Below are 70,783 nucleotides of genomic sequence, written 5' to 3'. Positions count from 1 at the left end.
GAACTATTGTTCCTGCTACCAAAGATAGATTCACAAATAACCTACCTGACTTATCTCAGCTGCTCTGTGTAAACATAAATACAAATGAACTAGACAAAATGACTAGTAACATGGGCACTATCTTCTCTAATACACTAGAAGCTGTTGCCCCCATCAAGCTAAAAAAGGTTAGAGAAAAACGTACTGTGCCATGGTACAACAGTAATACCCATTCTCTCAAAAAAGAAACTCGTAATCTTGAGCGTAAATGGAGAAAAACTAACTTAGAGGTTTTTAGAATTGCATGGAAAAACAGTATGTCCAGCTATAGACAGGCTTTAAAAGCTGCTAGAGCTGAGTACATCCACCAACTCATAGAAAAAAAAAAACAATCCAAGGTTTTTATTTAGCACAGTGGCTAGATTAACAAATAACCAAACGCCACCCGACCTAAATATTCCTGCACAGTTTAATAGTAACGACTTTATGAACTTCTTTACTGATAAAATAGACAACATCAGAAATACAATAACAAATATAGATACTACAGCAACTGATACTTCAGCATTATTCATTACACCCGAAGAAAAACTGCAGTGCTTTACAACTATAGAACACGAAGAATTAAATAAACTTATCGTCGCATCTAAACCAACAACATGCCTATTAGATCCTGTACCCACTAAATTACTAAAAGAGTTGTTACCTGTAGCAGAAGTACCGCTTCTTAATATTGTTAACTCATCGTTATCTTTAGGTCATGTCCCAAAATCATTCAAACTAGCGGTTAATAAGCCTCTTATTAAGAAACCACAGCTAGACCCTAGTGAATTGGCAAATTACAGATCCATTTCTAATCTTCCATTTATGTCTAAAATTTTAGAAAAAGTTGTGTCTGCTCAATTGTGCTCCTTTTTGCAAAATAATAATCTCTTTGAAGAATTTCAGTCAGGTTTCAGGCCCCACCCTAGCACAGAAACTGCACTTGTAAAAATCACAAATGACTTGCTACTTGCATCAGATCAAGGCATGCGTCTCATTGCTAGTTTTACTTGATCTTAGTGCTGCATTCGACACTATAGATCATGACATACTCATAGATAGATTACAAAGCTATACAGGTATTCAAGGGCAGGCTTTAAGATGGTTCAGATCATACCTGTCCGATCGCTACCACTTTGTTTATTTAAATGGGGAGTCATCGCAGCTATCACCAGTAAAGTATGGAGTGCCACAAGGATCTGTCCTAGGTCCTCTGCTATTTTCAATTTACATGTTACCCCTTGGTAATATTATTAGGAAATATGGGATTAGTTTCCATTGTTATGCTGATGATACTCAACTATATATTTCAACAAGACCAGATGAAACTTCTAACTTAGCAAAGTTAACAGAGTGTGTTAAAAATGTGAAAGACTGGATGAAAAATAATTTTCTACTATTAAATTCAAATAAGACCGAGATATTACTTATTGGACCAAAAAACAGTACACAGAATCTCTTAAACTGCAATTTGCAACTAGACGGATGTACTGTTATTTCCTCTACAGTCAAAAATCTGGGTGTTATACTAGACAGCAACCTGTCTTTTGAAAATCATATTTTACAAAAACAGCATTCTTCCATCTTAGAAACATTGCTAAGCTACGGAACATGTTACCTGTCTCTGATGCAGAAAAGTTAGTTCATGCATTCATGACGTTTAGACTATTAGACTAATAGACTTTAGACTATTGTAATGCACTACTAGGTGGTTGTCCTGCTTCTTCAATAAATAAGCTACAGGTAGTCCAAAATGCAGCCGCTAGAGTCCTTACCAGATCAAGAAAATATGATCATATTACCCCAATTTTACGGTCTCTACACTGGCTACCTATTAGGTTGCGTATCACTTACAACATATTACTTCTTACCTATAAGGCCCTTAATGGTTTAGCTCCTGCATACCTAACTAGTCTTCTACCACTCTACAATCCTTCACGCTCCCTAAGGTCGCAAATCTCTCGACTTTTAGTAGTACCTAGGATAGCAAAGTCCACTAAAGGAGGGAGAGCCTTTTCACATTTGGCTCCCAAACTCTGGAATAGCCTTCCTGATAACGTTCGGGGTTCAGACACACTCTTTATGATTAAAGACTCATCTCTTTAGCCAAGCATTCACATAATTTATCTCATAACGTTGTACTTCAGTTACATCTAATCAAATGCACATCAACATTCTTCAGCTTGGGCAAAACACATAATTTTTGCTTGGTTGGAACAGTAGCTACGCTAATTATTTCTCTATTTGTTTTCCTGTTTCTGCCACGGGATTTCCATCCCGTGGTAACTAGGAATTACACAAGATTCAGCCTGGATTCAGAAGAAGAGATGATGCCAACCCCACAGAGGACCGCCGATGATGCCAGCTTTGAAACAACATACAGCACTACACCGGTTTTCCAAGGCTTGCCGTCTCATCCCCCTTCCGAAACTCCCATCTGCTTTTGAAGCATCCGAACAACTCTGTAACCAGGTCTTTTCGATTCTATGGCCTTCCGGAGGACATTGTTTCAGACCGCGGACCTCAATTCACTTCCAGACTCTGGTCATCTTTCTTCAAGCTGTTAAACGTCAAGGTCAGCCTAACCTCAGGATACCACCCGCAAGCCAACGGACAAACTGAACGCCTGAACCAGGAGATTATACGATTCCTCATAAGCTATTGTCACAATAACCAATCTGAATGGAGCCGTTATCTCATGTGGGCCGAATATGCACAAAATTCTCTGGTTAAACCCTCCACTGGCATCACTCCTTTTCAATGCATCCTCGGCTTCCAACCCCCCATGTTCCCCTGGTCAGGCGAACCATCCGAACTACATTCAGTTAACGACTGGCTACATCGCAGCGAGGATACTTGGAACCAGGCTCATACTCACCTCTCACACGCCGTCAGAAGACAAACCCAGAATGCCAACTTGCATCGTCGCCCAGGTCCCCGCTATGCTCCTGGTCAATGGGTCTGGCTGTCTACCCGCGATCTACGACGAAAACTTCCACGCAGAAAACTCAGTCCCAGGTATGTTGGTCCATTCCAAATCACTAGACAAATAACTCCAGTATACTTTTGTCTTGATTTACCTGCTAATTATCGTATCTCTCCCACTTTTCACAAGTCATTGCTGAAACCCGCTGGGGGTCCGGGGGAGGCGTCGGGGGAAGCTGATTCACAGACCTCCCCCATCCTGGTCGACGGCGAGGAAGCCTATCAGGTGCATGAACTCCTGGATTCGAGGCGCCGGGGTGGCACACTTCAGTACCTGGTCGATTGGGAGGGGTACGGTCCGGAAGAACGCTCCTGGGTCAACACAGGAGATATCCTCGACCCTTCCCTCACTGATGAGTTTCATCAGAGGTTCCCGGAGAAACCGGCCCCTCGACCTCGAGGTAGGCCCCGGCGCCGTGCGCTTCCTCGCGTCAGGAGCCGCTCGCAGGGGGAGTGCTCTGTTACAGAGGAGGCTTCTGCACCGCCTCCTCCGCACCGCCAGAGGGAACCCTCGCCAGAGTACTAATTCGGTCTCATTCGGACTTCATTTCCCATAATCCCTCATACCTGGGACTGACACACCCCACACACACACCTGCACCTCATTACACACACAGTATATAACACACACACAACACCTCTCTGCGAAGACTTGATTTGCCAGGGCTGTCATTTCTGAGCGTTTCTTTATCCTAGTATTGATCTTTCGTTACCGACCTTGGACTGTTTCCCATTTTGTGAACCTTCTCTGTGTGTTTTTTGGATCTGGACTGTTTATTGGATTTGCTGTATTGCCGCCTGCCCCTGAACCTTGCCTGCCCACTGTTTATGAGTTTGAATTCTCTTCGTGGACCCTGTTTGCCGTTGTTTGACCCACTCTGTTGTGACTACGAAATAAAGCTACAAATGGATCCACACGCCTCTGACGATCTGTTACAATTAGGTTCCCACCACCATGTTTGACAGTGGGGATGGTGTTCTTAGGGTTGAAGGCTTCTCCTTTTTTACGCCAAATGAAGGCGACATCATTGTGGTCAAACAATTTAATTTTTGTTTCAACTGACCATAAAACAGAAGACCAGAAGTCTTCTTCTTTGTCCAGATGAGTGTTTGCAAAGGCCAAGCGGGCTTTGGTATGCCTTATCTGGAAAAGTGGTGTCCTCCTTGGTCTGCTTCCGTGGAACCCAGCGGTCTGCATTGGGATGTTGCCACCAGCAGAGCCCAGATTCATCAGGATGGCCTTGGTGGTGATCCTTGGATTCTTTTTTACCTCTCTCACTATCCTCCTGGCCAGCACAGGTGTCACTTTTGGCTTCCAACCACCTTCTCTGAGATTTTTCACAGTGTGGAACGTCTTGTATTTTTTAATAATAGCCACTGGAACATCATCAGAGGTCAAAGACAAAAGCCTTCTTACATGGGCTAAAAGCAAGGAAAAAGAGAGATAAAACTTCAACTTCAAACAATCAATGTATATATATATATATATATATATATATATATATATATATGTGCACTTATCATCTTAGCATCTTCTTATCACATCATCAGATGTTTGTCTCTAGAAGGACAATGCCAAGAATGTTTATCATTTGTCACTATCTACGTATTGTCACATATTCCCCTAAAGTTTATTTCAGTTCAAGGCAAGGTCAAGTTGATATGATGCGAGGTATGCATATTGTGGTTTTACATCTTTTAAGCAGAAACAGCAAAAGTTAACATCCTTCAAATATTACTTTTGCAAATACCAGCTTCTAAGTACCAAACATCCTTTTATCAAAACATCAAAACAAAATTGCACCTTTTATACATCAGAGCAAATAAAAATATACTCCATCTATGGAAAATGAGTATAAATGGAATACATACCAAAAACAAAGAAAAATATATTATTATACGGAATATGCATGAGTCATGTTTGACAGTGATATGAATATAGAAATGGTACAATAAAAAGAATCAAAATAATAATCCATAATGATTAACTGAATATAAATATGGATATAAAAAATAATCAAACTGAAAATTCCAATACACCAGTCAACTTATCACTTACAGTGTATATTATATCTGGTCACTAATCACTGCTGCAACTTATTCCATTTCAATTTGTATTTCATTGTATATATATTTATATATACTTACTGTTTCATATCATTTAATGTAAAGGTCAGTGTGCAGTACTATCAATGGTCACTTTACTCAGATTGCTCAGTATGCAATATTATTACTCATTCACTTGTATATACACTCAAAATCTCAAAAAATAAAGGTGCTTTGTGATGCCATAAAAGAACCTTTTTTGGTTAAATGGTTCCATGAATAATCTTTAACATCTGAAGAACCTTTCAGTTTCACAAAAGGTTCTTTGCGGTGAAAGAATGTTCTTCGGATTATAAAAAGGTAAGAAAGAGATGGTTCTTTAAAGAACCGACTGAATGGTTCTTTGTGGAACAAAAAATGGTTCTTCTATGGCATCGCTGTGAAGAACCTTTAAAGCACCTTTATTTTTAAGAGTGTACTTTCATAATTGTACTGCACAGTCTTATTTATTGTTTGTGGTTATATATCAGTTTTCTAACACCAGTAAGGAACAGTGCTCCTAATTTTGTTTTATACAGAGAAAAGGCAATGACAATAAAGGTTTTCAGTCAATATGTAGTGTAGAAAGCGAGGTGTGAGAGAGAGAGAACAGGATCAAGAAAGTTCCACGAGCCGGGACTCGAATTTGGGACACCCATGAGGGTATCAACACAACCTTTTTTTGTCACTTTTGATCAATTTAATGTGTCTTTGCTGAATAAAAGTATTAATTTCCTTAAAAGAAGTCTTACTGACTCTATACTTTTATAGAGTCATTTTATGCAGTCACAAATGGTTGTTTTGAAGCATATTTTCTGTCTTGTGTAATGTTTTTTCTTCTTTTTTACACCTATGTCATGACGTCACATTGTACAAGTGTTAAGATATGAGCAATACAACACTAATGTTCTCTTTAAAAGTCTTCAAAACTTAGTTTTTATGAATCTTTTACTATATTTTTATTCACTTTTTATGTTTCGATAAGATTTCATGATAAGATTGTACACAGTTTAATACATTCCTCAAAAATTATGACACTGCAAAAGTTCATTGGTAAGTGCAATTTAACTCTCCGTTTGATTTTGGTTTGCAAAACATTGGAGGGATTATGCTGATTCTGAAGCGATAAGCTTAAAACTCTTTATTATGTAGATCTGATTGCACAACGATCTTATATAAGATGATTATCTTAAAGATATATCACTTATACAAATCTCTTAAATAATTTGAACCCCATACAATTTTGGTGTGCTGAAATCTTCACAAAAACCTTTCTTGCAGATACCAACTATTAATATTGGAAAGTATATTTTAAGTAACATTTTTGATTAGTTATGATAAAAATCACTACTAATAGAAATAATTATCTTTAGCAATACCTTCGTCAAAGCCCTAACAGATGCAGATTTCTTTATGCTTTTATTAAAAGTTCAGAGGAGCTGCTATAGAGTAGTTATTTTTTTCCTTTACATTTATTGCACATTTTCATTTTCCCTGGAATATAATACATTGTAATTCTTTCATAATTACTTTTTACAAAATCAAATGCATATCTGGCATCAGCTTACTATTGTTTAATATGTAGAAGTGAACAGATCCTCTGCAAATTTCATATCAGTGTAACAATCATTGGCACATTCCAAAGATTTTATTGCAGCAGGCTCAATTTTTTCATCTTTTTTCATCTTATCTATGATTTTAGCTTCATGTAAATTGTGAAGGCCAAAGGTATTTTACTCGCACGTTATTGTCAATTTAGTCCATAGTTTATGAGAGATACATAAACATCTTACATCATCCGTTACAATAAATCATTTCATATAGCGTAGACAACACCCAATTTAGTATAAAAAGCGAGGGGTCCTGAAGTTTCTCTTCACATTTTTCTTGCATGAGAAAAGTATCCTAGGTATGTACCGCGATTGTACTTCAGCCTAAAACCTTAATTTCTGTTGTTAGTTTAAATCTAATTAACAAAACTCTTCTTTGTTACTTACAGAGCAATTGGATAAAAACAAAATGGGAAAGCTTACACTTATTGCAGGTAATATGCTAAAATAATACTTGGAATACTAGTGTGTTTTATTCATTCTTTTCTATTTGTCATTTACATGATATCATTGTATATTCCAGGATTGGGCTTGGTGCTCTGCCATGTTGGTGAGTCATTGAGTATCTGCTGCATCAAATTAGTTTTAATGAACTACTAATAAATGCTATGTTCGAATAAGAAAGATGACTGTCAACTCAAAATGTCTTGTCTAAGAGTTTCTTTGTGTATCCATATCCAGCCGTCTCCATGGACATGGGCTGCTACTTCACCAACTGGTCTCAGTACAGACCTGGAATTGGAAAGTATACGCCTGCAAATGTCGACCCTTTCCTTTGCACACACCTTCTCTATGCTTTTGCAATGATCAACTATGCCAACGAGCTGGTCACCTACGAGTGGAACGATGAGGTTCTCTACAAGGCCTTCAATGAACTCAAGAACAAGTATGTATTAGTTACAATATGATGTTTAATACTTTAGATGCTTGATTTCTCAAATCATTTATGATTGTTTTGTGAGACTGGAAAGTAATTTGCTCAATGAATACCAAAATGCAGTTATACTTGCTAACTTAAAATTACTATAAATCTTAAAATCCTAAAATGTATCCATTATCCTCACAGAAACCCCCATCTCAAAACTCTGCTGGCTATTGGTGGATGGAACTTTGGTTCTTCACAGTAAGTATTCAGAAAAAATGATCAGGTTGTGAAATAAAATGCAAAAACATTTAAGATTCTTTTAAAAAATCTTCTCAGGTTCTCCATCATGGTGTCCACTGCTGCAAACCGTCAGAAGTTTATCCAGTCCTCCATAAATTTCCTGAGAACTTATGGATTTGATGGTATGGACTTGGACTGGGAATACCCTGGAGCAAGAGGAAGTCCACCTGAAGACAAACATAGATTCACACTGCTATGCAAGGTGGGTAATACAGTGTCTTTAGACAGTAGTGTGGTTCAGCTCAAATCAGTTCAATGTTGATTCATTTAATTTCTTTTTTATGTATATTTATCTATGTTTTTCCTTGCAGGAACTTATTGAGGCCTATGAAGCTGAGGGCAAAGCTACTGGCAGACCCAGACTGCTGCTTAGTGCTGCTGTAGCAGCTGGCAAAGGGACAATTGATGGAGGATATGAGATTGCTGAGATTGCCAAGTAAGTGTGTCCACACTGAATCATAACATGTACAAATTGGCAGAGCATTGAGGTGAAAATAAGAAGTAGCATTAGACCCCTTTTGATTTTTGTAATTTTTTTTTCTCAGGTCCTTGGACTTCATCAATGTGATGACTTATGACTTCCATGGAACTTGGGAGAGCTTCACAGGACACAACAGCCCCCTGTACACAGGCTCAAAGGATGAGGGAGAATTGATCCACTTCAATGTTGTAAGAATTGATTTACTGTAACATGAGATTTTCAAACCTCCCAAATGAATCCATTTAAAAATACAACTCTCCTCCTCATTCAGGATTCTGCTATGCGCTATTGGAGGGACAACGGTACCCCTGTGGAGAAACTCAGAATGGGTTTTGCCACATACGGTCGCACTTTCCGTCTGTCATCTGCTGATACTGGTGTTGGAGCTCCAGCTAGTGGACCTGCTGCAGCTGGAACCTACACTCGCGAGGCTGGATTCTGGTCTTACTATGAGGTGAGAGCCTTGAAAAGTCACTTTGTCCAAAAGTGTCTTTTGAATAGTCTCAATATCTATTTGCCAATATTTGTATAGATCTGTGGATTCCTAGCGGGAACAACCCTCCAGTGGATTGAGGATCAGAAGGTGCCTTATGCCACAAAGAACAACGAGTGGGTTGGATTTGACACCAAAGAGAGCTACGAAACTAAGGTACTTTTGAGACATTACTGTAATTTGGATTCACTGTCAACATTTGTCAGAAACTGACTAGAAAATCATTCCTTTTCTTTCATTTTTAGGTCCATTATCTGAAAGATCAGAACTTTGGTGGAGCCTTCGTCTGGGCTCTTGATCTGGATGACTTTGCAGGACAGTTTTGTAATCAGGGGAACTATCCTCTCATGGGCCATCTGCGCAATCTTCTGGATATCGGTAAGTCTTTGCTAATCACTAGATGGTGCTGTTCAGAATGGCAGACAATAAGATTACATTCCTTTTTTTTTTTTCAGAATTGCCTCCTCTGCCTCCAACCACCACCCTAAAACCTGGACAAACAACCACCACAACTACCACCACCACCACTCATGCTCCAGGATCAGGATTCTGTAATGGCAAAGCCGATGGACTTTATGCTAACCCTGACAACCCCCAAAAATACTACAGCTGCGCAGGAGGCCGTACTTACGAAAACACATGCGCTTCAGGTACTGTGTTTGATGTGAGCTGTACATGCTGTAACTGGCCCAAACGCAGTCATTAATTTGAAAACAGCTGAAGACAACACTGAAGAGAAATGCTTAAGCTCAAGAATCAAAAGTATTAATCTATGTAAGTGTATAATGCGTGTTTTTTAATAACTCCCCTGTGAATCTAATTATGTGATTGCTGTTAGCACAACTGCTGAAAAAACTCATGTTAATAAACACATGCAAGTATCATTAAAAATGATTCTGTTTTTTATTACATCATCTTGCATTCTAAACAGAATGAGATCAATGAAACATATCATACAATTATTCAGTTAGTGTTCTGTGATATGCTAGATGTTTTTAGTAACAGTCTGCAACCGCAGAAGAACTGCAAAAGTTCAAGTCAAGTTAATCAAGTGAAATCACAAACTAAAAATAGAAACACAAGAGATATCGCTCGTTTATTGATTTAAGTGTGGGAAGTGAACTTAAGTTGTACTGCATAAACAGTAGGCCTACTACTCTTCCCTCTGGTCCAGTTACACGTCACATGTTTCTAATGGTGATTTATTTTTTTTTCTTTTACTTGAAATGTTAATTTAAAGCAAATCCACCTTGCCTGGACCCAGACTAAAAGGATTAGTTCACTTCCATAATAAAAATGTCCTGATAATTTACTCACCCCATGTCATGTAGGATGTTCATGTCTTTCTTTCTCAGTCAAAAATATTTCTCCATATAGTGGACTTCTACAGACTTCAGTTTAAATGAAAATGTATTTACTTTTTACATTTTTACAAACTAAAATCCAACAAACCAACAACCTCCTTAAACTCCCCACTATACTTGCTAATGTATAGACTGCTGATATGCTAAATATCATAAAGACTTTAAGTCATAAACCTAGTTTGCTAAACGGCTGAGTGGTATAGGTGACCCTTACAAATTTGAAGTAATAAGCACCTTGTGAGATTAATTTATTGCCTTTTAAATCTCCTGTTTGTGTCTTGTTTGTATAGAAACATGCTATTTATCTGGTATCCAAGACCTTTGATTATATACCCTGATAATATGTTACTTTTATTGACCATACACATTTACTGTATACTGTACTCCCATCCTTGCATCAGCCGATTCTATACAATAACCATTGTTCATTCATCACTGAGCATGGAAATTAAATCCTTATTCAGCATTTTACCTGGTACATTTTTATCGTGAAGTGATGATTTAATCAGGTTTAATCTAAGAATAAAATGCATGTTATAAATTGAGGTTTCTAATTATAGTTAATTAGACATCTTAGTGTGGTCTAAAATATATGAGAGAATTGACTTGTTTTCGTCACCCATATCAAAGCATTTAATTACAATAAATTAATCTTCAAAATTGTTGTTGATTGATTCTTTTACTTTTTTAACAACAGTTCCATTCGATTTAAATTTCACACAGCATGTGGTTTCAAAGCAGCTACACTGAGAAAGCATGCTTCAGTGTTACAATAAGGAAGTTTTCTGTTATCTTTTAGATAACAGAAAAGGTTGCTGGTGTCAAAGCAGTGACCATGATAGTAATAGTCAGTTATGAGATAATAAAAATTATATGGTTAGTTACATCTTGTAGCATGTACATGTACATAGAAATAGGAAAACAAAAGGGTTAATCAGATGTGCAAATTTAACCAGATATATACGGAGCACAAAGTTGTGAGATGTGTCATGTCAATGCCTGACTAAAAGATGTGTTAATCTAGATTTAAACTGAGAGAATGTGTCTGAGCCCTGAACATTATCACGAAAGGCTTTTTCATAGTTTAGAAGCCAAATGAAGTCTTTGATATCTATTTTTATGCTTTGTGACCTTGTAGTGTCTAAAGAATTGTAGCGTGGCTAAAGATTCCACCATTTCTATACATATAATAATTATTATATAACATATACATGTGACACAGGCTTCTCCCAAAAGATAATAAGACGATGTGCAAGAGGAATCATTGTGGAAAAAATATTTATCAGCTTTTATTTACATTTGAACAAAAAGTGGCATGTCCAAAATTATTCATACCCTTTGCAAACTGTCACAGTCTATGGGAAAATTCAAAGTTCAATACCATTCCAAATAGTCCAAGCTTTTCTAAAGCATCCTAATTACCCTGATTCATTGGGAACAGCTGTTTTAATAAACTCAACAGGTGAAAAACAGAAGCTCTCTGTTGTTGGTTTGTGGACAGTCATGGCTAAGACAAAGGTGCTCACTGAGGACCTGCGGCTGCGCATTGTGGCTGCTCACAAGTCAGGAAAGAGCTATAAGACCATATCTAAATGTTTTGAAGTTCCAGTGGCTACAGTGCAAGGTATTATTAAAAAATACAAGACGTTCCACAATGTGAAAAATCTCAGAGGACGTGGTCGGAAGCTAAAAGTGACACCTGTGCTGGCCAGGTGGATAGTACTAAGAGAGGTAAAAAAGAATCCAAGGATCGCCACCAAGGCCATTCTGATGAATCTGGGCTCTGCTGGTGGCAACATCTTAAGGTAGACAGTCCAACGAACACTGCACACCGCTGGGTTCCACGGATGCAGACCAAGGAGGATACCACTTCTCCAGATAAGGCACACAAAAGCATTCTTATCCTTTGCCTTTCTGGGGTATGAATAATTTCGGGCTTGACTGTACATATACATATATATATGGGGCTGTTGACTGCTTGACCAACTAACTTAACGTTCTAAGGCGTGCAATTATTTTCAGGGAAATACACAGAAAAAGTAGTTCCAGGCAGGTCTTGACTGCATTACAGGCCCAAATCACTTTGCCAAATTATTTTTTACAGCATAAAAGAAAAACAGCAAAAGAACAAAAACCTACTAGGACCAAGCAAATAAATATAGTAAACAACAGGTAAACAATAGGATAAAAACGCAAAACAAATTATTTCCATGTTTTTGCCACAAAAAAGCATACTCTATTTCTCCAGCTCTCTCTCCCTTACAAACGCACACACAGGCACAGAAACTTGTTGGCGCTGTTCTGACGATTTTAACAGTATTTTAGCAGCTTAGAAGCTACATGTCATTTCTCACTAATAACGACACTGTTCTTAAAGATTATGAACTTGCAATTTTGCTGTTAGTAGAAACGCTGCTGCCAAACACTTTCTGTCTCTCTAATAACTTCATTGTTAACTGCATTAGTCTGCTATCAACGGCTCCAGCCTTAATGTAATTAGCAACGGAGGGTGTTTTAAGGACAAAAACCTGACGAATGTCTTTAAATACAACATCTAAACAATATTTGAGGTGCGGTAACTGTAGTATAAGCGGAATAATTTACTTTTGAATTGTCCGTTGAATTATTAGAATATAATTATACATTTCTAGTGATTAAACAGCTCGTCGTCAATTATTCCTAAGATAATATAGCCATTAGGACAATGGATGGATAGATAAATGTCAGGATTATGTCTGTGTTTTGTCCGGTTCTGTTCAGTGTTTCCTAGTGTTTTCCCCCCTCACTTGAACTTCAGTTGGTTTTTCCCTTTGTCTTCCCCTGTTACTCTGTGTCATTTGGTTTGTTCCCACTTAGCTTTGATTTGATTCACCTGTCTTGTTACCTTGTTTATGACCACGCCTTGTTTTCAGAGTATTTAGAGTCTGTGTTTGCACTCCCCGTTTGTCCGTCGTTGATAACGTTACATGTCCTCGGTTTTGCTCCTGGTTTTTGTTTGTTTGTATTTAGTTTCAGTGTTTTGTTTCAATAAACTGTTTATATTTTATCTACTCTGGATCTCCTCCTCCTTCTCCACTCCTCAACCACCCAGATTGTGACAATAATATAATATTATATAATATTCTTATTGGACTAAGATAGGCAGACCATAAAAAATGTATGGTAGATTATGTTTGGTGCAAATGAAACATATCCAGCATATCACTGTGATTCTGATGTATTTTTTAATGGTAGTTTGTTTCTAAATTTGCCTGTTCCTTATGAAGCCTTTTACTATTAATAGTAGTAGTATTTAATGTTTTGCTTTGAGAATTGTTTGCTTTTGAGTGTTGTTTTTCATTTGAGTGAGATTTTGAGTTATTGTAAAGCAGTGTACTTGTATCAGTCACAAGAAGAAGAAAAAATACAATTTCCACAGAAGTTTCTCCAGAAGTCAGTTTATTTATTTCATTAAAGCAAGGAGAAAATTACCAAGAAACAGAGAGTCATTTAGGAAAGGTACTTATATTATTAGACATATGTTCAATTTACACTAATGTTACTTTACATAAAACAATTGGTGTTTGGTGTCATTTGTGCGTTGTTTTACAATTTGCAGATGTTTTTTCAGAAGTTGATCCCTTAGGGCTTGGGCCAAACACAGCATTTACAGCTGTCATCAAACACGGTGCCTGTGGCACAGTGCCCTTCAAAGGTATTGCCTCCTGCACAGTTATAATATTTGTTGGGGTCTTCAGGGTTAGCATAGAGTCCATCTGGCTTTCCATTACAGAATCCTGGTCCTGGAGCATGAGTGGTGGTGGTGGTGGTGGTGGTAGTTGTGGTGGGCGTTGTGGTTTGGCCGGGTTTGAGGGTTGTGGTTGGAGGTAGAGGAGGCAATTCTGGGAAAAGCATTTTAATAAGCATTAGTTTTTAGTGCTTTTTTTTTTTTTCTTTAAATATAACCAGTGTTGCAAATACAATTTAGAAAATTCCTACCGATATCCAGAAGATTGCGCAGATGGACCATGAGAGGATGGTTCCCCTGACTACAGAACTGACCAGCAAAGTCATCCAGATCAAGAGCCCAGACAAAGGCTCCTCCAAACTTCTGTTCTTTCAGATAACGGACCTATGAATGAAAAGGAGTGAGTTTCTAGTCAGTTTCTGACAAATGTTGACAATGAACCTTTACTACAGTAAAGTCTCAAAAGTACCTTAGTTTCGTAGCTCTCCTTGTTGTCAAATCCAACCCACTCATTGTTCTTTGTGGCATAAGGCACCTTCTGATCCTCAATCCACTGGATGGTTGTTCCCTCTAGGAATCCACAGATCTACACAGATATTGGGTATTAGATATTGGGAATATTCAGAAGACACTTTTAAAGAATAAATTCTATTATTTTGGACAAAATGACTTTTCCAAAGCTCTCACCTCATAGTAAGACCAGAATCCAGCCTCGCGAGTGTAGGTTCCAGCTGAAGCAGGTCCACTAGCTGGGGCTCCAATGCCAGTTTCTGCAGATGACAGACGGAAAGTGCGACCGTATGTGGCAAAACCCATTCTGAGTTTCTCCACAGGGGTACCGTTGTCCCTCCAATAGCGCATAGCAGAATCCTGAATTATGAGGAGAGTTGTCATTTTAAAATGGATTCATTTGGGAGGTTTGAAAATCTCATGTTACAGTAAATCAATTCTTACGACATTGAAGTGGATCAATTCTCCCTCATCCTTTGAGCCTTGGTACAGGGGGCTGTTGTGTCCTGTGAATCTCTCCCAAGTTCCATGGAAGTCATAAGTCATCACATTGATGAAGTCCAAGTACCTAAGACAAAATAATTATTGGTTGCACAAATCAGGAAAGGTCTAAAACATCTCATGCTATGCTGGTTCAGTATCCTATGACCCCACATAGGCCAAGAGGTTTGGAAAATGGATGAATGGATTACTTGGCAATCTCAGCAATCTCGTATCCATCATCAATTGTCCCTTTGCCGGCTGCTACAGCAGCACTCAGCAGCAGTTGAGGTCTGCCAGTAGCTTTGGCCTCAGCTGCATAGGCCTCAACAAGTTCCTACAAAGAGAAACATAGAAACAGAAAAATTAGCATAAGTTCTTCACAATATCTGCCTGAATGATGCTGTATTACAATCAGACCCACCTTGCACAGCAGTGTGAATCTTTGTTTGTCTTCAGGTGGACTTCCTCTTGATCCAGGGTATTCCCAGTCCAAGTCCAAACCATCAAATCCATAAGTTCTCAGAAAGATGATGGAAGACTGAATAAACTTCTGACGGTTTTCAGCAGTGGACACCATGATGGAGAACCTAAGACGAATTTTGAGAAGAATCTTAGATGTTGCTGCATTTCAATTGACCATAAAGATAATGTAATAATGGAAAAGAAGGAATACTTACTGTGTTGAACCAAAGTTCCATCCACCAACAGCCAGGAGAGTTTTGAGATGGGGGTTTCTGTGAGGTTAATTGATTTTTATTTTAGAATATTTCATAGTATATAACAATATTGATTTCATGTTAACATGTCTAACTGCAGTGTTACTTTCTTATGTTTTTGGTAACATATTTGATGTAATATTTTAATTAATACATACATGTTCTTAAGGTCATTAAAGGCCTTGTAGAGAGTCTCATCGTTCCACTCATAGGTGACCAGCTCGTTCGCATAGTTGATCATTGCAAAAGCATAGAGAAGGTGTGTACAAAGGAAAGGGTCGACATTTGCAGGTGAATACTTTCCAATTCCAGGTCTGTACTGAGACCAGTTGGTGAAGTAGCAGCCCATTTCCATGGAGAAAGCTGAATATGAATACACAAAGAAGTTCTTAGACAAACATTAAGACATTTCTCATCTGAACATTGTAATTATATATAGATAATTCACCCAAAAGAGAGGTTTGATTTGAAAATGTGATCTGATAAGTACTCACCTAAATGGCAGAACACCAAGCCAATTCCTACAAAATGCAATGATAGTATGTAAATCACAAATACAAAAACGCACTAGTGTATTTCAGATTGCACTTTGTAGTGTGTATTATTTCTTACCTGCTATGAGTGTAAGCCTCCCCATTTTTTTATATTTTAAGATGAATTATCAATATAGAAATTCTGTGATGCTTATTTTCGCTGGGGTACCTCAAGAAAAATGAGAGGAAGCATGAAAACCCTGGGTTTTTATAGGAGCTGGGTGTTATCTACGCTGTCCTAATATGGCAGGATTTATTAGGATGGTCCAAGATATGGTATCTCAAGTAAACTATGGACTGAAATGACAATAACATGTGGAAATACAATACCTTTGCACAGTTCAGTACAATTTGTGTAAAGCTTATTTCATAGATAAGCTGAAAAATTGGGCCTGCTGTAAATAAATGTGCATTAACGCCAACATGTCTGTTATTCTAATACGGTTTTAACACTTGAGTTTAAACATTTTAATATAGTAAAATGTTAGATTTTTTGATTTTACAATATCATTCATCTATCCATTTTATAAATTGTTTATCCTCCACAAGGTTTCAGTGGGCTTGAGCCTCTTTTCGGGCCACAGGTGGGGTACATCTTGATCAGATGGTCATTTATAGTGTTTAATTCACCTATATGCTAAATGTTATTGGATTGTGGGGGGAACCGGAGCACCCGGAGGAAACCCACACAGACATGAGGAGAATGTGAAAACTCCACACAAAAGGCGTCCTAGCTTTGCCAGAACTTGAACCATGGACCTTCTATGAGGCAATAATGCTGCCTGCTCAGCCAAACTATTTGTAAAAATGGTAATTATTACCTAAAGGAAAAAATATGGCCATATATGGTGTCCATGTTGTATCAAAACTTTTATGGAGTCCAAATTATGTGCATTGTGTGTATTGATCAGTAAATTTATATGTCTCGCTGAAGTGCTGATGAGCCCTGTATTTAAAATATTGCATGGTAATAGCCTATGGCCATCATTTAAATTAATAAATAGGCTACATGACATGTTAAACAATGAAAATAAGACTATTTTTTCTGCTCAAATACTTATGTATTGGTAGCCTACCAAACTGACAGTAATGGATTATTAGCCAAAAATTTGCTTTTATGACAGGAAATGACATAAGTGCATCATTCGCCCTTGCTCATTGTGTCATTTCCAAACAAAGATAGAGCTACGACTCAAGGTAGCTTCAAAGTTTATTGTTTAGAGTTTATTAATGAGAAAAAAATGAGCATACAGTAGCTCATTTAAAACAGCAAACCTTCAGGGAATTGCTGGTTGTAAGGCAAACAAAAATGTTTTTATATATTTATTTAATGGTCTAGGTTGTCCTGTCCTTTATTCGAGTGTAAACTGTGACATATTATACTCAAAAATGCTTTAATTTAGGACCACAAATTATTTAGACACTTTGACCATGTTTTGCTTAAGTGTTTCTCTTTGCTAATGTGACCTTTTTACACTATAGACTGAACAAAATAAAGCATTGCTTGATAACTGGTTACTCTAAATTGGTATTATCCAATTGTTTACTTAAATTTAACAGCTGACAGCTATTCAACCTAATTCATCAAAGTTATCTGACATTATCAAGATGAATTGTTCTGACAGTTTAACTCTGAGTTTTTGTCATATTTTATTACCATTTTCTAAACAATAGCAAATAAACTGTGATAATGTGAAAAATGTTTAAGATGTCTGAATAAATTTTAGTTTGACTTCAGCTTTAACTATGAATTTGAAGTATAAAGTATAAAGAATGCAGGTTTAAAAGGCATTCCAACTGCATCAGCATAATGTTTACTTTGCAGTATCAAAACATTAGGTGTCTCCAGGCAATTATCAATTAGACTTTATCAGTGTGATGACAAATAACCTTTTGAACTTAAAGGTTTAATGAGCCTAAGTTGCGAAGGATGGCTAATAAAATGTTGGTGGCAGACATGATGTGGATGATGGATGATAAGATGCTTTGATGATTAAAACATGCTTATCCTCCTGCCTCCACTGCTTTCACCATCACTTCCATGTAGTGCCTCATCAACCATACAACTTAAACAAATCACTTCTATCACAGAAACTACTCATTTTGAAAGAGATTCTGTTTTGGAAAGCCAACCAACCAAATTCTGTCTGGTGACAAGGTGTAAGGAATCATACTTCTGACTCTTACAAACAGCTAACATTAATGTAATAAAGTGTTTTCACGATGCGTGTTGGCCATATTGGCAACACTGAATGTAAACAATGCCACTGAACAGAACAAAACTAATTTTGCTGATTATTGCTGCTGAAAATGGTCAGTTATTGTCATGTTTTGGGCTGTACTAATCAATCAGACCGGGAAAAACATTCAAACTACTATAGACTGCCAAAAATTATAACAAATCAAGGAGAAGAGTGTCTGAGGAACAAAAGGCGGTTATGGTTGGGTAAACCAAACCAGGATTTCCAAGGCAAGAATCTTGACAAAATTTATTTTTGTTCTTATCATTCCTGCTGAAAAAACAGCTAAAACCAGCCTAGGCTGATTGGCTGGTCTTAGCTGGTTTTAGCTGGTGGTCTGGCCAGGGCTGGGAAAGTGGCCAAAACCCCTCTAAAACCAGTCTGCTGACCAGCTATGACCAGCTAAAACCAGGCTGGTTGACCAGCTAAAACCAGCCACAATACTGCTCATATGTATCTTTACCACCTATTAACTTCAGTTTGTCAAAATATTGTGCCATTCCTGCTTACTAAGTCCTTCTCTATATGATTTAGCAGCTTCCACACGTTTTTTCCGTGGTTGGCAAGAGCCAGAAAAAAAAAAGTTTTAGTTCATTTTTAAGTGTCACTCCTAGTCCTCAATATTAAATAATACAAACCCCAGGTATTAAGACTTGTGTGGCTTAATATAATGTAAATTAATTAATTTACAGCAGCTACTCTGTCTCTTGATGACATAAAAACAGCGTCCCAATCATCTATCAGCGTCGCCCTGGAAACCAAGGACAGACACCTGGAAGAGCTAGTCAGAAGCCAAGCGATCAAGCGAAAACATGCCGGGAGGTTGTCGCATCAGTCCACGATGGCTTGAAAACGACAAATACGAATTATGTTTAAAATGAAAACTCGGGGCTATTGTGTTTTCCTGTCGGGCTACCAAAATGTTTTACCGGCCTCCCCGATGGACTATCGTAAAGTAGAGGGCTCCTGCGGGTTCTTAAAAACTCCTCAATTTAGCTGTATCAAATTTAAGGCCATAAAAAGTTTTAAATATGTTAAATAGAATAAGAAAATGCTTAATTATAATGTTAAGAGGTCTTACAGTTGGGGACAGAAAGACGAGTATTGCCATAGGGCTGAATAAAACTTCAAAAGGCAATGATGTCACTGAAAAAATATGCACGCAGCACGTTTCAAAGTCAAAACTCGTTTTTATTTTCATTTCATGGCTGATAAAACAGCGTTAATGCTGCTTTCTGTACAGCCCTTACTAGGGAAACCGTAATGTTTCAGCGCTCCCAGAGCCATAGAGAAATGGCTCTGAGCGCTCCTAAAGCGCCACCTCGTGACAAAGAATGAATTTGCTAATTTTCAGCCGTTTATAGTCAGATTATTGTAAATGTGAAACAAGTTACTGTGCTTTCTAAAAATCTAAACAATTAAGACAGTAATAGGCCTATTTATGTTTTAAATAAATATAATAAATTATAGCTATACTTGATTTATCCCTTTTAATGGTATAAGGCTGAAATGCCATTGTATAAGACGTTTTGTTTTTGTGAAAATCTGAATTATAAATCATGTCATTTTATGGCTTAATATCTTACCGTACATTGTCCAACCCCATTCATACTGTGTTCATTTTACTTGTGCAGCTCTTAAAATGGGTCATACATTGCCCTAAATGGATATTTAAAAATTCTGCAGATGCACTGTAAATAGTGAAAAAAATTAATTCCTTCATATTTGTTTGTTTGTGCATTGAAAATATTTTTGATTGACATTTAGACTCCTATCTGATTTTCTATATTTAAAAATATTATTTTTCATTTGGGCTAGTTAAATTAATGTTATTATTAATTTTATAGCTTCTTTTGACTACCTTTTAGTACTTTTAGGCTGAAATGTGAAATGTATTTGGGAAAAACTTGTTTTTGAACGGCAAGTTTTAGAATTTTAGTTTAGTACCATGTTTGTTTACAGTCATTTTATACCAGTCATTAATATGTTACCATAGACATTTGCCTACTCCACTCATACATTATTGCTTTTATTTGCAAGTACTGCTCACTGCAGAGCCAAATGGCCTCCAGCTCCACCTCTCTTGATGTCCAGCTCCACCTCTGAGTGAACAAATGGGTGGAGTTAAGGTTAGGGATAGGGTAAGGGGTAGGGTTAGGGTGTGGTTAGGTGTCTATCTCAACCCCTTACCTCCAGCTCCTCCCATATGGCTCTGCAGCGAGCACCCTCTCTTTATTTGTGCAGGTCTTAAAAATTTAAAAAAATAAATAAATACTGCAGATACTCTGTAAATTATATTAATTAAATATTTTAAATTAAATAATTTGTATACTGTATGTTGGCTATTTATATTAGGCAATTTTATATACAATCCAGACAGTTGTTTTTTAATAGCACAATAACATCTGTTTTAAAATGAAGAACTCATGTATGTGAACATGTAATTTAACACGGAGCTGGAAAATCTTGAAAATGCACCTTGAAAGTGCTTGAATTTTATTTTGGAAAAGGTGTAAGAACCTGACAACTGTAATGTCTACAACAACAGTATGTCTGCAACTGTACACATGTGCACCAAAGCTGTTTGTGAATGGTTTAATAAACTGCTGGTCATAACCTTGTTACACCAAAATGTGTTATTTAGTTTTCGGTACATGCAAATTTGTTGGTTTGTTAAAAAAGAAGAGATACTTGGACTTAAAGGGACTTTTGTTGGTTTACTTGCACTAAAATTATTGAATTTGTTTTCATGTCTCATCCAAGATATTTGAGAACTTTAAAAGGTCATGTTGTTGCTCTTGTTGCACTGAATACTGTGATTTATTTTATTCATTTTGAAGATATTTGTTGGTAATTTAAATGTGGTTTCTGTATATTTATTATGTGTTTTTGACTTAAGGAAACTTGATCCACTGAGACTTCGTATCCATATGCAGTCTGCATTGTTTGTCATGCTTTGTAAATTAAACTTGGCATAGACTTAAACTCGTTACAGGTTTACATAGAACTCAATAAAGAGAAGTTAAATATACCGTACCATCTCATTTAATTTATCTGACTTTCCAATCCAGATATCAGGTTCAAGTCAATCACACATCAGCCTTTATTTCATTTTTATAGGACAATGTAAAAATGTGCACCCTAGTGTATACACCGAATAAGAATAGCGTTCCTTGAATCCACAAAAACCAGGCAAGGCCAAGGATGCTTGCTTCAGTGTTGCCACCCCTCATAATTTTAATGCCACCCCATGAATAATTTTCTAGATCCGCCCCTGTGCACTTGGTAAACTAGGCGCTATCTGTCGCTATTTTTAATGCAGCACAACTCAGAATACGCAACTCTTAATCTTTATAATGCCCCACTAATTGTTGGAGATGTTTGGACATCTCAAAGATGATGTGTTGGAGTGCAAGCTCAGGTGATTTTCTTATTAATTGCTGTGCTTTTTATTACAGGATTGACACCTGCATGACCTTGACTCTTAACCATTGTCTTTGGATTAAACTACAATAATAATCAGGTACACTACAAAGAGTAAATGTACCCATATCTGATTGAACAATGACCTAATGAAACTTTCTTGTGTAACTGGGTACATACTATCATTAATAAATGCTTGAAGTTACTGATAGCTATCTATAGTGTTCCTGTATGAAGAAGTGTATCATATTAGGGTTCATCCTAAGGCTGTTGAAGATCATTTGAGATTTTTGAGATCCACGTGCTAAATTTCAACAGGCCTTAAGTCACAGAAACATATCATGTTTGTGATGACAAACTTTGTGACTTCAGCAACGATACTGAAGTTTAGTTACACTACTAGAGTTTCTGGTTTCAGTTAAATCATAATGGTACAGAGCTTGGGGTGAAACTGCAAATAGGTCACGTCGGATCTGTTTTTTCTCTTTTTTTAAGATAAGACAAGACATTCAGAAAAGATAAGATGTGTCGATATTGTTTATGATATTTGTGTTTAAATATGAAGATTTTTCTTTTATTTGAAATAAAATGCATTCGTAAGATTCAAATACATGAGCATTTTTGTCTTCACAATCTCAAAATAAATTGCCTTGAAGTTGTTGAAGTTGTCAAGTGTTTGAAATAGCATTTGTGAACAGCCTCAAGGAAATGGAAATGGACACTATTCATTCGACCAAGAGAGATATACTAAATGTTTATTGTGTCTGTCAAAGAAAAAACTAAATCTCAGTCAAAACAATAAATTGTGAAATGAATAAATCTTTATTGGTCTGTTACTACAGTCGGGTAAATCTTGCTTGGCCAAATCTGACTGAAATTCAGATTTTTCTGTAGGCTAGAAAAAAATCAGAGCTGACATTTAGTGTCATGTTATATGTGTAGCCCTCCCTGTCTCTCTCCCCACCTCTCATTTTACTTTATGCGGAGTTCCCCACACAGAACTAAAGGGACATGTAGCAGCAACAAAATGAACAGCCGATTAACACATTTAACAGGTATTTTGTCTATTTTGGTTTTTTAAATATCTTTCTGTAACCCTCCTGTTGTGTTGGGGTCAATCTGAACCGTAACCATACTCTAAAAGTCTGTCAGAAGTTGTCTTTGCTTAGTTCTGTGCATCTCAATTATAAACTGTTGTAGCACTGAAAAAAATATGAGAAATCAATTTTACTCTATCAATAGATAAATACAAATGATGTTAGATATTATTTATACTTGTAGTTATTTGGACCTCAGTGTGCAAATATTCACTATAGGTACACTAACAGTCAAAAGTTTTTGAACAGTAAGATTTTTTTTATGTTTTTTATGTCTTTTCTCCTTACCAAGCCTGCGTTTATATGAACCAAAGTACCTTGAAAACAGCAAAAATTTGAAATATTTTTACTATTTAAAATAACCATTTTCTATTTGAATATATTTTAAAATGTAATTTATTCCTGTGATCAAAGCTACATTTTCAGCATTATACTCCACTTAGTGTCACGTGATCCTTCAGAAAGCATTCTAATATGATTTGCTGTTTAAGAAACATTTTTTTTATTATTATTATTATGGAGGGTGGGAGGCAGAAAAAATTATAGAAATTAAAACTTTTATTTAGCAGGGATGCTTTAAATTGATCAAAAGTGATGATAAAGACATTTATAATGTTGCAAAAGATTTCTATTTCAGATAAATGCCGTTCTTCTGAATTTGCTATTCATCAAAGAAACTTCTACTTAGCTGTTTTTAACATGTTTGTTTTTGAGCAGCAAATCAGAATTAGAATGATTTCTGAAGGATCATGTGACTGGAGTAATGATGCTAAAATTGAGCTTTGAAATCACAGGAATAAATACATTTTTGAAAAATATGTTCAAATAGAAAGCAGTTATTTTAAATGTTCAAAATATTTCAAAATGTTACTGTTTTTCTCCTGATCAAATAAATGCATGCTTGTTGAGCAGAAAATACATTGAAAACACAAAAACATACATTAAAGAACATCAAAAACATTATTTTGTATGTGTCTATAAGATCATTTTGAACATAAAAACATTCAAATTATGCCTTAACAAAATAGAAATAATAAAAACTATATTGTTTGTCTCTTGACAAGCTATAATAGATGTCTTCTGTTATTACATGAATCTTTAGTATTTTTCAGTGTTGATTTTTGGCAAATTATATATATATAATTTTTAGTAAGTTTTACCCACAACATAACAGGAGGGTTAATAAATTACTCTCACATAAAAGCATCTACTAATGAACTTTTCCCATTTTTGTCAGGCCTAAATTTGCTTTTTCAATTCGGTAGGTGAATTTCTGTCTACTCAATGCATGAAAGAGAAAAGTAAAAAAAATTGAACGTGTTTTTTATTGTTTTTTATATCACAAATTACTGCTGACATGTTAGTATGTATCTTTATTGTCTTTTTCCTCAGTAACCTGTTCAAGACTGGTGTGTTACTTCACAAACTGGTCTCAGTACAGAGCAGGAACTGCTAAATACCTTCCTGAGAATGTGGACCCAAACTTGTGTACTCATTTGATCTATGCTTTTGCCATTATAAACTATGTTAATAACATAGCAGGCAGTGAGTGGAACGATGTGGCCCTTTACTCAACTTTCAATGCACTTAAGAACCAGTAAGGATGCTTGTCGTTTAGAGACAAACATTACTAGTTTTGTACTCAGATTTGATTTATTAAATGTCTAGTGTGTGACAAAGACTTGACATAAATGTTTGTTTCAGAAATCCTCAGCTGATAACCTTGTTGTCTGTCAGAGACCAGGACTCAAGCCAGTAAGTGTTCCTTCTCTCGTTTTGAATAAAAGTTGCCCTCTACTGGTAACATTCGATTTGTATATCTTACAAAACTTTTTTACCAGTTATAGTGAAATAAGCAGTCATGAATTTAATTGTTCCCACCAGATTCTCCATTATGCTGTCCAATTGGACAAACCGTCAGACATTCATTAAATCCTCTATAGAATTTCTGAGGAAGTATAATTTTGACGGGCTGGATTTGGACTGGGAACACAAAGGCACTTTTCCAGAAGATAAGCTGAAATTCACTATACTGTGCAAGGTTAAAATTAAAAATATATTTTCATATAGGGCTACAAGAGTTTTCCTTTGAATCATAAAAAGTGAGAGTGGCCTTTATCTGTGTAAAATGTAAGTGGTATGTCATAAATATATACATTACCATTCTAAAGTTTGGGATTAAGATTTTGTTTTGTTTTTGAATTTTGAAAGAAGTCTCTTGCGCTCTCCAAGGCAAAAACAGTAATATTGTGAAATATTTTTACAAATTAAAATAACTGTTTTCATTTCAAATACATTTAAAAATGTCATTTATTCCTGTGGTGGCAAAGCTCATTTTTTAATGTCACACGATCCTTTAGATATATGCCTAAAATGAAAAACTATATACTAAACGAACTTTTGTGAAACTTTAGGAACTTCTGGAAGCCTTTCTAGCTGAAGGCCAGTCAAACAAAGACGCAAGATTAATTCTGACAGCAACTGTTTCAGCCCAGAAGGATGTTATTGAAAGGAGCTATGATATTCCAGAGATCTCAAAGTAAGAACAACTTGTCATTCGGCATTAGTGCTGTTTTATGAAATTTACAAATTTCACACAAATGTTAAAAAATGTAAAAACTATTTTTTTAGGTACTTGGACCTTATTAGTGTCAAGACTTTTGATTTTCATACATTTAAAGATGGCATTACAAGACATCACAGCCCGTTGTACAGTGCCAGCCATGGCGAAGAGAATATCAACTCAAACACTGTAAGCTCTTATATGAGCACAGGCTCTAAAATAACTTTTTGCTACTGGCTAGTTAAAATCAAAAGTTTACATACACCTTGCAGAATCTGCAAAATGTTAATTATTTTACCAAAATAAGAGAAATCATACCAAATGCATGCTATGTTTTATTTAGTACTGACCTGAATAAGATAATAAGATATTTCACACATAGTCCACAAGAGAAAATATTAGTTGAATTAATAAAAAATTAATAAAAAAATGAACCCGTTCAAAAGTTTACATACACTTGATTCTTAATACTGTGTTGTTACCTGAATGATCCACAGCATTTGTGTGCTAGTTGTTCACGAGTCCCTTGTTTGTCCTGAACTTTTAAACTGCCTCCTGTTTTTTTAGCAAAATCCTACGGGTCCCACAAATTCTTTGGTTTTTCAGCATTTTTGTGTATTTGAACCCTTTCCAACAGCGACTGTATGATTTTGAGACCCATCTTTTCAAACTGAGGCCAACTGAGGGACTCATATGCAACTATTACAGAAGGTTCAAATGCTCACTGATACTCCAGAAGGAAACACGAATTATTAAGAGCCAAGGGAGTAAACTTTTGAACAGAATGAAGATGTGACTTTTCTTATTTTGTCTAAATATATAGGTTTTTTTTCATTTAGTACTGCCCTTCAGACGCTACAGAAGATACTTGTTTCCCAGAATACAAAATAAGTTTACCCTGATTTTGAAATTCAAAAAGTTTTCACCCCCCCAGCCTTTAATGCATCGTGTTTCCTTCTGAAGCATCAGTGAGCGTTTGAACCTTCTGTAATAGTTGCATATGAGTCCCTCAGTTGTCCTTAGTGTGAAAAGATGGATCTCAAAATCATACAGTCATTGTTGGAAAGGGTTCAAATACACAAAAAAATTTTTGAACAACAATCACAAAACAAAACAAAACAAAACAAAACAAAAAAAAACAAAACAAAAAAAAACACAGCAGTGGATTATTCAGGTAACAACACAGTATTAAGAATCAAGTATATGTAAACTTTTGAACAGGGCCATTTTTACCAATTCAAGTATTATTTTCTCTTGTGGACTATATATAAATGTCTTTTATGTGAAATTTCTTATATCATTTTGTATGATCTCTCTTATTTTGGCAAATGAATTAACTTTTTGCAGAGTCTGCAAGGTGTATGTAAACTTTTGACTTTAACTGTATGTTTTCGATTATCATGCAGGATTTTGCACTACAATACTGGATATCCCAGGGAGCTCCTGCAGAAAAGTTGTTGATGGGTTTTGCCGCGTATGGACGTTCCTTCATCCTCACCTCCGCTGAGAGTGAAGTTGGAGCCCCAGCCAGTAACTTTGCTTCTCCTGGACCTTATACACAAGAGATGGGCTTGTGGTCCTACTTTGAAGTAAAACATCTTTTCTAGACAGACAATTTTGATATTCATTGCAAATGCTTGTTGGGGATATCAAGTTATAAAACATTTTCTTTTTACAAGATATGTCTTTTCCTAAATGGTGGTGAAGTGCAGTGGATAGAAGACCAGAAAGTTCCTTTTTCTTATAAAGGCAGCGACTGGGTGGGCTATGATAATCTGAAGAGCTTTGAGTTTAAGGTACATTTTGTTATAACTTTTATATTATATATTGTGTTGCATGAAAAATAACACCTCTGCTTTTTATTGTTAAGATAAAATACTTACAGGAACATGGCTTCGGGGGTGCATTTGTATGGGCTTTGGACCTGGATGATTTTTCAGGAACTTTCTGTGGACAAGGCAGTTATCCTTTAGTCAACCACCTGAAGAAATTGTTAATCCTTGGTGAGATTTGCATAAATACATTGATTTTTAGAATGGTTATTTATCTTCACATTCTGATATGTAATTATTTATCTGCTACAGGAGCAAATAATGAATTGGATGGGTCCATGACTACAAGCTCTTTTCCAACAGATGGGACGGGCTCTTCACCACCGCAGACATGTGTGAAGATTCTCAGCTCTCTTCCAGCCTTGAAAAGTCAGTTCTGTGCTAACAAATCAGATGGACTTTATCACAGAATGGATTCCCTGAACTCATTTTATAGTTGTACTGGAAAAATGACAAATATCACTTGGTGCACCCCTGCCGATTTAAATGATTCTGGTGTAGCACGACCATCATTAATGATCATTTTTTTTACACTAGGGAGTGCAAGTCTCCTAACTCAATGGCATAGCCTATTTTAGTAGTAACATACTGATTTAATATGAACACAGAGGGAAAGACAGCTCAGCATATTTTTTTAAATCTGTATAAGCTTAATGCAGGATACCTAGGTTGTAGCCTACATATGGATGCATGTGGAGTACTTGTGAATAGTTGTGGTGTGAAATCATTTCTTAATTCTCTGCTTTAATCTTTGCCTAATTGAGCCAATTTAGTCAATTGTCAAGCAACTAATGTAGCAAGTAGCTCACCAACATTTGTTGGATGGTAAAACTGTTTCTATAAAAACAGTTTTGACAAATTGCCTCCGCACATGTAATGTGAAACAGAAGATATATTGCTGCATGCGTTTACTGGAAAATATGAAGATAATTATTCTTTTATCTTTCTTTGTATTTTGTCAGAATTAATACAAATTGTAAGGTTGGTGTTGTTAAAAATAATATATTAAAAAGTGATCCAAATGATCAATGTTGATGTATTTTCCTTAATTTTCATATCCATGTATTCACTTATGATTTTTTTTTTTTATTATTTGTTGGATTTGTCCATATTTCATCCAGCGCATCCCGCATTTTTATTCCTTATAATATATTCAAGTATTTACTTATTACTGTTACTCATTTATGTTTATCTTTCAGTTTTGTTTGATTTATGCTTTGATTTATGCTTATATGTAATTTGAAGTATTCTCCAAAAATATGTATGCAATGCACATTTCATGTATGTTTGAAAGATATATCTTCTTTTCCAATACATTGGACATCTTTTGTTTCTCAAAATTAGTCATTAATGGTACAAGGTGTTTTTTTTTTTCAGAAACTGTTTTTGTAATATGTAGGATATGATATTTAAAAGTGTTTGTTTTGGTGTGCTTGTTCTAAAGGTGTGAAAACCACATCTAGCAACACATCTATTTTTATTTAACCGCAACATTTGACTGGTCATGATGACTTGACCTGACCTGACCTGACCTATATTTGCTAGAACAACATATGACACAATTTGACCTTTTCTTATTAGACATAAACACCAGTTTGGGAGGATGTAAGTTTCCTGCATATACATTTCTTTTACTCTCTACTCTTTCTTTTGTTTCTTTTGCTTTTTCTCCTCTCCTTGCATTCTGCGTATAACTTAATTTTTTGGGGCTTTTCTTCTGATGTTCACTACTTCATTCTATAGATTGGCCTTTAATAATTTGGAATACTCTGCACTTCAGTATAAACTACTGAATAATATAGACATTAATTTTGTTTAAACTTATTCTTTTATTGTTTTAATTATATTTATTAAGTAAATTGGTTTTTCCATTTGAAAATTGATCTCTGACATAGTCGTTACTCATCTGCCTGGATCTCACTGCATAAAAAAGTCATAGAGAAACATTGTGTGTGTATTTTACATCAATGTTAGCCAATGTTAGATGTATTTCGGCCTATTGTACATTGTTACTGTGTGATTTTAGAATCGGTTAAACATCCATCATATAAAAACGTCAAGATGTCAGTTTTACATACATTCTAAATCGTAAACATCTTAAAGACATCTAATAGATGTCTATTTGACATCTGATAGGAAACATTCTATAGATGTATTGCAGATGAGCAAACGAATAAACTTTCCAAACATATATGTTTTATAAGCAGTGAAATATTACCTATTACCTTTGCTCAAAACAATTAAAAGGTAATTACCAGTCTGGTAATGATTAATACAGTACATGCTACAGTTAAAAACTATATGGTACATTTTTCGTAAGCACAAGTATAGAATCAAGCCATGTGTAAAATGGATTCTAATGATGAGGAATGGAAAAACCTGGCCTTAACATATTCAAGAGCCTGATGAACTGAAATAAACAATATCAATATAAGAAAATGTTCAGTTAGATTGACTTTACCATGGCATGCTGAATTTGAACATTCTGTCAAAGTATAGGTTGTAAGTGCCTAAATAATATAAAATACATTATATATTACTGTAAAAAGATTACTGTGAAACTTGCTGTATACATTTTCGACAGTATGGATCTTTTCATATGGAAAACGAAATTTGTTACAGTGTATCCAAGTATTTAAAGAAGTAACGTTAATTGTTAACTATATTACTTTATTGCAGTTATCAACCAACTTTGCTTGTGTGGGTTATTTTACAAAAATAAACATATAGCCTAAGCAAACAACCCAATAAATAAACCTTATGAGGAGGCATGACCAGGGACTCCACTGAAAGAGTTTTCTATTTCAAGGCAAACTGCTTTAAGTTTTCTGTCTTGACGCTTCGATGTGTTCCTTGATCTGCCTGTATGTTTTGTCATAAATGTGATTGGTTTATTTGTTATTGCCAGATTCTATTTTCGATGCATGGAGAAATTCACCTTTTATGTTCCGCAGAAGAAAGAATTTCGTAGGGGTTTACAACAACAGGACGGAACGTACTGTTTTGGTGAACTATCCCTTTAACGAGTCTGTCCATCACATTGACGTCTATGCTAGCACTTTCCTGCTTGGACAGCCAGGCGCCATTTTGTTCGCCTGAGAAGCTGAGAAGAGAAAAGGCCAGTCCAGGAGCGCCGACCACTCTACATGCACCGATACCGAACATACTTAATTCCAGTCGGTATAAACTGGTAATTGTGAACGCTTTATTTGAAGTGATTGAACATTTTATTTATTCATTTATTTACGTATTTTAGTTTAATGTAGTAGTCGTGCTAAAGTAAAAAAAAAACATGCTAACGTTACCTAAAATTAGCAACATGCTATTCGAAAGCCATAGAACACTGTGCTATTTTCACGTAACGTTACACAGCTTTTAGGTTTAAACATATGAAAGTTATTTGTTCTTTACACGTTGTTTGTCTCAGTGTTTGTCACCTGAAAACCTTTATAAGCTAGTTAAAAGAATCAGACCAAACACGACACTAAGGCCTAACATGACGAATGAAAAAAATATCTTTTGAACAATGGATTTAATTTAAAATGTACTTAATCGTAAACGAACTTTGAAAAAACGCTGTGGAAACAAACGCGTTTCTCAGAAATTCTAATCATAGTCGTTTTTGCTGTCTTTTCGATTTGATTTATTTATAAGCATGTAACGTTAGATTATGTACAGTAACGCTATATACGTTTCTTCTGTAAAAATGTGTCTAAAACATTTGAGATTTATATGCGTGGATATTGTAAACTGCATCGTAAATTTACAGACGCGGATGCAATATCCACGCAATATTTATTCAAATAATACCAATTTTAAAACTTGATCAATATGATTTATCATGCTCGAAAAGCGACACCAAGTTAAAATACAAAATTGTCTTCACAATCTGAAGTGTGTATTTTGTATGAATTATACATGTTATATAAATCCAAAAACATGTTGCGTCTCTCTTGAGAATAATTTTCCATGTACAAAAGTATATTGTGTTCCTGTCCTTATTCAGATGACCTATTGTTCAGCACATGGGGAGTGTTTTTGTCTCTTTTTTATAATGTAGGTCAAGATCTTGTCCTTCATTCCAGAGGATTTGGATAATGAATTAGCTTCCCTGAAGATTGCTGCTTTTTTATTCACATCATTGATTTTTGGTTTTCCTCTATTGGCCTTTTTTTTTTTAAAGTTCCAGTCTACCCCCTTTAAATTTTCCACCCACCTTCAGGAGACGTAGAAGAGATCCCTTCTTCTTTTTTTTCTTCCCAACATCTCCAAGATATCCTGTCCCTTTTTTTCTGCCCGTGGCTCTCCATTTTTGTCAACATCTAGCTTGAGGATTTTTTTCTAAACTTCCCCAAATCCCCTCACCACTCAATTAACAACAATATTGGAGAAAAAAAAAAAAAAAAGAAACGGACATTTCCACCACCTGCCAATTTTAACACAGCAGTCTGATGGGAACAAGTCTCTAAGAGAGGCAAAAGTTGCCCCATCTCCCCCTGTTCACTCTTTACTCATCAGTCAAGTGTTCCTTCAGGATCCACACAGTGCGGAGCGACCCTTCAAGAAGCGCTTGAGATCACCAGGGAACGTCTCAGCCACTGCAGGTGAACGAAGTTCTTGCAACGCATTTTCTCTTCAGTATTTAAATATCGGCCACCATTTTGCATCATTCAGGACAGAATGTGAAAGTGAAAATGTGAACGGATCAACAGGAGCATGAATAGGCTTGTAACACTCTAAACAGGGAGATTCACGTGGACCCTATCGCAGGCGTCCAGGACGGGATCCCAGCATCACTGAAGAGCTCCTGACCTAGAAGACCACAAACTTGTGCCAGAATGACCATGCAAGGAGATGACTGCTACTTCTACTACTATTCTACCTGTACTAAGGTAAAAAAAAAAAAATGTAAATTGTCATATGCTGTGCCTTGGTGTTCAAAGCTGATTTTGAGACTTTAAGTAGGTCATTAAATGAAATATGTGACCATGGACCACAAAACCAGTCGTAAGCGTCAATTTTTGAAAGTGAGATTTCTGTATAAATAAGCTTTCCATTGATGTATGGTTTGTTAGGCTTGGTCAATATTTGACCGAGATACAACTATATGCAAATCTAGAATCTGAGGGTGCAAAAAAATCTAAATACTGAGGAAAATTTGTCTAAATTAAGTTTTTAGCAATGCATATTACTAATTAAAAATTAGGTTTTTATATATTTACAGTAGCAAATTAACAAAATGTCTTAATGGAACATGATCTTTACATAATATCCTAATGATTTTTGGCATAAAAGAATAATAGATATATTTGACCCAAACAATGTATTTTTGTACAGATTGTTACAAATATACCCATGCTACTTAATACTGCTTTTGTGGTCCAGGGTCATATATAATGAAATGTAAGTAATATGAAATGTAATATGAAAAAATATTTATATATGTATGTTGCGGTTTTTCTTTGAAGGGTGACAGCTGCCCTTTTCGACACTGCGAGGCCGCTATGGGTAGCGAGACTGTCTGCAACCTATGGCAAGAGCAAAGGTGCTTCCGTGCCGTCTGCAAGTTTCGTCATATGGAAATAAAGGTTTGTGACCTTTTCCAACACGTCTTTCGTTGAAGGATTAGTTCACTCCTGAATTAAATGTCCTGAGAATTTACTTACCCCCCTGTCACATCCATGATGTTCATGTCTGTCTGTCTTCAGTCAAAAAGAAATCAAGGTTTTTAAGGAAAACATTCCAGGATTTTTCTCTGTATAGTGGACTTCAATGGGGATCAGTGGGTTAAAGGTCTAAATTGTTTCAATGCAGCTTTAAATGGCTCTCTACGAACCCAGCTGAAGAGTCTTGTCTAGCGAAATGATCAGTCATTTTCTAAAAAAACAAATAAAATTTATACATGTTTAACCACAAATGTTCTGCGATTTGTGTCTGTTCAAAATTGTCCGACATCGTTGTTTTACCTTTTTTGTAAACACTTCCTCCTACGTCATGCATGACCTTTCCAACATGACTACGTTATGCACGAAGACAAGCATTTGTGGTTTAAAAAGTATATAATTAGTATTTTTTTTTTAAGAAAATCACAGATTGTTTTGCTAGAAAAGACCCTTATTCCTCGGCTGGGATTGTGTAGAGCCCTTCAAAGCTGCGTTGAAACCAATTCAGACCTTCAACCTGGAATTCTCAAAAATCCTGGAATGTTTTCCTCAAAACTTAAAAAAAAATTCTCGACTGAAGAAAGACAGACATGAACCTCTTGCATGATAACAGGGGTGAGTAAATGATTATGAAAATTACGTTGTTTCTCAAATGAGACCTCAATAATGATCCACCATGTTATTACTTCTATAGAAAAACCGCAAGGAAATCGCATGCTATTGGGAGAACCAGCCAGCAGGCTGCCAGAAACCTCACTGTGCTTTCCATCACGAGAAGCCGCGTGTCATCGATGGAATTTATTTTGCTCCAGACAAAGGTATTTGGTCGTCTTTACAGTGTTTTGAACTATGCTGATTGTAATAAATATTATACATTAACCTTTTTGTCTTTTTTGTTTTATTAAACAGGGCAAGGGCGAAAGGAGAATGAAGAGACCCCACACGAGGACCAAGTCAATCAAGTCCCTGCGCCCACTGCAAACCCCACTAACCCGCAGTTAAGAGGGGTCATTCGAACTGAGACCCAAGAGAACGTCCCCAGCCCTACCCATCCACCAGTAGTTATCAACCCTGTTGATGACGATGATGAAGATGGTAAGCTCACATTTTAGTAATGTTTTAGAGAAGTTCACTTCCAGAACAAAAATTTACAGATAATTTACTCACCCCCTTGTCATCCAAAATGTCCATTTCTTTCTTTGGTCGATAAGAAATTGTTTTTTGAGGAAAACATTTCAGAATTTCTCTTCATATAGTGGACTTCAATGGTGCCTGTGAGGTTGAACTGAAAAATTGCAATTTCAATGCAGTTTCAAAGAGCTCTAAATAATCCCAGCCGAGGAAGAAGGGTATTATCTAGTGAAATGATCTGTCATTTTCTGAAAAAAATGACCATTTATGTACTTTTTAACCGCAAATGCTTGTCTTGTCTAGCTCTGCGTGAACTCCGTGTATTCCGGGTCAAGACAGTTAGGGTATTTTGAAAACACCCTAACTGGAAAATACCCATTTTATTTTCTTCTCCAACTTCAAAATCGTTCTACATCACTGTTTTAACTTTTTTTTTTTTTGTAAAGGGTGTTTCATCTTTTTTGAACATTTACTTTGTAAACACTGGGTCATCGTTCTCCAACGATGTAGGGCAATTTTAAAGTTAGAGGAGAAAATGAGATGGGAGTTTTTCGACATACCTAACTGTCTTGACCTGGAATATACAGAATTACGCAGAGGGAGACAAAGATGTGCATTTGAGGTTAAAAAGTATATAAATAAAAAATTTCAGGAAATGACTAGTCGTTTTGCTAGACAAGACCCTTCTTCCTCGACTGATATCATTTAGGCTACGTTTACATTAATCCGGATACATTTGAAAACGGAGTTTTCATTTTAAAACGCTCTCCGTCCCAGCGTTTCCAAGCGTTTTCCAAAAGTTTCTCATCCACACTGAAACGTAGGAAAACATCAAATTCGCCTTACTGCGCATGCGTAAAGCCTCAAATTATACAGACGTAATAAGTTTTCACGCAATTCTTCTGCGGGATAATTTACGGAAATATCTCATCATCCACTGACGCGTCTGTATCGCGCTCATTCAAATTTTATCTGAAAAGCAGTTGTCATGTTTTGCAGGACAGCAACTGTGAGTAAATTTTAGGACTGTAATTTGAAGAGTGTACAAGGTAAATCTCTTTAGCAGCAGTGTGACAGTGAATAGCACAGGCACAATTACTGGTAGATATCGTATCTATTGGTACAATATGCGTCACATGACTATAAATATGCGTCATCATTTTCAAAAGCCTCCGTTTTCACAGTCCACACTACAACGTGAAAACGGCATTTTCAAATTTATCCACTTTTCATCGTTTTCTGTGATAAAAACGGGGTTTTCGTGTAAATGAGAGGCCAAACCGCAGGGAAATATCTGCGTCTTCCCTTCGTGTGAACGGGGCCTTAGAGACCTTTGAAGCTGCACTGAAACTGCATTTTGGAAGTTCCTTATATGAAGAGAAATCCTGAAATGTTTTCCTCAAAAAAAACAAAACGATTTCTTATAGACTGAAGAAAGAGATGCGTACATCTTGGATGATAGGAGTGTCCAATCTCATTTGTGTTGGTTCCAACCCTTAATTAGTCATTGATTAGCTGTTTCAGGTGTGATCAATTAGGGTTGGAGCTATGAACTGCAGATGGATCTTTAAGCATTCCTCGAAATGCTCAGCCTTTTTACTTCAATATTTTCAGATCAATTCTCAGAGGAAGGAGACGAATCTCTTGGAGGATCACCCCGGAAAATGATCACAAGCAAAAGTAAAGACCGTTTCCATGTTCTGTAGATATTTTCATTTAATTATTGAGAGCTTTATTTAATCATTATTTGTCTTGCAGATGATTCACTGAACTTTGGTATCCAGACATTAGAGGAGATCAGATTGAGGAAAGCACTCATGGCCAGTCTGAAGAAATCTGGTAAATACACTCTCAGCACTGTTACTTCTTTAATTCATCTGAAGGATTGTTTTAATTTTCACTTTTCATTTGTTTGCAGGGCAGTCCGCCATGCAAAGCTCAGCCCAAAACAAAGGATCTGCTATTGAAAAGGAAAACATTCGATCTATCTCACGTCTGGAAGTTAATAATGCCACCATTGGTAAGTTTGTCTATATGTTTGAGTTTTGGTTTTTGTAAAGTATCGTAATGTTTAGTAATTTATTAACCCTTTTAAAATGTGTTGTAGATTCATCTGTTAATGAAATTGGAAGAAGAAAAGTTGCAGACAGACTTGGGAAAAGAATTTTAAAAAGAGGTAGGTTTATGAAAACCATTTGCTTCACATTGTGGGTGTACCTTTATGTTTCTGTGGTCCCTTTTTAAAAAAAATTAACATGTGATATTGTAATTTAATTTAAGATGCTCCTGTGGACGAAGACCAACCTTTAAAACGAAGCCTTGCTGAACGTCTCGGTGGAATTGTTGAATCCTCCACAGACGTGCTACCACAGAAAGGTGAGAGATTTGTTTACTGTGCCAGCTGTGGTTCTGTAGGTGTTTTGTATCTTTTTCATAACCGATGTTAATAACTCTCTTTAGCTCTGAAACCTGTGCGTGAAAGACTCGGATTGACTGCCGCCCCACCTAGCACTGACAGCGAGCCGAAAACATCCGGAGATATCCGTATAAAAACCCTTGAGGAGATTCGGCAAGAAAAGGCAGCCAAAAACCTCAACACGAGTAAAGTTGTGCGTGTTGTGAAAGAAGCGCCCGTGAACGAGCTGAGCCCGTCCAAGAAAAGCGTCAAACCCACTGGCGGACCTCAAGTTAAGACCTTCTCTGAAATGCTTCACGAAAAGAAAAAAATGCAGGAGAAAAAAGCCCAGGAAGAGAGCGCATCCAAAAGGCCAGAGAGCAACGAAGGACCTTCCACTGCTGGAGCTGCGGTCAAGGCTCCTGTGGCAGCTGGGGAGGTACGAGTCAAAACACTAGAGGAGATCCGCAGGGAAAGGGCAGCACGGATGCAGGCACAGCTTCAAGAGACCACAGACGATAAAACCCCGACCTCGACTGAAACAGAGTCAAGTGGACCTCAGAAGAGGCGCATTCTACGCATGAATAAACCTTCAAGTATGTCAGACACATTCACGTTTGAAATGGTTAAAAAATTGCCTCAAGTGCCCAAAGATGTGTATTCACAATGTTCACAATTCTTTCCAGCAGCTGCACAAACTGTGAGTCAGACGAAACCAGATGCAGCTGATAAGAAACTAGAACCAGCTACAGAGGTAAGACATAAACACGCAGACAAAGACAACAGGCCTTAGAGAATATTACTGTTTCTTGATTAACTCTTGTTTCCTCTGTTTAACTCACAGGCAAATGGAAAAGACAAACCCTCCAGTGAGATTGTCAAAGTGAAAACATTTGAGGAGATCATGCGAGAGAAGAGACTCCGCAAGCTGCAGGAGGAGCAAGTCACCTCGAGCAGCCAGAAAGATGCAGCACCTGCTGCCTCACCGCCACCATCCTCTGAACCCTCTGCCCAGCCCCAAACCACAGTGAGACAGCGGGTTGCCCTCAAACACAAGAGCTCTCCACTTCCTGCTGCTGTAGTGCCCCAGAAAAAATCCCCAGAGCGCTCTGGAGACAAGATTACGTTGATAACCACACCGACTTCATCGAACACACCAAAGCCCTCTACGTCTCCCGTGATACCTGTCCAGCTAGCTGAGGGAACGATTCAAACGGAGACCAAGGGTATGAATTTAACAAAAATTGGCAGTCATTTTGAATCTCTCTTTAACTGATTATTACTCTGTTTAAAGAGATATTTAAAATATAAGAATTAGAAAATGTAATAGTTCACCCAAAAATGAAAATTCTGTCATTAATTCTTCTCCCTCATGTCGTTTTAAACCTGTAAGACTGTCTGTCATCTTCAGAACACAAGTTAAGATATTTTTGATGAAATGAGTGTAGTGCTGCTGACGCAGGAGCCATCATTCTGACATAGAATGTCTCTTAATTTATTGCATGTGGCCACGTACAAACATAATTCACTAAAATACAGGAGTGACAACCATATTAACTCTCAAAAATCACAGGTAGTGACAACTGCATTTACAGAAATTCTATGCAGTGTGTACAGAACTGAACTGAACAACTAGTTGTTGACTTATTTAAATGCGCATAAGAAAAGTGTCTTCGTCTGTATGTGAAACACAAGAAAATAACAGTGAAAGAAGTCCTAACCTTAGCACTTTTTGACACGGAGCTAGTTGCACTCACAAGTCTCGTGGTCAAGTGTCAGTGTTGCAGGATCTTCATGGAAAAAATAAACAACAAAGAAAGAAAAACACCTAAAACACCCAAATGCTTTGTTTTATAACACCAAAAAAAAAACCATCATGTATCAGCGGTTGTTTACTTGCAATCAATGGACAAAAAGATTCTTTGCAGATACCAAATGGCTGAATTCTTATTCACTCCCACAAGACGCCAACTTTTTGCCATGGTTACAAATGCAGGAGTAACTGCAAACATCCGTCTATCATAAAATTTGGATCTGGTTAAATTTTTCACGTCTGTAGCAAGCATTTTAATAGGAAAGAATGACGAATACGAAACTTGTGTGCAGTGACCTTCACTCCCGCAATTAAATGAGGTTGTCACTCCTCAAATTTTGCAGCGTGTATGCGACCTGTATATTCTGGTTCAAGTAAGTAAGGCTGGGCAAAAAATTGCAAGTAATCCTCACTGTCAAAATCTTTAGACATGTTTATGGACACTTTATGTACGCTGCATGCTTAAAAACCATGTCCTCCTCCTGTGCGTTGATGACTGACACAGAAGAGAAGAAATCGAATGAAGTCATTGTTTTTGTTTTCTTTGTGGACAAAAAGTATTCTTGTAGCTTCATAAAATTAAGGTTTAACCACTGATGTACTATTTTAACAATGTCCTTACTACCTTTCTGGGCCTTGAATGTGCCAGTTGCATTGATGTCTATGCAGGGTCAGAAAGCTCTCGGATTTCATCAAAAATATCTTCATTCGGTTCCTAAGATGAATAAAGGTCTTAAGGGTTTGGAGCGTAATTAATAACAGAATTAAACATTTTTTGGATGAACTATCCTTTTAAATATTTTTCAAATGGCATTTATTCACTGTATTTTTTTGCATTTCAGTGAAACCCAAGGTGAATGTAAAGCCCTCATTAATGAAGCCGGCAGCCCAGCCTAGCCAAAAGAGGAAAGCTGCAAAAGTTCACTCTGCGGTTGCTGAAGTAAAACCTCTTAATACTGCCTGTCAAACACCTTCCTCGCTGGTTGTTCCCAGCAAGCGCCTTAAGGTGAGAGTTTGTTAATTTATGTATTCTTTGTGACCCTGGACCACAAAACCAGTCTTAAGTAGCACATATATATTTGTAGCAATGGCCAACAATACACTGTATGGGTCAAAATGATGGATTTTCTTTTATGCCAAAAATCATAGGATATTAAGTAAAGATCATGTTCCATGAATGTATTTTGTAAATTTCCTACCATAAATATATCAAAACCAAATTTTTGATCAGTAATATGCATTGCTAAGAACTTCATTTGGACAACTTCAAAGGCCATTTTTCTCAATATTTAGAATTTTTTTTTTTTTTTTTTTTTTTTTTTTTTTTTTTGCATCTTTTAGATTCCAGATTTTCAGATAGTTGTATCTCGACTAAATATTGTCTTATCCTAACAAACCATACGTCAATGAAAAACTTATTTATTCAGCTTTCAGCTTCCAGAAATGACCCAAGTCTGGTGAATTTACGATTTTTTTTTTTTTACTCTCTTTTAGGTGGCGTCACCAACCTCTCCAGATGTTCACTCTAAAAATCAGCAGGTGCCTTCCAACACAGAAGATATTCAAATGGTGCCTGTGAGCTGCGTTGAGCCCGCCAGTACTACATCACCTGAAATTGTTGCGGTCCCTCAGAGGTATGAGAAACGTTTTCATGTATTTCATACAATACTTTTTTTTTCTTTTTTTTATAATTAATGAAACATTAACATTGTTTTCTTCATTCTCTATAGCCCTGTGATCAAAACACCCAGCATGCAGCGCTCTCGGCGGTCCAGCACCGCTACTAGTCGTGCTCCTGTTGTTACCAGTTCATCAGTGGATGACTTTGAAGACCTGTTAGATGAATTTACTGACGATCGGCTCGAGGATGATTTGGAATTAGATTCAGGCAAGGGAGAAGACGACCTCCTTTTAGAACTCTCAGAGATGATTGACAGTTAGACACGAGCAACATCATTGGTTTACTTACAGAAACACTGCCGCTATGAATTGAAATGGACTGTGACACCATTTAACCCACATTTTAAATTAAGACTTTTATTTTCAATCTCTAAAAGATCTGTTTTAATGTTCCTTTTAGATTTTTTCTTCTTGTCAATGTAAATATGATTTCTTCCTCAAATAGTGCTTAAGAAACACCAGCTGTGGTGTCCAGGTTTTGTCCTTTTGTTTTCTTTTAGTTGACTTCTTAAAGCTGTCAAAAAAAGGGAAAAAAAGTCTTATTTAGCAGTTTAAGGTATTAACAAGCCATTGTGAGGCAGCCTCAGGTATAATGATTGTATTTGATGTTGTGTTTTAGCACTATCACTCATCATGTATTACAAAGACAGGAAGTTTTCAGTTGTGTACTGTGTATGCCAGGAAAAATAGCTTTTTATTAGAGAGGCTCATCAAGGCCACACCTTTCTTAGTCTTCATTTTGAGTCATGATTCATTCTATGTTCTTTGGGTGACATTGTTTTAACAGGTCATCACTCACATTTGACCGTAGTTAGTTACGTTGGTAAAACGCTTTATGGTTCTGTTGTAATGATCCTTCCTTTCATTTCAGCAAGAATTGTCACATTTTATGCTACATAATATTTCCCTTGAGGACCATTTGTGTTTTCACCTTGTGAAATATCAAGTTATTTTAGCAGTTCAATTCCTTCTCAGACTTCTGAATGAAACGTGTGAATACAAAGCGGTGTTCTCAGGGAAAGTCCTTCAGCTTTGCTTACTCTGTATACTTTGTTTTCTTTGAAAATGTCTTGGCCATCCCTTCATGTCTTCTCTTCTTTGTTTTTATTCACCTTAATTGAGTGACATCATGCGTTATGAAACTGAGATGTGAAAATGTTATCTGTGCTGCGATGCCTTCCTTTACTTGATTTGCACCTCTTCAAAATCATCTTTGTAAATAAAATGTCTTTATGAAAGAATGTTAGTGTTTCAGTTTACTTATTTTTTTATAAAAAGTGCTTCTGACCACATAAAATATTGTGTTCATATTTTATGCGTTTTGAATGCAGAATTAGTTTCAGCTGCCATTTGTTTCCAATTATAAAAACTAACATCCCACCTACATTTTTTTTGTTTGTTTCAGTTATTGTCTGGTTTTAAGTTGATGAGTTAAAAATAACCTCCAAAATCATCTAAGGATATGTTTCTTGGACTTTTGTACTTTAAATCCATTAAATGAGGTAATATAATACATATAGGCCTGGTTTCACAGACAGGGCTTAGACTAAGCCAGGATTAGGCCATAGTTAAATTAGGACATTTAAGTTATTTTTATAAACATGCTTAGAAAAAAAAAACAATATTTGTATGCATCTTTAGACAAAACAAAGACACTGATATATTTTAAGATCAGTCAGTGCAAGTTTCTTTTAGTTGAAACAGCTCAGACTTACATTTTAGTCTAGGACTAGGCTTAAGCCTGGTCTGTGAAACCGGGGGATAGTGTCATATATACTACCAGTCAAAAGTTTTTGAACAGTAAGATTTTTAATTTTTTTGAAGAAGTCTCCACTCCTCACCAAGACTATTTATTTGATCCAAAGTATAGCTAAAACAGTAAAATTGTAAAATATTTTTACTATTTAAAAACATTAAAAACATTGATTTTTTTAACATAATGTATTTCTATGATTTCAAAGCTGAATTTTTAGCATCATTACTCCAGTCACATGATCCTTCAGAAATCATTAGAATATTCTAATTTGCTGCTTATTATTATTATTATTATTATTATTATTATTATTATTATTATTATTATTATGTTGGAAACAGCTGAGTAGAATTTTTTCAGGTGTCTTTGGTGAATAAAAAAATGTAGAAGAACAGTATTTACCTGCAATTATAGTCTTTATCATCACTTTTGACCAATTTAAAGCATCCTTGCTAAATGCAAGTATTAATTTAAATAATTTCTTTGAAATAATATATACTCCAAGACTCCAAGCTTAGAATGGTATAGTGTATAATGTTACAAAAGCTTTTTATTTCAGATAAATGCTAATCGTTGGATCTTTCTATTCATCAAAGATCCTAAAAAAAAATTACTCAGCTATTTTATTAATGATAATAAAAAATTTCTTAAACAGCAAATCAGCATATTAGAATGATTTCTGAAGCATCGTGTGGCACTGAAGATTTAGAAGAAGAGAAAATGTAGCTTTGATCACAGGAATAAATTACATTTTAAAATATATTCAAATAGAAAGCAGTTATTTTAAAAGATAAACATATTCAAATAATCAAATAAATGCAGGCTTGGTGAGCATGAGAGACTTCTTTAAAAACATGAAAAATCTTTTCACTACCACTTTTGACTGGTAGTGTATCCTAAATATATTAACTATTTTTATCCCTAGGTTTATGTCCACAATATGAGAAGAGTACAATAAGCCTTTTTGTGCTTTACAATACTACCTCAAGACTTTTGAGGTATAACTTATGAGTACTGAAATTCAGAAACGCAAGAGTTTAAATAGCTTTGTTTTACCATTATTTTGATACTTTCTTACCGTGGTTTTGTCACTGACTGGAAGCTGTATTTCCTCGTTATGATTCTGAGAAAAAGAAAAGCGCTTTTAAACCCCAATCCAGTAGGTGGCGGTAAACATGTAGCACTTGCATCACTATGACACCCTGACCGAAAAAAAAAAAAAAAAAAACAGGAAAAAGACAACTGCGTATTACTGCGACCGAAAACTGCAACACAAACACTCGTCCTCTGCTGTTGTCATTCTTCCACACAAATAGACAACCAAAACCGAGGATTAAGGCTTTTATAAGCCTTGGAATTCTCCTCAAGTTCTGATTCAATAGCTGGGATGCATAATTTCCCTCTAAATTTTAGCTTGTTTAATGGCAGGTATTGGAAATTTCACAGTAAAAAGGAAGAGATATTTATTAGACATAGAAGTGCATTAAGCAACCGGCGAAGATTATTTACGCGGTCGTAAGAATCTGCAAGGAGGCTTGTTTTTTTACGTTTGAAGGAAATAGAGAGCCGTTTGTTCTCGAAATTGAGAGATTTTTTAAAAGGGCTTCTGTAGGAGACATCGAGGTTAGTGGATATTTGATTATAACCCAGTGTTGGCTAGTTTTTTATTGTTGTTAATTCTCTGTTTGTGCCGAATATTCTCCAAACTAACGTGCTAAACATTGTTTTGGTTTGGTGTAACGGCGAAATAACTGGCCGATGGTTGTTTATCAAAGAGACTGACATCTAGTGGCGGTAAAGCGTCATTGCAATTCTCTCAATAGATATAGTAAAGTAGAATAAACCATGAAGCTCCTGGAAAACTCAAGTTTTGAGGCCATAAACAGTCTGCTCACAATTGAAACGGGAGACTGCAAGATAATTGGACGGTAAGTGCTCCATACTTGAACTTCGTTAAAATTAAGACAAACATTTACTTATCTGAACACTATCAGATTACATAAAGAGGAACTGAGTAAAGAAAGTGTTATTCACACTCTTCTGTGTCAGAGTGTTTTTCTACTGACACTGTTGTGATGTGTTTTTAGTATTGAGAGCTATTCCTGTAAGATGGCAGGTGATGACAAGCAGATGTTCAAGCAGTTTTGTCAGGAAGGGCAGCCGCACGTACTGGAGGCTCTGTCTCCTCCGCAGAGTTCAGGAATCAGTCCCAACAAGTGAGTCTGTTCCTGAGGTTCTGATGAGCATTTCACAGTCATCAACCCCCTCACACGTTCAATGACATACGTTTTATTTTCAGACTGAGTCACAGTTTGGATGATGGAGAAGGTCCTCTCTCGGACAAGTGCAGCAGAAAGACGCTCTTTTACCTGATCGCCACTCTTAATGAGTCCTTCCGGCCGGACTACGACTTCAGTCGCACCAAAGGCCACGATTTCAGCAAGGAGCCCAGTGTTAATTGGGTAATTTTGAAACAACATATGCACTTATTTTGCACAATATTAACTCAAAATGAATAAATAATAATAATATTTTTAATTAATAGTAATAATAATACCTGGGACCCTACAGAGTGTAAGCAGTCTGGAGAATGGAGAGATAAATAAATATTAATAATAAAAACAACAGCAACAATATAGTATTTAATAATAATGGTCAATAATAATAATAATAATAGTAATTATTATTATAACACAATTTATTACATTTATTATAATTATAAATAATCCATTTATATATATTTTTTTTTATTATAGCATAAAATGGAAAAAAAGGACAGATAAATAAATAAATAATAAAGACAACAGCAACAATGTAATATTTAATAGTCATATATAATAATAATCATTATTATTATAACAATATTTATTATGTTTATCATATTTATAAATAATATTTTTTATAATAATAACAATAATTAGTATTGTTATATTTTTTATTAATAGTAATAATAATAATACTTGGGACCCTACAGAGGATAAGCAGTCTGGAGAACAGAAGATACATAAATAATAATAATAGTATTAATAAAAAAACATTGACAACATAATATTTTATAATAATAATAATATTCAATAATAGTAATAATAATTATTATTATAACAATATTTATTACGTTTGTCATATTTATAAATAATACATTTATTATTCACTATTACAATATAAAACAGTTCATACAATTCATATTATAATTTATTTTTACTTAAAATGGTTGCATTTTCTAAAATAACACATACCATAATATTAACACAAAATGCACAATGAATATTGATCGGAAAAATAATATTATTTATAATAATAATAATAATAATAATAATAATTAGTATTGTTATATTTTTTATTAATAGTAATAATAATAATGCTTGAGACTGTACAGAGGATAAGCAGTCTGGAGAACAGAAAGATAAATATATAATAATAATAGTATTAATAAAAAAAAAACATCGACAACATAATATTTTATAATAAGAATATTCAATAATAGTAATAATAATTATTATTATAACAATATTTATTACGTTTATCACATTTATAAATAATACATTTATTGTTCACTATTACAATATAAAACAGTTCATACAATTCATATTATAATTTATTTTTACTTAAAATGGTTGCATTTTTTGAAATAACATAACATAATATTAACACAAAATGCACAATGAGTATTGATCAAAAAAATAATATGATTTATAATAATAACAATAGTTAGTATTGTTATATATTTTATTATTAGTAATAATAATAATACTTGGGACCCTACAGAGGATAAGCAGTCTGAAGAATAAAAAGATAAATAAATAATAATAATAATAATAATAATAGTATTAATAAGAAAAACATAATAATTATTATTATAACAATATGTATTACATTAATAATATTTATAAATAATAAATTTAGCATTTATTATTACAGTATAAACAGTTCATATTATAAATACTAAAACTAAATACTAATAATAAGTCTATAATTTGCACCAAAGGCCATGATTTCAGCAAGGAGCCCAGTGTTAATTGTTAGTTATAATGTTTGCATTAAATGATTGCAATTTCTGATTGCATTTTTTTTTTACACAGTATTAACTTAACTTAAAATGCACAATAAAAATGGAATCAAAAATTATTAATTATAATAATAATAATATTTTTATTAATAGTAATAATAATATCTAGGTCCCTACAGAGGATAAGCAGTCTGGAAAATGGATTGATAAATAAATAATAATAATAAAAACAATATAATATTTAATAATAATATTCAATGATAAAAATAGTTATTATTATAACAATATTTATTACATTTGTGATGTTATATTATAAATACTAATAACAAGTATTTATAATTTGCACCAAAAGCCACAATTTCAGCAAGGAGCTCAGTGTTAATTGTGTAATTTATACATAAAATGGAAATTCAATTTATGAAACAACATATTTTACACAATATTAACTCAAATTGCATAATGATTTTTTTTAATTAATAATAATAATAATAATAATAATAATAATAATAATGATGATTGTTTTTTAATTAATGTTTTTATTAGTAGTAATAATTATACCTGGGACCCTACAGAGGATAAGCAGTCTTGAGAATTGACAGATACATAAATTATAATAGTAATAATAAAAACAACAACTATATCATATTTAATAATTAATAATAATAATAATTATTATTATTATTATAACAATATTTATTACATTTATAATGTTTATAAATAATACATTTATAATTTATTATTACAGTATAAAACGGTCCATACAGTACATATTATAAATAATACTACGAAAAATAATACCTGATCGATGAATAATAGTTAATCTAGTTAACTATTATAACACTGAGGTTTATTAAATGGTTTATGATTTGTGCAGGTGTTTAATGCAGTGAACAGCAGTTTGTCTGCTGCTGCAGGTGAAGCCTACAGTCACCTACAGCCTCAGTTATGGGAGGCCCTAGACAAGGAGATCAGCCTTGCTGAATGTGACATATACAGGTAGATATTCTGCTCTCAAACACATTCAGTCAGCTTTGCCTAAAATGCTTTGGAAATTTTGAATAGTGTTTGAATAATACAGCACTTAATTATTAAGCATGCTTAAAAAAACTTGTGGTTGCATTCTGACAGCTACAATCCAGACTTGGATTCAGACCCTTATGGAGAAGAAGGCAACCTGTGGTCCTTCAACTACTTCTTTTATAACAAAAGACTGAAAAGGATTGTGTTCCTCACATGCCGTTCTGTCAGGTAAGGATCTGTATAAGTGATGGGGACTCGAGTTTGAGACTCGGACTTAAGTCGCACACACAGTGATTTCAGACTCGACTTGAGACTCGTCCTCGAAAGACTTCAGACTCGACTCGGACTCGAGCTGCGGGACTCGTGAACAATGTTTATTTTTAGGAAACAACTGATGAGCTTGCTGTTATTCCCCTCCCTCCGTTACCTATAACCTGCCCATGTAACACGTGACGTACTACGTATCTGCTGCGTGCGGGCGCTGCAACGCATTTTTTATTTGTTTTTTTATTTTAGGGCGGCCGCCACACATGAGAGGACAACAAACAAACATGTCGACAGCCAGGGATGTACTGGCCATCGGGAGTGCCGGGGCATTCCCGGTGGGCCGGTGGAGTAGTGGGTCGATCGCCGAAGCGAGAGAGACGGCGCTATTTTAAATTACAGGCATTCGAAAAGCAAACAACCTAAAGTGTATTTTTTATAAAGTGCCATTTTGCACGCTCGTGAATCATCTCATAAGTGTAGACGCCATACAAATACAAGATTCATTGTTTAGTTTAGAAAGATTTATTAATTATAACGGAATTTTGTGAGATCTCTATGAACTAAGATTAGTGACGCTTTAATGACAATAATGGGAGCGAGCTTTGCATTTTCCAGGCTATAATCCATTCAGAATTTGTATTAAACTTTCGTTTTTCGGACACATGCTGCCATGTTTTGGGAATGACATCTGCATATGCGTTCATTCTCGAAATAGAGGTGAAGCAATGGATGGGACAAAAATATATTTCCCCCCTTCTCCCAAAACAACTCACGTTTCAGCTATTAAAATAGTTAAGTTTTGTATGTAATGGCAAAGGGATTATATTTAGTTAATTTTTTTTATTTAGTAATTTAGAAAAACGTTTGGAGCTTATTTTGTTCGTTGAATATAAGTTTTTTTGTTTTGTTTTTTAAGGAACAGTGCAAAGCAGAAGACTGATCATAGTCTGTTTGATCAGTTTGCCTTCTCAAATCATCACGACTTGCCTAAAATAAAATCTATATAAAACAGTTCCAGTATAAAACAATGTTAGTTTGTGTTAAATGTTAAATGTGCGCTATTAGGTGCATATGTTTGTGCGGAGAGTGGAAGCTACAGTAAGGACGCTTTGCAGGACATCAGGCGCCAGTGCAATCACTTGCATTTTTTTCAGTGGAAGCAATGTAAGGTTATCATTAATTTTTGCTCAAAAAGAGAAGAGTAATAAATAAAAAAAAAGCGTTACAGGGTTTTTATTAAATAAAGAAAACAAAAATGACGTGCTTGCTTCCGTCTCCTCCTTGAACAGGAGTGCTTAACAAAAATAAAGGGAAATGCATGCCTCACAGACATGATAATCATATCTATGGGAAGCTTTAAATTATTACTTAACGAAATAAAACAAATCGAAAACAAAAACTATTTCATGTAATCCGTAAAGATAAATTTTTCTTTAAAGGCGTGTCCAAAAAGAGATCTTGCGACACTGACTCAGAATACACTAGTTTATTAATAAATAATTCAGATTTGTCTTTACTCTTTCCCTGACACATTCATTGTTATTTATATTTGCCGGTGTTTGTGGCAAGTTTCAGCCTATTGCTTGTGCTTGAACGCGGATCTCTTCCAGCTGCGCTTAAGGACACTAAATGCCATCCGAGCCGGTCTTGAATGTGAAAGCGAAAGTAAAGCTTTGTGTTGTTTCCACCAACACAGCATTTTTTTTTCTTCACCATAATTGATGAATGTCTAAAATATAAAAATAAGGAGAAGCCTGAAACGGGCCCGATGCCAGCCCAGTCTGAACTATGACGTGAAAATTATATATAGCTATGCAGTGTTGGATGGGTTGCTGTATGTGATGCAACACTTATTATAACCAGAGACTTAATATAATAAAGAGACTTGAGACTTGACTTGGACTCTAGCTCAGAGACTTGAGACTTGACTTGGACTCTAGCTCAAAGACTTGAGACTTGACTTGGACTCTAGCTCAGAGACTTGTGACTTGAATTGGACTCTAGCTCAAAGACTTGAGACTTGACTTGGACTCTAGCTCAGAGACTTGTGACTTGACTTGGACTCTAGCTCAGAGACTTGAGACTTGACTTGGACTCTAGCTCAAAGACTTGAGACTTGACTTGGACTCTAGCTCAAAGACTTGAGACTTGACTTGGACTCTAGCTCAGAGACTTGTGACTTGAATTGGACTCTAGCTCAAAGACTTGAGACTTGAATTGGACTCTAGCTCAAAGACTTGAGACTTGACTTGGACTCTAGCTCAGAGACTTGTGACTTGAATTGGACTCTAGCTCAAAGACTTGAGACTTGAATTGGACTCTAGCTCAAAGACTTGTGACTTGAATTGGACTCTAGCTCAAAGACTTGAGACTTGAATTGGACTCTAGCTCAAAGACTTGAGACTTGACTTGGACTCTAGCTCAGAGACTTGTGAGCATCTCTGATCTGTATGTCAAGTTGAAAACAATTCGGTATCAACACATGCGTCTCTTTTAATGATCGAGACAATGACTTTATTATAGATAGTGTATTATGTTATGTTATACTTTTATTCAGTAGGGATGCATTAAATTGATCAAAAGTGACAGTAAAGATAATTTTTAAAATAAATGCTGTTTTATTACTTTCTCTTCATCGAAGAATACAAAGTAGCGCAACTGTTTTCGATATTGATAATAATAAATGTTTCTTTAGCAGCAAATCAGCATATTAAAATGATATCTGAGGGATTACGTGACATTTAAAGCAAAGATCAACTGGTCCAGCTTGAAAAAAAGAAAAAAAAAATGTGATCTGACTTTTTGTATCTGTGGTCTTTTAGTCTTTTCATGGCTCCGCGAGACTCTGGCATCGGCACTGAACTGGATCTGGAGTTAGATGAGGGCAGCTATGAGGAAGAGGAAGAGGGCAACATGGATGAAGAGAGGTAAGGAACTATCCAAACTGCACTGTTATTTATCACTTGTCCAGGAAGTACTGCTTCACAGACACCCATGTCTGTTGATGTATCATCATTCAGATTAGAAAAATAAATGCAAATGAATATGTGGTTCCAGTGTATTTGCTAATAGAGGGCCAACTGCCAAAAATAACACTGTGGTGTAACAGCAAACAACATTACTCTGATATTACCAGCCTGACAAGCAGCAGCTTGAGTTTTTGAAATCAGTAATGGATTGACGGGTCTTTCCACAGGTATGGTGCACTGTGTGCCTGATGAAGCCCTCGTCCCTGACATCCGAAGCCAGCCAGCATCTCTTGCCTCTTATCATTTTAGTTTCTCACGTATTGATTTGTTTTTATATTGTTGGACATTTCTTAGGAATGGAGAGGTGTTGTAATACAGAGATCTTCACGTGCTATTTTCCTTTACTCGTTCTGTCTACTTTCCATTGCATTCCCTTTGATTTTTCCTCTGACCTCCTTCAGAAGAAACGTGTGATATGTTGATGTTTTTACTGTCTTGTTTTACTTTTTACTTTCCTTTCCAAAGAGGTCATTTTGTTTGTATCTGAGTGCAAGAATGCAGTTAAGGTATTACTCTCTCTCTCTCACTTTCTTTTATTTTTTTTTTATTTTTTATTCATGTTCATTATTTCCACTAGTTTTTAAGGCTCTGTGAACTTCACATCAGTATTTCCACTAGGTGGCATCCTTCAACATCTTTGTCTCCTGTCTCTGTTTATTCTTTACTATTTACAGCTTTTACTTTTTTTGAAACTTCTTTTAAGTTTAAAGGTGTTTTGAGCATTCAGTGGAACTAAGAGATTGTATGTCATAGTTCACATTTTAGTTTTTTTTAATATTAACATCCCGTTTCTCCAAAATGTTTTTTTTCTCTGTTATTGTAATAGAAGTAAACAAATGAGTGTAATTTTGTTTTTAGGACTTAATACATTTTCCTGCAATCTTTTACCTCAGGAAAAATGATATTTAAACAGATATCAGCATGAACATCACATAGTAGATTCATTGGTGTCTTTTTAGTTGCGCCCCCAAAGCTTTTAAAGTTGTGAAAGGAAAACCATGATGGTTTGTAAAGTTTAGACTTTATAAAGCCTTTGTTTATTGTTACTGGTTTTTATTTGGGTTTTCGTAACTTTTGTGAGGTGTATAATGTGAAGTAAACATAGCAGTTCCGCTTTCTTCCATGAAGACCTGTTTGTGGCGACTTATTTTCCGTTGTCCGTCAACACATTTGACTAAAATGACTCTTTATATTGTTTGCCGATGTGTTTATAGCTCTTAGATCTAACATGGTTCTGTGGAAAGATATTGATATCTGTAAACTTTGAGTGGGTGTCAGTGGCTGTTACTAAACTTTATTACATCCCGTTTGACATATTGAACAAATTTGAATTTGTCTGACCAGATTCAGTGCTGTTGCTTAGTCTTTCAACTGTGGCTTGAATTACGCTTGCTCATGATGAGCGCTTTAGTTCATATTGTCCACTTTTATGTCTTATGAGGGCCTCTTGAAGTTCTGGCCGTTTGTGGTGAAGTTGCAATCTTGCTGAATTCCTTTTCTGTTTTAGATTTGACTGACCCATCTATGTTTGTAATTTTGAACACTTTGATGTATTACAGAGTTGCAGCAGTATAAGAACAGGATATGAGCGGAGAGATCACTTTTGTTATTAATTTCATTATTCCTTCAAATGTTTTTTGAGTAATAGTCCTACAAAACTTCAAGGAAGAGCCCCATTTATGATACATTAACATTTCCTTCTTGGCAGCTTAACACATTTTTACAAATTTCCTTTTAAAGAGCATCTGTTATTTTCAAAATGCTGTGTTGAATAAATATCTACTGACTTAATGTGCACTGATTGTGCTGATTTTTAATTCAGAAAGCAACGAGCAACAAAGAAGTCTTGATTTTTCATTTTATTTGTACTGGCAACAACAAAATACTTGTTTGTAGGTACGTCACCCCTTGAAACAACAACAAATGTAGTGTCCACTTCTCGCTAGTAACAAAAAGATATCTACAAAATGACAAGTACTTTAACGAAAAAGGGTCAAAGCATTGCATGCAGGCATCACGAACGGTAACGTATGTACGATAACGTATGTAAAGCCTTTGTTTCGCTCGACAGGCACACCTCTAAACCATTATATGGACGTTTCCTGTGGCGCACGATTTGCCCCACATCCCTTCAGGGTTAAACCTGCTCTACAGCAACAAATACATAGTTTAACAGATGGAAAGACATTTACAAAAGAGAATTGGAGAAAACACAGAACCCTTTTGAATTCTTCACATGAAAAGGAAACATGAGCACTTGTGCTGACCCGTTGCAGATACACACGCTCAGACCGGAGGGGAAAAACTAAAATCTTTGGTACTTCAACAAGTCCGACAACAACAACATTGGCTGTTTTACTGGAAGAAAAAAAAAAAGGCACTTTAAATAGTCAACTCTGTATTTTCCACTGCAAAAATATGTAAACAGTACATAAAGGCACAAAGTGTGCATCAAGTATACCAGGAATTAAGTTAGAGGTACTTAAAATTTACACAACATGGGTGTACAATGGGAAATCCATGCACTGATTAGACAATACTGATGTTCAAACTGTGCACGAGCCTCGTGATTTTCTTTCAGGAACGAAGCTGTGCCACAAACGAACGTCTGCTAGGAAAGCAGCACCCTCCGAGTGTCTTTTTCTTGGAGAGATCACGAATGGATATTTTCAGAGGTAAGACACACAGTTACTTCTGTTTGTAAAGACGGTCAGTCATGAACACCTCAGCACTGTTATCAACCTGCTGTAGTGTCTGGAATCTCTTCCATCTGATGCCCTTGAACTCTGCATACCTCTTTTTCTTTCTCCATAGAGTCCAATCCCCCTAATTGCGGGTAAACCGGCTTTTTAACAATCTCCATTCTCATTTGGTTCGAAATCAGGCACCATCTGATCGGTCGAGTGTCTGGTGCTGGAGTGCTGATTGAGGGATATGTTGTTGTTACAGTGGAGCCATGGGTGGAAGAGTATATCTCCAGCCTCGAGCCTCTCTGAGGGAGATTTCCTCAGCATGCAACACACCAGCGACTTAGCCCTGGGTGAAAGAGTCTCTGGGATGGTGAACGCACCCCTGCGGATTTTGCTAAACAGTGCTGTGGGTTCCACGTCCTGAAATGGGTAACGTCCTACTAGCATGGTGTACATAACAACGCCAAGGCTCCACACGTCGGCAGCCTTCCCTGAGTATGAGTGCCGTGAGTTTAAGATCTCCGGGCCGACGTAGGCCGGGCAGCCGTGCTTGTCCGTCAGCGAATCGTCAGTCCCGTTAAGAAGACAGGAGTCCTCAAGGTTTTGCAAGACCAGCTTTGTTCTGAGGAAACAAAAGAACATCTATTAGCCACCTGAGAACTAGGTTCTGCTTTTAGGAATGGAAAATATTTGCAGGGTGAGCAAGACAAGGTAACACCTATGCAAGTCATGCAGGATGTAATTAGTGTGGATATAACATTTTATATAGTACATGGACCCTGGACCACAAAACCAGTCAGAAGTAGTATGGGTATATTTGTCGCAATTGCCAACAATACATTGTATGGGTCAAAATGATAACAAAAATCATTGGGATATTAAGTATAGATCATGTTCCATGAATATATTTAGTAAATTTCCTACTGTAAATATATTAAAACTTCATTTTTGATCATTAATACGCATTGCTAAGAACTTCATTTGGACAACTTTAAAAGCGATTTTCTCAATACTTAGATATTCCAGATTTTCAAATAGTTGTATCTCGGCCAAATATTGTCCTATCCTAACATCAATGGAAATGTATTTATTCAGCTTTCAATGATGTAGAAATCTCAATTTCAGAGAATTGACCCTTATGATTGGTTTTGTGGTCCAGGGTCACATATTATACTTTTTATTTATTATTTACTTACATTATTAACTGTTTATTTTATATTAATTTATAATTCTTTAAAAAATATATACATTTAAGCTATAATATATACTATGTTTTACTGTATTTTATATATATTATACTTCATATTTATTATTTAACTGTTTTTTATATTAATCTATTATACTTTTAAAAACCCTTTTAAAAATATTTTTGTTATAATATATACTTTTACACTAGATTTTTTATTATACTTTATTATTTAACTTCATTTTATTTTAATCTGTACTACTTCAAAAAAATCTTTTTAAAATACATTTATGCTATAATATATACTTATATATATTTTATATATATATTATTTTTATTTATTATTTAATGGTTTATTTTATATTACTGTATAATACGTTCATACATTATTATATTGTAGTTAATAGTTAATATAAAATAAAAAATTATACTATATATTTAAATTTAACAACTGTATGGAGTAATCTCGTTACACCTTTACAAAGACAATAAAAAGAAAGAATGCACCGATATTAAAATTCTGTCCAATTCCAATAAGCCAATTATCACTTTTCTTATGTAAATAACCAATATTAAAATCTATACTGTTTGAGCACACAAAAAAGAAAGAGTAATTTTAAATGCTACAATTAAATTAGATCAATTAAATAGCATTGTTAGACCACAACTAAAGTAATCAAAATGTAAAAAGAGAAATGAGCATGCACGCACAATTAATTACTGCCCAGTTCAGATTAAAATAAAAGTTGAATATCTGCTGATACCATGCATCCCTACTACCAAGAGCATCTAGTAATTAAAGAATAAAATGTAGTTACTGACCTCTGTGGGTCGGTGAACACGAACTTGCGCAGTTTAAGGTCTCTTAAAATGACACCGTTCTCATGACAGTGTGCGACCGCGGCTGCCATCTGGCCAAACAGGCGCACTGCCTCATCCTCCTGCAGCCTCTTGCAGGTGCGCACGTACGAGTGCATGTCTCCATAGTTACGCTCGAAGAATATGTACACGTTGCTCTCCCCGAGCACCACCTCTGAAATCTTGCAGATGTTGCTGTGTGGAAGCAGACGCGTGTAGGGCGCGATGAACTCGTGATACTTCTTAATGGAAAACACCTGGTGGGAACATACCAAACCAAGATGGTTATTGATCCTTCATTATACAAAAGTTCCCTAAATTCAAATCCACTATTCTGAAGCATCTGTGCTCACCTTGCATGTGTACTCCTGTTCTGTGACCTGATGAACCGCTCTGAACGTCTGAGCTCCTTCTATGGCCTCCAGCAGGATGTAGGGTCCAATACGTGAGACGTTGTGCTTATCTGAACCAGGCTGCTCGAGGCTCTGGGACAGGGGGCGAAGACAGGGCGCGAGACCCGGGGAAGGAGGCTGGCTGAGTCTGCGGCGCTTGCATTTGAAGGTATCGGTGTTGTGAGAGTCCTCAAAGTCTACTCGCTTCAGTCGCAGTGGAGGTGTAGGAGTTGACAGGTTCATACTCATCTGTGACAAAAACAAGTCAGCGTAAGTTCATGACTTTGTGACAGCATGACTTAACATATAATGAAGGTTAATTGGATGAGGAATGCGGAGTCTGTGCACAAAGGTGACATGGAAAATTGATAAAATGAGAGCGTTTGATTGTTGCGCCACACTTCAACACTCAGTAACCGTGGGATAATCTCTCACACGCTAACTAACTAAACAAGAATGGGAGGTTCATTAATATTGTGTAATGAAGGAGGTAATTTAAAACTGTTGAATGACTATGTGATGAGCAGTGTTGCTCGATCATACTGACTCAAGTTCCTTTCGAAATGCTGCTCGGCGCCTGTGACTCATACAGTGTTTAAGATATTACACATTCAAGCGTACGTCATAGAATGACGTAGCCTAGTTTCTTCCACTTCACCATTTTAAACTTTTTTTCCTAGTAAAAATAATATTTAATATTATCCTTATTGTTTAGAACACGGTTTTTCTAAACATTCGCTTGTGTGAGGTTTCAGAACCTGACTCGGACTCGAACTCAAGTCTCCAGAACGAGCGGTTTCCAGCATATGCGTTAACCACTACGTCAAAGTTTATAGTTTAATAACAAAGAACTTGAGTAATATGCTTAAAGTGCTCAGTGGATAGGATGTGATGTGATATGTAACGCTAACTTGACAAAGTTCAAACAACAACATGCGCTGCATCACTTTCCATGTAAAGTTTAATCACCAAAGTGTTTCTCAATAATCGTCTAAATGGGAAAGTTGATCAATAATTCAACTAATCTTGAGGGCTGTTTGTTGAATGTGCTAAATGGTGATTTCTAGCGGTTAATGTAACGCTTAAAGGTTTACAGGACTTACCTCGCTGCTTTAGACAAAGAACCCGCTCCTCTCCAAAACAGAACAATGAAAACTACAGGCGCACTTAGTTGTGTCTACTTGTCAGAGAACATTTCCACCGGGGGAAAGCGTGAAATATTATGAAATGAGAACTGGGAAGCTGTCAGCTTTGTTAAATCTCAACACAAGAGAGAAAATGTCGTCTCCAATGAATGTTGAATAAATATGAGTCAGTTTGAAAGGACGCGGTTCCGTACAGTAGATGGTTTTGATGAAAAGTATCTCCGGCTTTAATATGTTTTGCAGATATTCCTGCACGTTTAGCTTCTCTTCAGGCGTATTCTGTCCTTTTCTTTGTTTTGTAGACTGAGCAAATTTGTTCTTGTGAGTCTGGCGGCAACAGCAAGAGATCTTCAGTTGTTGGCACGAATGTCTTTGTTCCTTATTCCCGCTGAATGAACGCGTCCTGCATGGACAATATTTCCTTGGATCTTGTTGGTAAAAGGTCCTTTGGTGGTCGGATGAAGTTTAGGATCGAGAATCGAGTTTGCGGTGAGTATCAGAGAAATAAAACTTTATAAGATGCTCTTAAACGCACTTAACTGTAAGTTTTGCCAGACGACAAACAAATAGCCTAAGTTAATTGTTCCGAAGAAAGTTGAAATAGAGGACGCGTCCGATTTGTTGACAGCACAAGTGAAAAAAAGTAACGTTAGTCCTTTAGGTTGGTCTTTTGTTGCTGCCCGAAAATAAAGGTCCCTTTAGTAATGAAATCACAAATCAGACGTGGCCCCTCAGCCTGACCGTCCAACTGTAAAGTCTTACTTTGGCTGGGCACGTCTAATATGCTCAGTGTGTTACACCAGCCTGACTCGATGATGCTGTTCTTAGTACGATTGCGACATCTTGGCTCCGCCCCTCGGGTCTGACGACATCTGGTACAGAGCTTCGCAATAGTACGCACTACTGTTGAAGTTTGCAAGGGGATTGCAAACACAAAGCGTGGCGTTTAATAAAAATAATACACCGTAAACACTGCTGACCACGACAAGCTGACGGTTTTCAGTAGCGGTTTGCACTAACAATGTGCTAACAATAGCATACTAATGAATTCAGATTCAGTCGGCGAGGAAAAGCAATGCAGGAAATAAAAAAAGTAATGAAATGGGTCGTGTAAATGTACAATATAGCGACCAAAAACCGTGCTATATACGTGTTGCTATAAATATACGTTAAGTTTGGTCCTTTAGCCGTTGTGAAGACTAATGCCCCACCCCTGTGTATGACTCAATACCAATGTTGGTGTTGCACATCAAGTGTTTGTCAGCGCGACATGCAGGTAGCTGACAGATATAGAACAAAATACGCAATATGAACCCATAGGAAAGAAATATACATTGTTTCTTCTAATATATATATATATGTTTTCTTATGTCTCCTCTAGAGAACTCAACAATGCCTCAAACTGTGTTCAAAGGTGCAGAGATACCAAAAGTCAGACATTTCGGTATGAACTCAAATATTTTTCATCCAATTAATTTTTTTTTATGGTATCCATATAAGTTTTACCACTTAGGCTACTGCTGGTCAACATGTATATCTATTTTAGGTCTGTTTTTAGTCAAGCTGGTACATTTTCCTTATAGTTCTGTAAACTACATTAAGTTTTACAACTGCATTTTGTGTTATTGAATACTGGTTATTTAGTAGGCTGAACTGCATGTTTATCTCACAGATGACCTACAGTAAGCTGGTTGCAGCGACAAACCTTGTAACCTGAGGCAGGGTGCACCAGGCAGTCAGCAGGATGCCTCCACAGCGCTCATGGTTTCAAGTTGAGTCAGAGGTTTCATGCGTGTGTGTGTGTGTGTGTGTGTGGGTGGAAAGAGGTTTCCTGGGCTGTTCCACCATCAGAGGCCTGAGTGGGAGACCAACCACTCCTTAAAATGGAAACGTTTTTGCTGCACGGTGCGTTTTATCGTTTAATCTTGCACCTCGAGACACCAGATGCAACTGTTCAAAATGCGCTAAATGGATGGATATTCAGGGGATTTCTTCGAATTTAATCCTTTGGTTTAACAGCCACAGCTGAGTCATAACATTTTAATATATCGCCATCTGAAAGTTAAAAGTGTAGCGCAGCTTCTCGGCGCGGTGACAGAGAGGGAATTGTTAGGATGAACATGACTCTATTTCCAAGAAATCTCCTTCCTGTCTGTGTCTACACAGATGTCACACATTCTGGATTGAGACATATTGTCACCATGGGAACAAGCAATGTCCTCACAAAGGCTCTGTCTCATCTTGATGGACACTAATGGTGGTTTACCGCCATGGAAGCGCTGGTCCAAAGTGATCAGGAAGTCATGAATATCCTCCCTCCGGTTTCCACCAGCTGATGACAGCCTTTGGGCAAAAAGGGCACATTTGTTCTCTTTATATCTCAGTTGGTTTTGATGAAAGCCATGCTGACCTATTCGTGTTGGCACTGCGTCAGTTTTTCTCACACGCCGCTGAATTAGCCTAGTTTACGAAAAGGGCCAGACCTGTATATCAATGTCTAATTGGATTAGCTGTGTGATTGAGTGGGATATGCTATAAGCTCACAGATGTCTCTCTCTAGAGGACGTGCTTTACCACTTCCGCAACTAACTGGCTAATCTTGTTAGTAGCAATGCTATTAGCATAACAGAAACACTTAAAAGAGACTATTTGAACTTTGTAATTGTTTCTTTGTATGAAGGTAAGAGGAGACACAAACGTTATTTTATTTACTGAACAATTTGAACATTTTGATTTCAGTGAAACTAGGTCAACCCAGGCACATTTGCTTCACAAAAACTTTGTGATTTTAAAGTGAAATCTCCAGTTAGTGGTCCTAAAAGCAAGTTGGATTTTATCCAAAACTTTATTGTGACAACTCTCAACAAATTGTAGTCGATACACCCAAAAACATGGTTACTACACTTTTACTATAGTAAAACTATGGTTAATTTTGTAAGGTTCGTGTTTCACAGTAGTTTAGCGCTTTGTATCACATGCAACAATGGTTTTTTAGCCTACTTCTATGATACTGATAGCTGTTTTATAGTGACTTGTGACATTGTATTGTGACACAATGTACCAGGTGAGCTTCCGAGCAAGTTTACTATGTCAGAAAAGCTATTTAGAAGCAAACTGTATGTTGGTTGTTGTATGTATCACAACAGATTTGGAAATGTAATGTTCTATGAGTGGCGCTAAAAGCACGTTTAGTATTATCAAAAACAGACCAAGTGAATTTGGCAACGTTTTATTACATTGGTTGTACTGAGGGGATGTGGGATGCTTTTGAAAACATTTTCTCTCTCCATAACGTATTTCATAACGTACTATAAACACTAAACCTTACCCTAAAAATAATTGATAATATTAACAAATGCAAACGTGGGATAAAAGTGCATTCGATGAGGCAACAATGGGATTTTAGCCTGCTTCTATGATTCTTGAAGCCATTTTATTTATTGTGACTATTGTTTCACAATAGATTACAAGTGTACCAGGTGAGCTACCAAGCAAGTTTACTCCATCAGAATAGCTATTCATATGCAGCTGGATATGTAACGCAAACTGTATGTTAGTTGTTGTATGTATCGCAACAGTTTGGAAATTAAATGTTCAATGAGTGGCACTAGAAGCATGTTGAAGGACGATGAGTCAATTTCGTATGCATTTTTTTAGTTTTTTTCGTATTCATCCTCCTATTCTATCAAAATGCTTCCTATGAATGCGAAAACGCAGAAATTTGAACCTGATCCAAACTTTATGATGGACGAATGTTTCAGAGGCAGTCTGCAAACGTGATTGACACAACATGAGGTCGTATTTATTTTTTAACGTGCAAACATTTTGGACACAGTGTGCAATGACCTTTAGTGTTATCCAAAACAGACAAAGTGAACTTGCTAACATTTTATTACATTGGTTGTTGTACATGTCATGGCAGTTCAGAAACGAAATGTCCTGTGAGTGGCGAAAAAAGATTATTGCTTTATTTAATTATGTACTACACTAAACCTTGTTAACAAAATGTTAACAAAAGCAAAATTGAGATAAAAGTGTTTTTGATGAGGCAACAATTCCATTTTAGCATGCTTCTTTGATTCTTGAAGCTGTTTTATTGTGACTCACGTTTCACAATAGATTACAAGTGTACCAGGTGTGCTACCAAGCAAGTTTACTATGTCAGAAAAGCTATTCATATGCAGCTGGTTATGTAACGCAAACTGTACAGTATGTTGGTTGTTGTATGTATCGCAACAGTTTGGAAATTAAATGTTCAATGAGTAGCACTAGAAGCATGTTTAGTGTTATCCAAAACAGACAAAGTATATTTGGTAATGTTTATTACATTAGTTGTTGTACATATCATGTCAGTTCAGAAACAAAATGTCCTGTGAGTGGCAAAAAAGGGTATTGCTTTATTTAATAATGTACTATAAACACTAAATCTTACCCTAAATATAATTGATATTATCAACAAAAGCAAACATGAGATAAAAGTGTATTTAATGAGGCAACAATGACATTTTAGCCTGCTTTAGATTCTTGAAGCTGTTTCATTGTGACTCGTGTTTCACAATAGATCACAAGTATACTAGGTGAGCTACTGAGCAAGTTTACATCAGAAAAACTATTCATACAGTGCTGGTTATGTAACTTTAGTTTAAGTAATAATGTATTTTGCAAGGAAATGTAAAAATTATAAGTATTTATTAATTGATAAATTCATGTGAAAGAGTTAAAAAACAGTGAGCCTAGGCTGAAAAATATTAGCATATGCTGGATATGCACGTCTAAAGAAACTCACACATGGAGTAATCACTAACAATAGATACTGGTTTTGGGAGAGTATGGGTGGGTGATTCTCAATTTAGTTCTCACCAAAACCAAAATACTCTGCCATCAGCATTCCAATTATATATCACACAGCAGAAAGTGCTTAGAGTATTGAGCAACTTGGACTAGAAGAGGATCAGAAATCAGCTCATTTCTGATTATTAGCCTTCTGCTAAAAGGCTACATCTGGAAGATTGTCTCACTCTGTTGCAAGTTCTTTTAATGAAAGCATCACGTGTGCTTTAAGGAGAGATAGAAAGACAGCAGTCAGCAGGTTATTTCCTTTTTTAAGCCTCGCTCTGGATCATCCGCAGTGTTTTTGAAAGATTGTGAAAGTCTGAATTCCTCAGCCGTGAGCGGTCTCTCAGATAAACAAGTTACTCAGAGCTTTTAATGGCTTGTCGAATGACTTTCTGCTCCTGTTTTTTTTTTTTTTTTCAAAAGTCTTAAAGTGGCCTTAAGTGGCTTTGCGGCGGAAAACAAACGAAACTGCGTTTATAATATCAACTCCAAAGGTGGAGTCATTTGATTCTTTTAAAGTCTTCAACGGTTTCTGCTATGTGTATTCAGGGATGCTCTTTATTCTGCTTAGGTTTCCACTGTGGTCCTCTGTAAACAGACCTCCACCCTATCTTTCTAGATCACAAGTGTAAAGTGGCAAGTCTTTTCATTTCAGCAGTTAGGCGTTCTATGTGTAGTTAGGCCCAACAGCCCTATCTGATTTCAAAGCTTAAATGTGTATTGTGTGTGTATTGACTTTATTGACCTCTTAATGGCTCATTAATGGATCCACAAAAGGATGAAAGAGATTCTTTTCTAAATATGGCTACAGCTTTTTTCTTGCTTTTTTTAATCAACAGCCATGACTTATTAACATAAGATTATATAGAACTGTAATTTACATTTTGGTTTTGTTTGAAATAATAGTTGAATAGGATCTAAATGAAGCATGCAATTAGCATAATGAGCTTATTTGTGTGTCAGACATATTTTTTCAAGACTTTTTTACTGTGACAAACAGAAACTATTACAGAAATATACAAGAATATAAAAAAACAGTAAATTTGGAATACAATTCAAAGAGATTCAATATGAGACAGTGGACCACAAAACCAGTCATAGGGGTCAATTTTTCAAAATTGAGATTTATACATCATCTGAAAGTTGAATAAATAAGCTTTCCATTGATGTATGGTTTGTTAGGATAGGACAATATTTGGCCAAAAATCAACATTGAAAATCTGGAATCTGAGGGTGGGGGGGGGGGGGGGGGGGAAACATATATATATATCTCACCTTTAAAGTTAAAATAAAGTTCTTACCAATGCATATTACTAATCAAAAATTAAGATATATTTACAGTAGAAAATTTACAAAATATCTTCATGGAACATGATCTTTACTTAATATCCTGATTATTTTTGGCATAAAAGAAAAAGCAATAATTTTGACCCATACAGTGTTGCCAAGTCTGCAGTTTTCCCACTGAATTGGGGAAACTTTAAAATTGTTGCGGTTAGTTTTTCTTGTCCGCGTGTTGAAGCGTCCCCAATAATGTGATATTTATCCCCTGGAATGCATATTTAACTAGGGGAACCCCTAAAAAAAGGTATTTTAACCCCAGAACGCATTTTTAATGGTTTTGGACTGGTATTGAGTAGCAGTTGGGTTAGTTTTGTCGTGAAAACCTGGCAACCCTGCCCATACAATGTATTTTTGGCTATTGCTACAAATATACCTGTGCTATTTAAGACTGGTTTTGTGGTCCAGGGTCACATATGTGAAAATTACAAGTACTGTCCTCAATAGATTTTACTCGGTTAATTTTGGGGAAAAAAAAAATGTTCTGCATATGTCTACATTTATCCTAAACGCATAAGTCTTGCCTGACTGAGACGATTCTTTACATTTCCAGTCTTTGGTGTTTCTAGTCAAATGAACGTATTTCCCGAGATGACAATATAAAGCTAAACCTATGAAAATGGTTTTATAAAGCACACAGCGCCATAATTTCATCACTTTGCGGTTTCAGAAAGACCATCTTTTTGTAGTAACCCACCTGTTGAGTTTAGCTACACTGAAAACAGATGAGGACAAAATAGGGGCGAAGTTTGCGGGATTTTGTTCGCAAAATAGAGAGCACTTATTATTTCAATACCTTATTCTATTATTTCACACACAGTATTTTAACTTTAGCTCTTTAAGCCACATTCGCTTTCTTTTGTCATTGTTTGTGCAAGACATACAGTGCTAGACACGGATAGATTTGCTGGTATGCAAAACAAGTAGGCTACTTTACAGGAATTCCTTAAGCTTATTGCTGTTACTGTGACAGCCAACAACAGCACAGTTTAACCCTGTGCACATTTTTATATTTAGTTATACTGAAAAGTAGGGATGCACCGATATGAATCGGCCGATCATGCTTGCGCGTTTTGTCAGTAAAGCCGGTTCTGTAATCAGCGGTAAATGCCATCAGGTGCGTGATTTCACGTTGAGCCGTATATACTACACACAGCCGTTGTTTACCGACGGGCTGCGCAAATCAATGTTCATTATCAGTGTGAATGTGCGCAGCTCCTCAGTGAACAACGGCTGTGTGTAGTATATACGGCTCAACGTGAAATCACGCACCTGATGGCATTTACCGCTGATTACAGAACCGGCTTTACTGACAAAACGCGCAAGTTATCGACCGATACATATCGTGCTTCCCTACTGAAAAGGTTTCAGTTTAATGAATTCAGTCGATCTTTTTTACTCCATTTTAAGATAGATTTCACAAGAGCACCCAAACGGAAGTTAGAAACCATCATGGAGGCTCTCAGTGGTTACTCAGGAAAAAGGTGGATATATAAAAGTAAATCACACACATTTATATTTTTATCATTAACATATTTTTTTAAAATATATAGCTAAGACATTTTTACTGGAATGTTCCATCAGACTGAAACTGCATTCACTGTGAAACGTCAAGACAGCGCTGACTGAAATGAACAATGCTCACAGGTTTATTACTAATGACCTCTTGAATGTTTATATTGCTTGTTCCGTCCAGCCGTCTGTTGACTGTAACCACCAGGTCTGGCTGCTCTGGAAGATTTTGTCCTTTTAAGCCTTTGGTCTCTTAATCACTAAGCTATTTTGGCAACAGCTGTTCTGAGACCTGAATAAATTGAATACTTCCGTCTGGACTGGGCTTTGTGTGTCTCTCTCTCTCTCTCTTTCTTGTAACACCACCGTTTAACCCCCCAACCCTCCCCCTCCTCTCTTGAGCACTTGCTGTTGAGCATTAAGGACACAGTCCTGGCTTGTAATCATGGGTGTCATTTGTTTGAAGTGGGCATCAGTGGCGGTCTTTGCTCACTTGTGGCTCAGGCAAGATAAGATGATGTATTTACAGTCATTTGCATTAAGCTAGTCACTGCCCTTCTACCTCATAACTTGCACTATTTGTCATAAAGCTTAATGTGTATATACGCGTATTCTATATTTGTGACCCTGGACCACAAAACCACTTTTAAGTACACTGTAAAAAATTTGCTGTAGTTCTGCAGCTGTTTGCCAGTAACTTACTGTAGATTTTTAATTTTTGTTATTTACTGGCAACAGTTTGTTCAAAGTTAAATGAACATTAAACATTAACAAGTTTTTGTCTTTACAGAATAAAACTATAAAATAACAACCTACTGCAAAGCATTCTGGGACCCAGAAACCTTCATCAACCTTTTTCTGTTTTTTTCCTTCAGATTTTGGTTCCCAGAATGCTTTGCATGATGCTGTTATTTTAGTTTTATTCTGTAAAGATAAAGACTTGTTAATGTTTAATGTTCAATTAACTTTGAACAAACTTGCCAGTAAATAACATAAATTTAAATCTACAGTAAGTTACTGGCAAACAGCTGCCAGTAATACTGTAATTTCTACAGATTTTTTTTACAGTGTAGCACGGGTATATTTGTAACAATAGCCAAAAATATATTGTATGGGTCAAAATGATTGATATTTCTTTTATGCCAAAAATCATTAGGATGCATAGAATATTAAGTCAAGATCATGTTCCATGAAGATATTTTGTAAATTTCCTACCGTAAATATGTGACCCTAGACCACAAAACCAGTCATAAGTGTAAATTTGAAAGCTGAGTAAATAAGCTTTCCATTGATATATTGTTTGTTAAAATAGGACAATGTTTGTCTGAGATACAACTATTTGAAAACCTGGAATCTGAGGGTGCAAAGAAATCTAAATATTGAGAAAATCGCCTTAAAAGTTGTCCAAATGAAGTTCTTAGCAATGCATATTACTAATCAAAAATCAAGTTTTTATATATTTATGGTAGAAAATGTACAAAATATCTTCATGGAACATGATCTTTACTTAATATGCTAATGAATTTTGGCATAAAACAAAAATCGATAATTTTGACCTGTACAATGTATTTTTGGCTATTGCTACAAATATACCCTTGCTACTTAAAGGTGCAGTGTGTAGATTTTTGCGGCATCTAGTGGTGAGGTTGTGAATTGCAACCAACGGCTCCCGTCCACCGCTCACCCCTCCCTTTACAGAAGCTACGGTGGCCCACACGGGATTAAGATGTCGTCGTTTTAGACAGCAAAGAGTAATGAGGTTTCTTTTAAAGCGTAAATTAAGGATTTTTTTTTTTACTTAATAATTCAATAAAACAATGTTATTGTGAATATTACAGTTACTTGTTCATCATTGTGTCAGTGTTTTTCCGCTAGAACAACAGTGATGAAACGCGATCTGTAGAGCAGTTTGTCCGTTTAGGGCTATTGTAGAAAAAATTCGGCGACTTCCACGTGAGGGGACCCGCGGTGTATGTAGATATAAACTGATAATTCTAAGGTAATAAAAACATAATGGTTCATTAAGTAAGGTCTTTATACACCCCTGAAAACATAGTTATGTATACTATATTGCATTTCTGTCTAGAGATCATCTTAAATATTACACACATTGCACCTTTAAGACTGGTTTTGTGGTCCAGGGTCACATATATGTACGGAATAATTGACGACGGGCTGTTGAATTCTTAGAAAATAACGCAAAGCAGAGTGGCCATTACACCTTGCATTATTTTCATAGAATTCAACGGACGGAAGTCAATTATTCCGCTTATACTGCTTTTACCATACCTGAAGACATCAATCAGATGATATATTTCAAGACAATCGTCCGTTTTTTGTCCTTAAACGCTATTGTGAGTAGGATTAATTTCTTATGCAGCTTATTCAATCCCTTTGTTATTAATTCCAAAACGTCATTTTAGACCTAGCAACGACATTTGAGCATTTGATAGCAAACCAATGCAGTTAATAATGAAGTTTAGACAGACCGACAGACAAGCAGACAGACGGTAAGAGAAAAAAGCTGGTGAATTACCTCTCTCAGTCTGTGTCTCTCAAAAGTGATCGGCAGCAGCGTCTCTACTAATAGTGAAACTTTAAGTTCATTTTCTTCAAGACCACACCATTGTTACCTCGTGTGTGAGAACTGTCATGTTGTTTTTAAGTTGTTAATCGTCAGAGCCGCGCTAACAACATTAGCGCATATGCTAAGGTGTGTGCAAACTTTATTTGTGAGCGTCTGTAAGGGAGAGAGAGTGGGAGAAATAGAGTGATTTCCAGACACAATAAAACGTAATTTTGTGGCAAAAACATTAAAACGAATCCGTCGTTTTTATTCTATTGTTTACTGTGTTTATTTGTTTGGCCAGTGTATTTGTGGGTTTTGGTTATTTAGCTGTTTTGGGCTCTAAGGACCTTTGAAATAACTGAAATCGTGTGGCGAAGTGATAGACGTAATGCGGTCAAGAGCTGCCTGAAACTACGTTCACCGTGTGTTTTCCTGAAAATAATGCACACCATTAGAACATTTGTCAGCCAGTCAGATTCAAGCATTCAACGGCCCCGTAGTATAACAAAACGTAATTTTTGATTAGTAATATGCATTGCTAAGAACTTCATTTGGACAGCTTTAAAGGCGATTTTCTCAATATTTGGATTTGTTCCTATGGATTTGTATCCTAACAAACTACACATCAATGGAAAGCGTATTTGTTCAAAAAATTATGACCGGCTTTGTGGTCCAGGGTCACATATTATACATGATGACAATGAAGTTAAATGTAATCTAACCTAATAAGATGTGACCAAATAATGGTTTTAAAATAAATGAATACATTTCAGGGTGTATGTGCGGTTTGAATGATCACGGCACTTGAGCTTGTAACCCAAGCTAGCTGACTCAGTGATAGATCAAACTCTAAAGTTTCGGATCTAAACATAGGTGTGCACGTCTGTAAGTAGTGTTGCAGCCATACCCTTCAGGCTAATAGTAGATTGATACAACAGTCGAATATGCAACATGATTAAATATATCATCACTATGGAGATATTTTAAACACCTCAACAACTCTGACACATGCACACACCCGTTTACGTAGTTCACTCTGGAAGATTTTAGGATTTCTTCCTTTACAGAGTGCATCAGATCTTTCGTTAAAAAAAAAATTGTGCTGTTTGTTAGACGCTAAATACAAGTGACAAGTGGTTTCTCTGTATGTGTCGCCTGTTCTAAATGTAAAGGGCACTGTGTTGTTTATTAGCTGTGGCTTTCTCCATTTATGTGTACCAACGGCATCTTCTTAGAAAATAGAGCGGGTTCTATTTGCACAGTAATCTTGTGAGTGGGTAGAAACTGGTGTTCAGCATGTGGTGGGTGTATGTGTGTGAGGGGAAACAACCATCATTTATTTTCAATCGGGCTGTCTGTTATCTCTGTTCTGTTTCCCAGTAGTCTGATAGCAGCATTTACAGTTAGTTAGTTGCACTTTGCAAATGTCGTTCAACTTAAAGGACGCCAATTCCGGGGTCAGTCTCATATAGTTTTAAACTTCAATTGCACAACGATGATATGGCGACCTTAGCTTTATCAGTGCAGACCTTCCTTCATCAGGGTAGCACTTCTAAAGATTTATGTAAAGTTGCATTCATTGTGAATCACAAATATAGGCCTGTAAGTATTATGATTATGAAGGTGTTTTCAGCGGATCTGCTGAACTTGCAAACGGACTGAGGTTGCGTTATAATTTGCTGAGTCACTGAGGTGGACTGTGGTTTCAAACAGCTGAATTACTGCAATAAAACCAATAAACAAGAAGGAACTGAACGCCTGCTATAAGGCACGTTATGCTTGTTTAACACTCAGTATCTATCTTTTATCAAATTGAGACTTTAACTGTGTTTTGAATGACGTCTCAGGTGGTTTTGGCCTTGTATGAAATATAGCGGTTAACTGAGGTATCGGCTTGAATGTGATGCAAAGGCCAAGCTAACAGACAAATCTGTTCGCTATGTAATACCATGTAAGAAATGTGACACAAAAGTACCTAATTGATTAACTTCCCATTCTGCTGAGTAGAAAGTCTCTATTTAGAGGAAATTTAAGCTGGACGATTACTTAATCTTCCAGCAGACGACACAGTGCTTGCCTCAGCAGTTTCTCAAACTTTCTCAATGCAACGTTGAGTCCTTCCACATAAATGCTGTAGTGATTTGTGTGTGAAATAACCGAAACTCTCCAGAGAAACACAGAGGTTTTGAACTTTATTTAGTGTATCAGACAGGGGGCGAAACAACAGTGGAAAGTCATAACCATGCTTGCTGAGTCATTTTAAAAGTCTCATACATTTTCTGTGGTATGACCTATTTTTGTAGCTTTCTGTTAGCTGTACTTTTTAGACATTTTCTAAATGTACATTAAGTATTTGAATTACAAAATGTGTGGATTGATTGTGTTGATTACGTTTGATCTCATATATACCATGAAAAGCTCTCAAATTCATATAATTCAAGAAAGCAAACATTAAAAAGTGTCTCTTTATCTCTGAATAGTCAGTAGCTTTGTTTCCATCACACTGTTATTATGTGCATTTTGACAAATCACATCAGAAACAAGTGATGGAAACGGCAAAATTCGAAATTTGAGGTGGTTTTTGAATTGTGCAAAAATTTATGCGAATTAAGGGAATGGTAACTCATTTTGCGAATACATTTCTCCATGCGCAACAAAAAACTCAAGTGACTTTGTGCTATGTGGCGGGATAACATGGCTAACCAACAGACCGATTTCATTGCACAGCATCTGAAATGTTGTTATGGTCATTCTAAAATGCCTGAGCACAGTCTGTCGTCAAAGTATTTCTGTATAATTGCCTTCCAGAACCGTCTAACACGACTGCGTTCCCAAACAGCTGGCATCTGCCCTTCGAAAGCTGTGACCGCATTTATTGTGTTTTCTACTGTAAATATATCAAAGCTTAATTTTGGTTAGTAATATGCATTGCTAAGTACTTCATTTGGACAACTTTAAAGGTAATTTTCTTTCAGAGTCCAGATCTAGGCCAAATATTGTCCTATACTAACAAACCATACATTAATATGGTAATATATCTTTCATATGATGTTTAAATGCCAGTTTATTAGGAAGTGAAGATTTTGATCTCTTTGACTTGTTGGATGGAAACGGTGCTTATTCGCAAAAGTTTTATGCGATATTCCAATGCTGCGCATAAGTTAAATTCGCAACTTTGGGTGGAAACCTGCTTAATCGCAACATTTCGTAAAAGTCGCTATCATCTATGGCAATGCTGTAGGCTGATCATTTAGAGTATTTTAAGTCTTGAGTTATATGCCATGAACTTAACCTACCAGCTGACAACCAGTGAATTACAATTTTAATTTTAAGCAAAAAATTATTTGTATTTGAAATTTCATCACAAAGAAAAAGATACAAAACTGTGTACCTAACAACTTTACAGTGGGAAAGAACGTCTCAGGTTACGTATGTAACCCTAGTTCCCTGAGAATAGGGAACGAGACACTGCGTCCTCTAGAGGGCGCTTTTGGGGAACGCTGCAGCGTGCCTCGAGTCTGAAGAATGCATAGAAAAACTACATGAAATGGCCGGCGCCAGCGTATGACGTCACCGCGGCGCGTCAGTCGCTGCCGTTGCGTCACTACCGGGCGACCATAACATAAAGAGGCGCCCGTGCAACACAATACATCTTCAAAGTCTGAAGCTTTATCGTCCGAAGCATGGCGAAGAAGCCTAGAGGACGCAGTGTCTCGTTCCCTATTCTCAGGGAACTAGGGTTACATACGTAACCTGAGACGTTCCCTTCCGAAGGGAACTCTCACTGCGTCCTCTAGAGGGCGCTTTTGGGGAACGGTATACCAACACTGCCATGCTGAGGGGAGTGCATGCTAAGCCAGCGAGCACTAAGCAACAATTCTGAGAGGAATTGCCCCTACTAGGACGTGGTGACGGCTGTCAAAACGTTACCCCTCCCGGCCAGAGGCCTGACCTGTTACCCACTTACCAGACTGGGTAGAACCCAGGGCACAGCTCAGGCTTGGAATTATAGTAATTCCTTCTGAGGGAAACGGCTAAGCTTCGATGGAAACTTAGACTTGTCAGAACCAGAAACTACCGCAACATAGGGCCTAGTTCCCTCAGGAACTGGCTCCCATATGAGGGCAGAAACCTGTCCTGGGTCCGTTCAAAGGGCCACTAGTAGTGGC

At 36.2% G+C, this 70,783-nt stretch overlaps 6 protein-coding genes across 8 annotated transcripts; 4 read left to right on the top strand and 2 right to left on the bottom strand.

Annotated features, from left to right (window-relative positions):
* Positions 1-7,110: 7,110 nt before the first annotated feature.
* LOC141293342 (acidic mammalian chitinase-like) lies at positions 7,111-9,642 on the top strand. The gene is made up of 11 exons (XM_073825371.1): positions 7,111-7,135; positions 7,225-7,251; positions 7,383-7,587; positions 7,768-7,824; positions 7,903-8,068; positions 8,178-8,302; positions 8,412-8,535; positions 8,619-8,801; positions 8,880-8,996; positions 9,086-9,218; positions 9,296-9,642. The coding sequence occupies exons 1-11, from the start codon at positions 7,111-7,113 to the stop codon at positions 9,544-9,546; spliced, it is 1,413 nt and encodes a 470-aa protein (XP_073681472.1). The 3' UTR covers positions 9,547-9,642.
* A 3,983-nt stretch (positions 9,643-13,625) lies between these two features.
* On the bottom strand, positions 13,626-16,382 carry LOC141293283 (acidic mammalian chitinase-like). Its single transcript, XM_073825309.1, has 11 exons — positions 16,253-16,382; positions 16,135-16,161; positions 15,799-16,003; positions 15,602-15,658; positions 15,346-15,511; positions 15,134-15,258; positions 14,886-15,009; positions 14,619-14,801; positions 14,401-14,517; positions 14,183-14,315; positions 13,626-14,085 (listed from the first exon to the last, which is right to left on the bottom strand). The coding sequence occupies exons 1-11, from the start codon at positions 16,275-16,277 to the stop codon at positions 13,826-13,828; spliced, it is 1,422 nt and encodes a 473-aa protein (XP_073681410.1). The 5' UTR covers positions 16,278-16,382; the 3' UTR covers positions 13,626-13,825.
* Positions 16,383-22,863: 6,481 nt separating this feature from the next.
* On the top strand, positions 22,864-27,906 carry ovgp1 (oviductal glycoprotein 1). Its single transcript, XM_073825496.1, has 11 exons — positions 22,864-22,891; positions 24,171-24,194; positions 24,326-24,530; positions 24,638-24,688; positions 24,818-24,974; positions 25,348-25,472; positions 25,565-25,685; positions 26,903-27,085; positions 27,176-27,292; positions 27,367-27,499; positions 27,581-27,906. Exons 1-11 carry the CDS (start codon positions 22,864-22,866, stop codon positions 27,904-27,906), a joined length of 1,470 nt encoding a protein of 489 aa, XP_073681597.1.
* Positions 27,907-30,416: 2,510 nt separating this feature from the next.
* On the top strand, positions 30,417-40,859 carry zc3h11a (zinc finger CCCH-type containing 11A). Of its 3 annotated transcripts, XM_073825903.1 has the most exons (17): positions 30,432-30,518; positions 31,863-31,932; positions 32,073-32,220; positions 32,797-32,916; positions 33,686-33,809; positions 33,901-34,086; positions 35,737-35,802; positions 35,881-35,961; positions 36,041-36,142; positions 36,230-36,298; positions 36,403-36,498; positions 36,583-37,113; positions 37,204-37,271; positions 37,362-37,743; positions 39,173-39,336; positions 39,825-39,964; positions 40,061-40,859. In XM_073825903.1, the coding sequence occupies exons 3-17, from the start codon at positions 32,167-32,169 to the stop codon at positions 40,269-40,271; spliced, it is 2,394 nt and encodes a 797-aa protein (XP_073682004.1). In that variant the 5' UTR covers positions 30,432-30,518; positions 31,863-31,932; positions 32,073-32,166; the 3' UTR covers positions 40,272-40,859. The 3 variants fall into 3 exon arrangements, with proteins under 3 accessions (XP_073682005.1, XP_073682003.1, XP_073682004.1); XM_073825904.1 differs by having other exon boundaries at positions 30,417-31,932; positions 37,207-37,271; XM_073825902.1 differs by having other exon boundaries at positions 30,417-31,932.
* Positions 40,860-43,004: 2,145 nt separating this feature from the next.
* Positions 43,005-51,882, top strand: maf1a (MAF1 homolog, negative regulator of RNA polymerase III a). The gene is made up of 7 exons (XM_073825625.1): positions 43,005-43,691; positions 43,851-43,979; positions 44,063-44,225; positions 46,644-46,765; positions 46,898-47,017; positions 49,879-49,983; positions 50,253-51,882. The coding sequence occupies exons 1-7, from the start codon at positions 43,609-43,611 to the stop codon at positions 50,272-50,274; spliced, it is 744 nt and encodes a 247-aa protein (XP_073681726.1). The 5' UTR covers positions 43,005-43,608; the 3' UTR covers positions 50,275-51,882.
* A 47-nt stretch (positions 51,883-51,929) lies between these two features.
* Positions 51,930-57,146, bottom strand: trib3 (tribbles pseudokinase 3). Its single transcript, XM_073825624.1, has 4 exons — positions 56,315-57,146; positions 55,173-55,460; positions 54,784-55,076; positions 51,930-53,397 (listed from the first exon to the last, which is right to left on the bottom strand). Exons 2-4 carry the CDS (start codon positions 55,458-55,460, stop codon positions 52,935-52,937), a joined length of 1,044 nt encoding a protein of 347 aa, XP_073681725.1. The 5' UTR covers positions 56,315-57,146; the 3' UTR covers positions 51,930-52,934.
* Between the last annotated feature and the right edge of the window lie 13,637 nt (positions 57,147-70,783).

The sequence above is a fragment of the Garra rufa genome, chromosome 20 (genome assembly GCF_049309525.1).
Source record: "Garra rufa chromosome 20, GarRuf1.0, whole genome shotgun sequence".
Lineage (NCBI taxonomy): Eukaryota > Metazoa > Chordata > Actinopteri > Cypriniformes > Cyprinidae > Garra > Garra rufa.
The sequence above is the reverse complement of the archived record's forward strand: the minus strand, read 5'-3'. Positions and strand labels throughout refer to the sequence as shown.

What these genes read in the sequence shown, in the direction of transcription:
- LOC141293342 (XM_073825371.1), top strand. Translation starts at nt 7,111, where the DNA reads ATGGGAAAGCTTACACTTATTGCAG. An exon ending in AAGAGAGCTACGAAACTAAG is followed by an intron (nt 8,997 to 9,085) that starts GTACTTTTGAGA and finishes TTTCATTTTTAG; the next exon opens with GTCCATTATCTGAAAGATCA. An exon ending in GCGCAATCTTCTGGATATCG is followed by an intron (nt 9,219 to 9,295) that starts GTAAGTCTTTGC and finishes TTTTTTTTTCAG; the next exon opens with AATTGCCTCCTCTGCCTCCA.
- LOC141293283 (XM_073825309.1), bottom strand. Translation starts at nt 16,277, where the DNA reads ATGGGGAGGCTTACACTCATAGCAG. An exon ending in TTTAATGACCTTAAGAACAT is followed by an intron (nt 15,659 to 15,798) that starts GTATGTATTAAT and finishes TTAACCTCACAG; the next exon opens with AAACCCCCATCTCAAAACTC. An exon ending in AGGAGAGCTACGAAACTAAG is followed by an intron (nt 14,316 to 14,400) that starts GTACTTTTGAGA and finishes TTTCATTCATAG; the next exon opens with GTCCGTTATCTGAAAGAACA.
- ovgp1 (XM_073825496.1), top strand. Translation starts at nt 22,864, where the DNA reads ATGAACAGCCGATTAACACATTTAACAG. An exon ending in AATTCACTATACTGTGCAAG is followed by an intron (nt 24,975 to 25,347) that starts GTTAAAATTAAA and finishes GTGAAACTTTAG; the next exon opens with GAACTTCTGGAAGCCTTTCT. An exon ending in GAAGAAATTGTTAATCCTTG is followed by an intron (nt 27,500 to 27,580) that starts GTGAGATTTGCA and finishes TATCTGCTACAG; the next exon opens with GAGCAAATAATGAATTGGAT.
- zc3h11a (XM_073825902.1), top strand. Translation starts at nt 32,167, where the DNA reads ATGACCATGCAAGGAGATGACTGCTACTTCTACTACTATTCTACCTGT. An exon ending in ACTATTCTACCTGTACTAAG is followed by an intron (nt 32,221 to 32,796) that starts GTAAAAAAAAAA and finishes TTTTCTTTGAAG; the next exon opens with GGTGACAGCTGCCCTTTTCG. An exon ending in AGTTAATAATGCCACCATTG is followed by an intron (nt 36,143 to 36,229) that starts GTAAGTTTGTCT and finishes AATGTGTTGTAG; the next exon opens with ATTCATCTGTTAATGAAATT.
- maf1a (XM_073825625.1), top strand. Translation starts at nt 43,609, where the DNA reads ATGAAGCTCCTGGAAAACTCAAGTTTTGAGGCCATAAACAGTCTGCTC. An exon ending in GACTGCAAGATAATTGGACG is followed by an intron (nt 43,692 to 43,850) that starts GTAAGTGCTCCA and finishes ATGTGTTTTTAG; the next exon opens with TATTGAGAGCTATTCCTGTA. An exon ending in TCAGGAATCAGTCCCAACAA is followed by an intron (nt 43,980 to 44,062) that starts GTGAGTCTGTTC and finishes TTTTATTTTCAG; the next exon opens with ACTGAGTCACAGTTTGGATG.
- trib3 (XM_073825624.1), bottom strand. Translation starts at nt 55,460, where the DNA reads ATGAGTATGAACCTGTCAACTCCTACACCTCCACTGCGACTGAAGCGA. An exon ending in AACAGGAGTACACATGCAAG is followed by an intron (nt 55,077 to 55,172) that starts GTGAGCACAGAT and finishes TGTTCCCACCAG; the next exon opens with GTGTTTTCCATTAAGAAGTA. An exon ending in GTGTTCACCGACCCACAGAG is followed by an intron (nt 53,398 to 54,783) that starts GTCAGTAACTAC and finishes TTGTTTCCTCAG; the next exon opens with AACAAAGCTGGTCTTGCAAA.